Below are 62,331 nucleotides of genomic sequence, written 5' to 3' on the forward strand. Positions count from 1 at the left end.
GGTCATGATTTTCAGGAACTTTGCCTAGCTGAGAGCTCCTGCTGAGGAATGAGACACAGGATTATCTCGGCAGAGGCCCCACGATACAAACGCTGACCTTTAGAGCAATTTTGAGCGATGAGCGGCCTTTTCCCTTTCAAGAATTCAGCTTCCTTTACCAAAGCTGCCCCTTTTCACAATGATACCATCTTCTGAGTGTGTGTCATCAAGGAAGAGGTAGATCCCACAGTTAAAGCCGCAGTTACCTATCTGTACAACGTGCTATGTAATTCCAGCTGAGGAAGCTGGCAACACCCAAATGGTTCTTATGTGCTGCTGTGGTTACATTTGGACCTTCAGAGGCATTGCTGGCTAATCCAGCAATGCCAAAGGCAACAGTACTTCTTCAGTAAAAATCAGAGAACTTCTGTAATGAATATTTTACACTTCCAACAGTACTACAGGTCACACTGACACAGTTGAAATAAGAGCTTTTCTTCCCACAATTAATACTAAAGTGCTGCCATTGATACACTATCACAAATGTTATGCAGTTATATCAGAAAATAACAGAATATAATAGTAAGTAATTTAAGCAATTGTTCCTAATGGTTGTTTAAAATAAGATACATGCACAAAGGCTGCAAATAATACATTTCAACTGTGAGCATAATGAATTTCATGTGACAAATGTTAGTTAATGCAATTCCTTTTTCCAACTAGCATAATTAGTATATCGTAATTACACCTCTTACAGTCCCATCTCATGGAATTTATAATTCTTTAAAAATAAAATTAATCTTCTTAATTAAAGCTAAAAGCATGTGAGCCCACAGAGAGACAGAGACACACAGACAGACAAAAGTTATTTAACACTGCTCTTAATTTACATTCAGAATAAATTCATATTTACCATGATTTGGGCAGTTGATTAAATTCTACTTTAAAAATTGGTAACAAATGTAATAGCTTTCTTTTAAAAAGGCCCTTAATGCATTAAAATTAATCTGAACGATTTTGTCCAAAAGGTAGGATGCTCTTGAGCTGTGACAAACAAAGGAATTGTATGCCAGGTCCTCAAAAGTACATTGAAAAAGATACTTCAAAGGCAAGGAAGCTTCTTTATGCAGTACTGCATTTTCATATACTAATGAATTTGTCATTTACTAATAGAAATGCATGTAAAAATTTATAACATTCTAGATGAATCATTATTACCACTAATCCATCAATGAAAACCACATACATTCTAAAGTAATTGATTGTGTAGTCTTCGGTTTTTGTTTAGGCTGATATTTCAGTAACCTGCAATGGACTCAAATGGCACCACCTTTTTCAGCCTTTTTTTGCTTTACTTCAAAAAAGTAAAAACAGTAAAGTTACCAGAATCACAAAAAGCATCCAAGTTATTTTTGTCTGCTTTGGGATAGGCAGCAGTGAGAGGAAGGTAACCCTTCTGCTTCCCACAGTCTCGTCAAGGTTGGTCCTTGGTACTTCCTTCCATTGCAGCCACCAAGCCTGAGGAACAGATCACCTTTTCTCCTGCAGAAAAATTTGTAGCCAGCCTTTATATTTTCCTAATTGTTGCTTTAAGAGAGCTACACTTCACACTGCAGCAAAGCTGGTATGGGAGCTACTGCCAAAAAGGGGCAAACTTGCTCCCCCCCACCTCTCTTCCAGCCCTAAGCATTCCCACTACCTCTGTGCATCAGGCACAACTATCATGCAACTATAGCATAAATAAGGTATGGAAAACTCATCTGAGGAAAGGAAAAAAAAACAAAAAAGCTTTAATCAGATCAGTCAGCATCTCAGGAGAGAGGGTGCAGAGGAGAACATGAAGGAAGAGGAGCAGCATCGCCCCTGTCAGCAGCAGCTCATTACTAGCTTGGCTTAGCTACAATGTGAAACTGCATCCTAAGCCTTCCTGCGAAGTGGAGAGAAAACAGCCATACAAGCACCTCTTCTTAGGGAGGGAGGGAGGAAGAAAGATTAAAACAGATGAGGAGGATCTGTGGGAGTGCCAGTGGGCTCTGGTTACCTTGAGGAGCAGATTTGCAGTGTAGTAGATTGGACTGTAATGGATCAAGGGGAAAAGGGACCCAGCCACAGATGGACTGGGGTGATTTTAGTGGCTCTGCAGATGAGCTGCATGCGTGAAGAGAGGTGAAAAGAAGCTTTAGGAGGAAATAGGGAAGACAAGTTGCAAGAAAGAAGGCTGAAGAGGTAGAGGATTTAAAGGAGACTTAGCTGTATAATGACAGTTTCAGTGGGATGATAGCTTCAGTGGGATGGGCGCGAAAGCAAGAGGAGGGTCGAAGCGCTGAAACGAAGAAACAGGCATCTTCTGCACATCAGGGTACTTGGGAAGAAGCTATAGGAAAATACCTGCTAAGGAGGTGTGTGTTTATACATACACACACACACAAATATATAGTATGGTATTCAGCTTATAATCATGCTATCAGCTGACGCTGTTACTGGTAAAGGAGCAGAAATACAGCAAACAAGGCTCCTAAGCATCCCCAGTCACGCTTCTCTTCGCTGTCTGCACTCCCTGCAGGTACTCCCTGCAGCACCAGCAGCGGCCCCCAAGCAGCTGCGAGGTCCCCGGCTCTCAGCCTTCACTTCTGCTATCACGCAAGGGAATACAGAGACGGAAGCTCACCTTTGCCTAGAGGCCCCGTTTTTCTTAGATTCTCACTGTGAAGCTGCAAATAGGAAGCTGCAAATAGGAAACGGCGGAGAAAAACCTCGTGTCAGAGTTTGTGAGGTAGCTTCTCAAACACATACCTGCAAAGTGGAAAACAGCTTTGTGCTGGTTTTAAACTTAATATGATACACTCAGGAGATTCCTTTCTCCCATTAAAGAAAAACTCAAGAGAATAAAACCCCCTCTTTCTGTCTTCTACCTCACTTAATTTACTTTGATAATAAAATGGAAGCTATTTGATACCTCTGACATGCCTGAGATTAAAAATAAAACAAAACAGAACAAAAGAGGACAACAATCCTTGTTCTGGGAGACCTCACTACACATCAGAAAGCTGCAGAAAAGGTCCCCAACATTTTTAAAGAGTTTTTCAGTACACTAAAATTGTTCTGATCGGTCTCAACCACTCTATGATATAGCGTTTAAAGACAGCTTCCAATATTTTACCCTTCAGCCTTGTTGAAGGCAGACTGCGGTCTAGCTAAAAGCAGGACCAGGTAATGTAACGCAGCGAATTCTAACCGCGGCTGACTGCAATGAACACTGCAAACACTATCGCAAGAACATTTCATAGCTCTCTATCGCACAGCCTTCAGGAGCACAAGCATTTATCAATAAAGCATTTTGATGACACAAGAACTTCATAGCCCTTAGGGCTTTCCAGATGATAAAACCACACTTAACACAAATTTCATTTAAACTTTAGATATAAAATAATACTGAAACTATTATAAAACTTGTGAAAGAAGCTGACTTAACAGAACTGGAGACTTTTTGTGTCTCAGGCTCTGCAGTGGTAGGACAGTATCTCTCCCATGCTGCCTATCAACGTACCTTTACCACCTCTGGTCTGGTGGGACATCTGATGAAATGAAAAAAGTTAATACTGATTCATTCACTCCTTAACCTCCAATTCGGTCCTTTGCTGCCAACAAGTAGAGCAAGACAAGTGACACATTTCACAAAATCCTTATATGATATCAGATGGAGACCTCCAATTTTAAGATACTCATTTGGCTACATACTGCACAACTAATAGTGTGAATCTCCCAGAAGGTAATATAATAGTCAGCTAGTTTATTTGACAAATTTAGTCTTTATTTACTGACAGAAATTACTTGATACATTTCCTTTTGAAGGGGAGAGCAAGAACAACTTGCAATTTAGCTGTGCTTAGTTGTATATCATCATCTCTTGCCCCAAACCCCAAGCACACTAAGAGGGAAAGTTTCTGTCCTCCTCTCAGCAGTCTATACACACTGTGATCATCCCGCAAGGGGTTTTGCTATGACTCATTCAAAACAACAAACCTATTAATCTCTTTCCATTTTCTCCCTATGCTCAGTCATTCCTAAAATCTGCACGCATAAACCTCCCCATCGCACCCTGCTATTCTACCTCTCCTAGCACTGAAGTGCTGGGTGCACAGTTCCCATCAGGAGGCATTAACTAACCTGCTTTTCTCCGCAGGATTTTACCACTTGCAATTGCATCTTCCTCTAGTCAGAGGCACTTTATCACCCCGTTGGTCTATGTCTTTTGCAGAATCACTACAAAATAGCTACACTCAGGTAGGCTGTTTTTTGCTTGTTTTACGGGATGGCTGCTTTCAATCTGTCTTTCCCCGCCGTCGGCCCGGCATTCCCGTACTGGAGGCGATGAGGGCGCCTTCGCAGCACCGACGCTGCAGTGCGCCGTGCAGGGACACCCGAGCTTCCTCGGGCTGAGCGCCGGGGGAGATAGCGCGGCTACACTGCGAGCAGTTCACGTGAACTGATATTCTCCGACTCTTAGCAAGGCAGTACCCTCAACACCATAAAATACAACCTCAACTATCTTTGCTTTGCCATGGCTGCAATAACTGCAAATATTAGAAACGGTTGCCAAATCCTCCATTGCTCTCGTTTATGCTACCGTGCTGCTTGCCAAAGCATCTGTCATTTCAGTGACTTCTATAAGCTAACCACACACAAACATCTTCCCTTTGCTTTAATGTCCTCAGGTTTTGCCCAATCCTTTATCGCTATTTAGGGGACTTATTCAGATAGTCTTCCCAACTATTTTTCAGATCCATCAGAAAAACCTGCTATGCAGGTTTCTTCATAGACTTCAATTATTTCATTTTTCTGCACGCAATCTTTGCAAAATGTCACAGAGAGAGGGGGCCTCTCCTGTGATTGGGAAAGCAGAGTCTGCTTTGACAGGCCATTTATAAAGAGAAATTCAAACTGTGTAATGAGCATACCTCAAACGTCTCTGGAGCAGAAGTTTAATTTACTTTTATTATACGAGAATTTTATTTCCTGAAGAGAATTTTAATTCTGCAGACTGCCACTGAAATGCACTTCCTTGAAAATTGCCAAGTTTTGCATTAAAAATATACCAAATTAAAAATATACCAAAACTATTCCTTCTTTGAAACATAAAAATAGGGATGCCTATCTTATTGACCCATTCTCACCTTGCTCCTATCATTATAAATAAATTTTGAAACTGGTGGCTTTTCACTCCCACTATTTGAAGCCAATATGAGCTTACCCCCAGGGCAAAACCAATTACACCAAAATTACTCATGCAGATGTTCGTCTAATATTCAGCAAAGATGCTCCTTCTCCTCACCCTCTTCATTTGCTGAGCCAGTAGTGGGCATTTGGATCCCAGTTGCCTGCTTCTCCCCACATTTTCACGGCTAGATTCTTCCTTTCCCTTTTAGTGGGAGCTGAAATTCTCACACTATCACATGCTGGCAGGAACTGGACTTAAAAAAAAAAAGTCATAAATAAACTGCAGGAGTTGGCAGCTTTGTGTTCTGGAGTTCGCTTGCTGAGGACAAGATGCAGGAAAGTTTGAGTAGTCAGAGGCCCTTCAAACCACGTTCAGACTCGCACAGAGGGAGCCCTGGACCACTGCCCCTCTTTTGCAGGGCTTCTCTTTGCACCTTCACTAATTTGACAGTCTTGGGCTCAGCTGGTTTTCAGAGGAGCAGTATCATAAATCACTGTTATTACCACCCTATGAATATAGAGAAAACACAATGTATATTAAGAGACCCAACAAGCTGAAGGAAAGTAGATATGAATGGAGACAGGTATAGGAAAAAAGGTGAGGTTTTACAAGGTTTATATGGAAGAGAAAAGGAGTAAAACGAGCAGAAAAATGGCTGCAAGTCAGAACACAGAACATGCACAGTGTTTTCATTCAAATCTACTTTGAGTAAGACAGAAAATTGGAAGTGCAAAGCTAATAATTATGCATCTCACATTCAGCTACTGCATGTCACAAAGCAAAAGCTGACATTTTCTCAAATATTATATTCTTGTTTAATGTTCCACAGATATCTAATTCAATGAATGTGGGATTGTTTTCTACCTTTTTTTTGAGAAGGTAAACTCTTCAGTTGCAAATTGTCTCACACAGTGAAATTTTACCTAAAATGTGTTTTTTCTAGAAGTCTACCTCTCAAAGCAAGAAATGTGGTGCTTTAAAGAAAACAACAGCATTTCTTGGGCTTCGGGGACAAAGAAAATAAAGACTCCTAAGGCAGCACAACGCAAAGGTTAACTGGATGCAGATCCTGCAGGATACACATCAACTTAGAGCAGTGACCTGATAAAGCTGCTCTTTCATGTGAGCACACTGGAGTTCATAGGCTCCACTGAGATCAAAATACAGCCGGAGAAAATAGTAAGCCAGATACGGGCTTGAGGATGCGATGGAGACAAAGACAAGACTAACTGCACAGGGATCATCTCATCTGCAAACTCAGGGGCTCATACAAACTTCTGTTTGAAGCTAAGCATTCACCAACAAGAGAAATGACAGACCTCAATTCATCTACCTGATCATGCAAGATGAGTACAAGTGACCAAAACTGAGGAAAAAAATGCCATTGTGACACTAGTATATTTAGGATATAAGTATTTCCAGTAGAAATCAGGAAGCACTGAAGTAGAACCCCAGTAAACACATCTGGAATATTCTGGTGTATTAATACTATTTTACTTCAACATTTAACTACGGTACTAGAATTAGGAAGTATATTACCTTTACCATATATATAGTTAATATAAATTTTCCTCCAATGATTTAGAGCACTTAAATTAGGCTTTTGAGTGTCCATTTCCAGAGAGTACAGATGTGCCTCTGAGCCCCACAACCAAGGCATCACAGTTGTTGGTTATGTGGGAGCCCGGCATCAAAATCTCATTCCGCTATTTATTTTACTCTATAAAAGTTTACAAATATCTGCAGAGGAAAAAAAAAACAACAAAAAAACCCCACAAAAACCAGAAAAACACATACAATAAATCTTGTCTGTTGCTACACCAAGTCCTCATTACTTGCTTCTTTAGGAAGTCTGTGGAGTGCTATAAAAACAAGAAAACCTAAGAAAAACATAGTTCCAACTTAGTACAGGAAATGCGAGCAGAACTTCCACGTTTGCGGATGGTAATATTTGATTGACGGGGTGGTTTTGTTGTTTGTTTGTTTTGGAGGTTTTTTGTTTTCCTTTTCGGAAAAACGTTGTTTGACATAGTCCATACTGAACATTGCATTCTGTAAACATTAAACACGGTCATTAGACATTATTTCCCCGGTATCGAAACAGAAAACTTTCTATATAAATAATTGCAAATATATATATAAAAATATAAATACAAATTTGTATGTAGTGGCTTCTCAGCTTTTAAGGGCTGTACTTATTTCCGTGAAACGCAAAATGCGGTTGTTAAAAACATGCAGATGTGATTGTGAAGTTGAGACTTCACAAACAGGTCAAATACCTTGTCTGTCAGCTCCTTCCACTGAATCACCTTTCCCACTAGAAGTATTGCAAAATCTATCCAGAAATGACTCCAAGTATACTACAAACATTTTCTGAAAGCCATTCTTTCTAGTTCCCACAGGGTATCCCAGCTATTTCCTCTTTATTATAAAGTAGCTTGATTTTTTTTTTTCAGTTTTGCCTTCAGAATCGGTTGGACTTCAGATTGTGAATTGAAATTTAATCTCTAAATTTACTATGTTAAAAAAAAACCTCAAGCCACCAGTATTCAATTTCTAATGACAAACCATGAAGAAATATCCAAAGGAAGAGGATTTTGTGTCTCTGTGACATTGATTCTGGGCTAAAGTGTGCATAACGGGGTATATACAAATATATTGGGATAGGTATATAAAAAACAGACTGAATCAGTTAATTCATGATGGCACAAAATTCTGTGAGAATAGAAAGTTTATAGAAAAACTCTGCTGTCTTCGCTTACATTAATTTTAGAAGATTTTGCTGAAGTGTATTTTTCCCCCCAGCTTGCCCTCTGTGCCCTCCCCCCCCCCCCCCCCCCGCGAATTTTCCTCACCGTTTTCCCAGCAGCTCTTCTTTCCCCTTAAGGCTGATGTTAAAAACAGGGTTTCCTCACAACCCCTTTTGGATCGTCCCGAATGGACAAGAGTTACATGTTTCCTTGCCAGCTGTGCCTGGATCCAGGTGTTTCCTCTTGCTCAATGACTGTATTGTGACTGTTGGTTAACCATAACTTACACTTCCACAGCAGCGACAGGATGGGAGTAAATATCACAGCACCGGGAACGATCACTTCTGTATTGTTTCCCGAGAATCCCAGTCAACATGGAAAGAAGTGGAAGTTTTTAATCAAAGTTTTCATTCCTGAGCGGGAATAGGTATGGAGGTAAGAAGAACAGAAAGTAATTTGGTATTTATTTTATTTTAATAGAGAAATAATTAGCTAGGTCGATGACTAAGCTCTGAGTAATTTAAACAGACAAATGCAGTCAAGTAAAATGAATGGGCTATCGCTAAACTAAATGCACGCTATCTATCTAAGTGTCATTGCAAACGGTCTCAGCACGGAGATGTATTGTTCTTCAGAAAATCCTTTCAGGAAAATTACCCACCGTTTTAATCCAGTATATTTTGACTTCTTTAGACACATATAATAAAAAAAGCCAACAAAAAAAAGAAGAAACACCCCCACACACATTTTCAAAGGTTTAAAAATCCTGAATGTTTCAATAAAAACCAGCCGTAAAAGATTGCCTCAGGGAAGGAAGGATACAAGGATTGGAAGATTTCCTGTAGGTGGGAAATGGCATGATGCTGGAGGAATCACCTTTTTTTTTTTTTTCAGAGTTTTTTTGGTTTAATTACCTTTAAAGCAAAGTTGACTAAAATTAAAAGCCAGCTTTACTGCAAGACTCCCATGAGCTGATTAAAATCATCTGTCCAAATACCTTCAGTATTTTCACGTCTCTTCACAAGAAGTACTCTACAAGAAGGCAAAGGGACACCTGAGCGATCTTCAGAAAGTCACTCCGTGCATTCGGTCAGAACTCTCCTCTTCCAAGCCACTGGGGGGTAACTCTGTTAACACCAAGTCATACCAGACCTATTATAGGTATCCAACACAGGCGAATAGATGTCTGAATTGCTAATTTTTGTGCTCAGTTTAAAATGTAACATTAGCAAGTTTATCTGCATTTTACACAGGCACAGGCCTTTCAAATGCAGGCAAATAAAACTTATGTACCTCACACATCAACCTTAAAATCAGCATCTTCCCGGTTGCTTTTTTTTTTTTCTTTTTTCCCTACACTGCCTTCACAAAGAATTCAGACTTTGAGGGAGGGATGAAGACAGCAGACTGCTTGCATTCCCCAAGTGTCTCAAATCAGTCACCAAAAAGAGAGAGGAGGGAGAAAAAAAAAAAAAGAAAAAAGAAAGAAAGAAAGAAAAAGAAAAGCCTGAAGAGGCCCAGGCCTGCCAAAACAATTTGGAAGTACATTCAGAAGGATCTTGAAACTCCTCACATAAAGATTATTATCTTAGACTGCAGTGCAAGATTGTTTTAACTTTGCTCCAGAGTAGACAATCAAATAAAATGCATCCTGGATCATTTTAACAGAGATAACACAAACAGCATCCTCTTACATAATATAAACTTACTGTTATTGTTGAGGCAGTAAAAGCAGTAGCAGTTTCCTTAGAACGTAATACCCCACCTAAATAAGAGCAGAAGCCAAACCAAAATTTCAAAACATCCAGGATCTGTTCTAAACCCACAAGAAAAAAAAAATGAAGACGTATTTTTGAAAAAAAACGCGAGCACTAACAGCTTCACTGAATCAGACCTAAGAATTTTCCTGTGGGTTTCTTCCCCCTATTTTTTTTTCCTGTTTTTCCTTTTATTCAGGCATTTCTTTTCTTTATACATGTCTGGTTAGACAGACATTGTTTCACTTGTATAAACACATATCGAGGTATTCACGTCTAAGCTCTGTGCCTAAGTCTTCAGTCATTAGGGATACACAGCATTGCAATTGCAATACTTAAGGCAAGTAACCATTTGTCGCAGTGTTGGAGAACTTTCCTCCTTAACATGGGTTACTGAAAGTCTCCTTTTGCTCACAGAGCTGGACCTTGCAAGTCCCAGCTGTCAGCCAGTGCCATCATGTGGAGACACGAACCGTTACCCTCCGTACGCCTGGTGCATTGGGGAACGTCAGTCTAAAGGCCCAGGGCTTTGGCTTTGGAGGTGTGGAAATCCTCGGGAATGGATCTTCTTTGGCTGCCAGATCTCCCAGACTTGCCTTCATCACTAGCCAAGATGTGAGGATAAAGTAGTACATCCACTTAAAAACTTGTATTTGCGGTAATGAAACCAGTTTGAAAAACAACAGTTCACATTATTAAGGCAGTTGACAACAAAAGTCTTGCTTGTTTATTGAGATCATCCTCAACACCAGAGACCTGTTCATAGCTGCCATATCTTCCTTTTAAGTTAAACTAAAACACCCTTTCCTTAATTCAAGGAGGCTCTTGTGCTTTAAGCTTCTAAGAGGGTGTGAAGGGAGCATCCTCTGGAGCTCACCAGGCAGGACGTCTTGGAGTTGCTTTCCGCAAGGGAATCGGAGACAAATCAGCTTGTTTCTCAACAGACAAGATGACACCATGCCGCGAAACCAAAGCACAACTCCTCACTGCTTTCTGGAGATGTGTGCTGCTCCAAATGGGATAATTTAATAACGTATCTCTCCCTTCATTGCTTGAATACACAGAGTGATGAAGACAGCAGCAAACTGCCAGCAACCGTCCTGTTGTCCTGCTTCTGTCTTTCCCCAGGTGTGAGATCCCCCCCTTCCCTGCCCAGACAGAATTTGGGGGAGATGCTGAGCTTGTTGTGGTCAATGGGCATTCGGACTTTCCTGGGCCAGAATTTCAGCCTGTGAGCGTCCCAGAATGAAGGTCCAAAGACAGATCCATGTGAAGAAAGAGGAATAAATGAGTCAGGTTCAAATTGTCAGAAGCTGCATGTTTCATAAGTCCTCTACACTAACAAAAAGAATAAATTGGGATGGTCAGGTGAAGGGCTGGAAAATACAGGTGAGAGATGAATCGCCTACTAGAAAGTGTCAGAGACGCTGCTAAGGATGAATTTTTCCTGGCCCATGTGTTTCCTGGCAGAGAAAACACGCATTTGGCTTTTGCATAGCAAGGCATTCTTTTAGGGAGGTCAAAATGACCTTCAAAGCAGCAAGCCATCAGTATTTCTTTAAACTAGATCCAAGATGGCTTTTCTTGTCAGAATGCATTATTGAGACCAGCAACAGCGCATACCTCTCCAAGCTGATAGCCCATGGTCTGCTTCATCGCTACAGCTCAAACATTTAGTTTAAAGATACAAACCAAGAAAATGAATGGTTATGCTACATCAAGTGTCAAAGAAAGGCCCGAAGGCCCACAAAGCAATCACAATTTGCCATATGACTTTGGCAAGATTTCTTTTAATTAACTAGAGAATAATTTAGGGTTAAAGACTTTAAATTAAAAAAAAAAATCTGAAATTCCTACAATGCTTTCTACTTTCCCAGGACCCTCTAATGTGTCCTACCAAGCCTCTAAGTAGAATAAGCACAGGGATGAGAAGTAATTCCACATTTGCCTTCTGTTTCCACAGATACGAAAGCATTAACAAGATCTCTCACGTTAGAAGCAATCGCAGAAACAGGTTACTATCCCATTTAGCAAAGAGCCGGCCTAGTGTGACACTCTGAGGATAAGTCATTCTTGCAGTGCCCAAGCAAGGTCTGTATGTCTGTGCTAGTCTGGTTTAACAGAAAGAAAAGTGCAAACTCAGCTCTCCTTCCCATCTGCAGAAAGTTAGTTTCTTTTGGAGCCACTGGACCCTTGAAAGGTTCTGTTACAGTTTAGCACTTTCTACAGAGAAGCAGAAATACTGTTGAAGGGGAGGAAAAAAAAAAAGCAAGACATTGAAATGAGAAAGGGCTAATCTTTCCCTCTTTATAAATATATGTATTTGTACAATATTACACATAACATATTATTAATTTGACACAAAATAATTAAATGTTATTGTTTAATTAAATATTTAAAAACAAGAAGCAACCCTACCTCTGTTGAGAAGTCCGTTTCTGCCCTGTTTTGCCCATGGCGCTTCATTGAGGGGGTGCTGCTTAGCCAGCTATCACGTCCTCCACTGGTGGGCTACCTTAAGGCAGGCTAGTAGCTAAGGGCTGCTCCAGTTTATATCAGCAGTGAACAGCTTGCTTTAGAGGATTCTTTGTCAGAGAGGCATCAGTGAACTGGTCTTTTGGCTACGTTTGTATTAGTGAATAAACAGGATCAAGGAAAAAGCTGGAGCACTGCCCTGCCACGTGTTCCAGCACTAGCACACCCACGGGCATGGTTTTGGCAACATGCTCTGCCCCACGAAGCCCAGCACAGTTTGGGACTAGCATGTGTGAGGGCCTATCTCGAGAAGCAACTGGGATATGACTACTCTGTTTGGGCCTAAGTGGAGCCTTGAGATCCCATTTTGAGGCTGAGCTTGACAAACGTACGAACGAACTCATGCAGCGTGACCACAGCTGGATACAGAGGTTGTACCCAGCGACTCCAATGTCACTTTAGGTTGCGCGTTTCTCAGTTGCCACGAAGAGATGGCAATCCTCTCTGCCTCGCGTTCCCAGAGGGGGATCCCTGTCCAGCTCTCCGAGCGTCTGCCCTTCGCCTCTGTACTTCCACCCGCCTGCCTCAGTTGTGCTACGGTTTTGAGTCTGCAGACACGAAGGGGAGTTCTGTTACTAAACTTTGTTAGAAAGATTAGGTGACAGATCAGGACAAGTCTGTAACGATTGCAATTTAGGCTACTTTAGAGAAGCTGCATTGCTGAAAAAGAGCTGGATTTGCAGTGCAACGGGTGGCTCAAATAGTTCCCCTCCACAATCAAATGAGAAGAGCAGGGTTGCCTCCTGGAGTTCATCTCATATAATCCCACTTGAAAGAGCAACTGTTTCTTTGCCTGATCCTCAAGCAATAAATGCTTCTTTACAGTCCACCAGTGAATCTCTGCCCACAGTCCAAAACCTGCAGGGATCTGCGATTCAAGGGAAGTCAGAAGCGACCCCAAAACTGCTTTTACCTCAGCACATTACTTTCCGTTGAGTTTTACACCGAGCACAGTGAAACCTAAAGACCAAGGTTCATTACTTCTGTCAGAGATGCTGTCTGAGTTGGTCTAGAAAAGCACTTAAGCATTTGAAATAAGAAACAGAATACAGGATGGATGAACATTTGAGTATTAATTTTCAAGAGAATAGAGAAATACTTGATAGCCCCTTTTCTAAGTCAATGCCTAAAGAGCCTTCAAAGATTTTAATCAGCAGCTGCCTTGGAGTATGAGATGAGAACACAACAGCCGCAGGGGGTCAGGGCACAGACCCCTCTGGCTAGGCACCCTGTGTCTGACAGTGGTCACAAGCAGACTCTCAGGGAAATAACACAAGAACAGGTCACCATGCACGGATGTTTCCCTTGCTAAGGCCTCTCATTTTCTAGCAGATGCAGTTTAGAGATGTGGTTGCATCTGCATCTTTATGCAGATGCACTTCTCTGTTTTATGCTTTTCTACTTTTTGAATCCCTTTTCTACCTTTCTGAATCCCTTTACTTTTGGATTTACCAAGATTTAGTCAAAGAATGCTGGTACAGTTGATACATACTGCTGTGGGGTTGGCTAGCACTTTTTTTGCAACATGTTAATGCAACCATCACAAACCTTTTGATGCTTTATTTCAACCCTAAAAACATTTCTAGAACAAAAGCTTTCCCTAAACTGGGTACAGTTTTCCGCTATATTCTCTGTGACTCAAACGTATTTAAGACCTGCCACATCCTGCACCTCTTATCTCAGCTTGAGCACAAAGATTTCTTCCTTAACATTGAAGGAACACAAACCAACAAAACAAAGTAAATACTAATGAAATGCTTGTGGGAAGTCTCTTTCATCAGGTCTAAAAAATTTCTATGCTAAAAAGAGATGACAGCAAAATGCTAAGTTCAGAATAAATATCATGCTATAAAAGGAACACTTTACACTAAGGGGATTTCACATCCAATCTGTCTCTAATCAGCAAGGATACAGAATAAATATGCTGACTTTCCCTTTTAATCACTTCCTTTGCCTGATTAACTTAAAATCCAATCCAATGCCTCTATGCAGAGCGTAGGTATTTCAGACAGTCTGAAATGAGGTGACGGAAGGGAGCAAGTCCTACTATCACTATTAAGAGCTGCTTTGATGAAATTGAGGTGTAATGAGACTACAAAGAGGACAAATGTACAACAGATGTTTGTGTGAGGTTAAACAGATACTTTTAGCATGAAGAAAATGCCACAAACCACCCTAGTTTTAGAGGCACATATATATCTAAATACCCTATGCTATCAATCATAGGATCCACATGGCATGCATCCATCTACTCGTTTTTTAATACCTAAAACATATGCTACAACTTTATTTTAAACAAATTCTGCAGTGTCTCTCAGAAAATTCCTTGTTCCAAAAACTGCATAAGCTTCTGCTTTTGAAAGTTAAGTGATATACAGGCAGGGGAAGGGGATTGGACTGGCAATCCTGGAATATGAGCAGCTCCTTGACTCCCAGCGTGGTCAGGCAGCGTGATTAGATACTCTCTTCATTTGATTAGGCAGGAAACATGACAGTCACCTTTGGGGATGGCGCCAACTGAGACATTCTTTAAAGGAAGAAAGTCTTCACTTCGGAAGATTGGTGAGGTCCCTGCTTTAAAGGGCCAAGATCCAATACAAATAAGCCTCTTGTAACCAACTTTGGTGGTGGACCTAAGTTGGCCAAATTGCCCTTCATTCACACATTGTTTTTGTAAGCAGACTGGTAAAACTTTCCATTTTTCAATTCAAAGCCAGATCACTGACATAACTTATCAAATAAACAGAGGCCTGCAATAGCCCACTAAGCCAAAAAAAAAAAAAAAAAAAAAAAAAAAAAAACACCACTCCTCTCAATATACAAGAGATATATGGTGACAGCCATTTTAGGTGCTGGAAGTATTTGCTCTGTTCCTCCAAACCAATTTTTCGATCAATTACTAATACTGAGGAAAAACAACTGTCTTTTGTATGTGAATAGCAGCAGATATGGAGCTTGTCTGCACACAGGTTTGTTCCTGATTAACTCCATGTGTGGCATTACACTCAATGGGAACAGGACAGTTTCTGCAAAAAGGAGCAGGCACGCATCGAATTATTCAGAAATAACTACCGTATTTTCAATCCATATCCTACTGCAATCCACATTAGCATTCAGTTGCAGACAAGTCAACTTTTAGGAAACAGTGAAGGAGACATCTACCAACCTGCACCAAGAAAAGGTATTTTAAAACAGAACCATACTTCAATCCAAGTAGACACATCAGTAGTATAATGGTTAGGTTCCTATGCATTTTCACACACTCCAGAAGGTAGATGATAGTCTAAGAATGTATTCAAAAATCGCTACACTCACTGTCTTAGAACAAATCCAGAAAAAAAAAATACAACCACCACTGAAATCAGCAGAAAGATTCCCAGCGATACTGGAGGAAGAGGGGCCATGGCAGGGCAGTCATGACCTGCCGGCAGGAAAAGAGCACCCATCTCATCCCAGCACCATTCCCAGTGAGGGACTGTTACCACTTCTCCTATCCTGGTGTTAAAACTGCAGCGTATCAAAGAAGTGAGCAAACTGAAGCTAAATATTGCTGCTGTTGCTTTACAAGTGGCAAGTCCACCTTAGAGAGGTTCTTAGCCCACCAAAGTAACCATCCGAGTTAAGAAACAAGGATTTCTCATAAACCTGAGAGCGCGAGTCCCTCTCAGCAGAAGCTTAACCCAGCTTCTTAGATTCTTCCTTCAGGTTGCTCTCTGAAGCCCTCCTCTTACCATCAAATATAGCAGGAGCCTCATCTTCCAGTTTTGGCAAATAACTGCCTGAACTTGGGTCATGCAAATAAGCCCCTCAAACACAACAGCGTAAAGCAGTTTTGTTCACCAGACTGGATGCTGCTCTGTCGCACCTCCCACCACCTCCTCCACACCCTCTCCCTGCTTCTTTGCAGTACAGAATGAGAAGAATAAATTTGCTATTTCCATTAAAAAAAAAAAGCACAAATTAAATGATGCATCCGCTAAACAGAGATTTGCAGCCTATCTGCAGTCTAAAATTCTATTTGCCTCATAATCAATTATTCTGCACTCATGCTCTTTTTATATATTTGAGCAGAGGGATTTCAGCAGCTACCAGCAACTATTAGAGTGCTCTCAAAGGAGAAAAAAAAAACAAAAAAACACATAGTACCCTGCCTATCACTTAAAGGATAATTTTCCCTTATTCTTGTTAAATACAGAATCATTTCCTACATTGAATTTAGAGAGACTTTTTTTCTTGCCACTATTTTCAGAGAAAGGCTAAACCTTGGGTTTTATAAAAAGGATGCCCTGTGCATAAGAACATAGTTCTGCAGGTTGCAAAGCCACCATGCAGCTTGAGACGTGTTACTGATTCAACAACAGAACAAAACCAAAACGTAACTCCTCCTCCTACCTTTACTTAAAAAAAAAAAGTTACAAGAATGATTTAGAAAACAGCAAAATTCAGGTTGTGTGCTTATTTTTATGACAACTAAAATAGATGGCAAGAACTTGGTTCAAAAATATCTAGGTAAAGACCTATATACATTTGCCCTGGAAATCCTCAGGTTTTATCGTCCAATAGTTTGCTTGACAGGTTTGAGACCCAGGAGCCAACCATCAGCAGGAAATGAGTGAACACAATAAAAGCGTTCCAAAAAATGAGATTTTGAAAAGAAAGGCAGACTAGAGCTTCGTACGGTCTCTGCGGTGGTTCCCGTGTGCACACCACTGCCTCCTCTGCAGGCATCCACACCTCTTCAGCTGCGAGTCTGGCGCTTTCCGTCTTCTGAGCAACCTGAGCAGTTCCTTGCTGTACTTGAAGACCTCTTCAAGAAGGTGACAGAAAACATCGTATAGGGATAGAAAACCACACTAAGAAGAACAGAAGCATAAAATACGTATCCGTGACTGCCAGAGCAGCACTCCTCGCTGATGTTAAATGCTGGATGCAAAGGTGGAGGGCAGAAAGGGCAAGCAGCACTGACAGAGCTGTTCCTCCGAGAAGAATGACAGGGTGACACATTAGCAAAGGCAGGAGGAATCACAAAGTTCCTAACGGCATCCAGGGAGAGCATGAAAAGTCTAGGACAGCACTGGGACTTCCCTAAAATGGAAGTGAGCCAAAAAAAACTAGATGAAGAGAACTAAAAGAAGTGGAGGTGAAGTAAGGGAGTATCAGTGTATCAGAGCAGGTTGAGAAGAAATGAATAAAAACTAGGATGGCTGAAAAAATACAAATTAGGAGAAGAGAGTTAAAAGCACAGCAAAATCTATCAGAAGTACAGCAATTATTTTTTTCCCTGTGTTCTACTCCTTGTTAAAGAAGTTTGCAGATAAAAACTATTTAAAATCATCTCCAATACAAAGAATAACCAGAGAAGTATCCTGATATAAATTAAAAAAAATAAAAAACAAAATGACCTCCAATAATCCCCCACTCCAGCCCACCCCCAAAAACCAGGCAACCAGCAAAACCAGCAGTGCTTCATTTTGACACGATGTTATACAGGTGAAAAAGTTAGAGTCAGGAAAAAAAAAAGTATGTTCACATGATGTCCACATATATCACACGCCTTTGTCTTTATTTTTTACATTTTCATCAGCTGGGTTTGCAAAATAAAACCAATATCCATCCAAGATGACTTGCCCTTGGCATCAGCAGGAGCAGTCATGGCAGACGTATGCCAGCGCTCCACCTTGGCGCCAGGTACGTGCAGCTGCACGGCTACAAGCTCCGACGCTCAAGTCCTGGCACCTCCCGTAATCTGCCTTGCGTCCTTGGCACGGGTATCCTTGCAGAGCATAATTACAGAATTGCTTTGGCAATAGCTCATCTCTCTGTTAGAGGCACACACAGAAGAAAATACATGATGGTGGATTACACATCCAAAATTCAAAAGGCCAACTGCTCTCAGTCCAGCACATGGTGCATGTAACGACACGTGATGAAAAGCAGACTTTTGAAGACTAGTCCCTGCTCAGCACACTGCTTTGAGATGCTGTCTCTGATGAGAGGAAAACCCCAGGAACTAGACTTGGTTTGTCGCGTGGAACTGCACGAACCTCAATGCTCTTATCTGAAAAATTCGTATGCAAGTACGGCACTGAGGCTGTCACATGCATGGCACTAAACGCAGCAAAGAAAGTAGGAAGTGAACGTAAGCATTCACTCCGCAGCAGCTCGCCGTGGCCCAAACGGGAGCTTGGTCAAACCGGAGGAGATTGCTGTTGCATGCATCAGTTTGCTCAAACAGCCCCATAATTCATTAAAAGAAAGCCCAAGCTTCTGGATTCCTTTAATGTCAACTTCTCACGAATATTTTATCTTCACAGTACAAAATAAGAGACAAGAAAAGCCTTCAGTTCGTTAGATCTCACAAGGTTCCCAAACATGGGAATGACTACACAGATCATACCTGGACAGATAAAATTTCCCTTTGTTCCGGTATTTTTGCAAGTGACTGTCACTTTCATGTAGATATCTCAGCATGTGCAAAAACACATGGTGTTTATGACTCCTTTCTAGACCAAGGTGTCTAGAGGACTTATGTCTTCTGTCCGTCTGAGCATCCTCCCTTTATCTACTGCATTGAAGATATGTGGAATATACGATAACATTTTAACAGAAAGTGAATTTAAAGGTAATTAGCCAACTGTACAGTTAGAAGGATGCTATGCTGGCAGGGGCAGGATGTCCTGCTCAACTTCACCCTAAAAACACGTGTTGACAGTGACTGCAGAGATCTGTTCTCACAGAACAATGTTTATTCAGTCCCTCTGCTTAATACCAGATGGATTTAGTTAGTACTAAACTAGAAGAGTGTTTTTCATCACAGCCAATGAGTAGTCGCACTCATTTCAGAGGCCACAAAACCCTGGGCAACATATGAAGCTTTTTCAGTTCCCCAAACTATAAGAAGTTTGGGGGGTTTAGGTTTCTGTGGGTTTCATTCAAGTTTTATCTCTGGATTCAAATCCAGTATGTTTTGGTTTTGCCATAAGTCAAAAGTCAGAACAAACTGAAAAGAAAACATTTTATTCTATTCAATGAATTACATGGAAGCAATAGTTTGGTTTTATTCAGTTTTGCAGAACTTTGAGAAGTGGCCAAAGATACTTGAAAAGTATCTTAAGGCCTGCTGTTAAAAGCTCCATTATGGAACCAAATCAAAACCATAAAAACTTGGGCCTACCTCACCAGTCTGTACAAACTGCTATGCTATGCTTCCACTTATGTAAATAACACTGATCTACACTAGCAAAAAATCTGGAGTTTGACTAAAAACAGCCATGTTTTCACTGAACAAAAATGGAAGAGGGAAAAGAGCTCATGCATCAAGAAAACAGAGAGCAAGTTCTAGGTAATATAAACATGCCGCAACGAGTGGTAACTAAAATTAGCAAAACAGATTAAATAGACAACTCAGAAGGGTAACAAAAGTCTTTTGTGGGCAAAATGACAAAACTTTCCTTTTCATACCGACAGAAATATTCTTAGCAGGAAAGGAAAGGAAGCATGGGTTTCTTTTGTCTCTTCTGCCTTTCTTTTGCACTCACCCAAGTCTTGTACAGACTTTGCTAGCGCTGCCCCAAACGCACTAGATAGCTGGTCTTTACTCTGTCTCATGTGTCAATCCGATATGGAAATATACACCTTCTACCATTTCCCATGCAGTATCAGACAGTCTTCCAAAAAATACAGAAAAAAAAGCAAACTCCTTAGTGCAGCATTTTCCAAACGTAGTTTGGATGGTTACAGTGGCAACAGCAGAAATGACAACAGGTACCATGGTGAAGGACAGCAGCACTTTGCCCCAGCTCTGGCCCACATATTTCCATCCCCCCATTCTTCATGCTCTTAATCCTCAAAACACAGCTCCATCTCCATTCTTTCACTCATTCTGCCCATTTTACTGCACACACACAGCACCCCCTCCTTAACTTATGCTACCTCCCTCCTTCCACTACATGCCACTTCATTGTTCGGGTCTTCCCAGCTTTGCAAGGCAAAAATACAGTTCCCACCATAAGTGAATTCTTTCAAACACTAACAAGGAACAGAAAACAAGCCCTCAAATCTACCTGAAGTCAGGGCATTTACAGACATGAGGGTTTTTCCCTCCCTTTTTTTGCACTTAAGAACCCAGAAAGCATGAAGAAACGGGGAGCTAACTCCCAAGCTAACAGTGGCTCCAGGTGGTTCACGTACTGGTAGCAATACGCAGGTTGGTATGAGAACATCCCACCTCGGATTCACAGAATTTCTGGCACTTGGTTTTTCAGAGTAGAAAAAAAACAAAAAAACTTTACCTCCAGTTATGCTTTAATTAGATTTACCAACTGAAGACCACATTTTGTATATCCAGTATTACTGAGTTGAAGGGGACTACAACATCCAAAAATATCAGCTCTGCAGGTGCAAAGACGAGTGCCGAATCAATGCTTACGGTATAACGCTTACAACCTCCCAAGCATTAGGATGCCTGCTTCTATAAAGACTTCGAGATCTGCAAAGAACTATGTAACAGTGCAATTATTACATTAGCAGTAGTTCACATTACATTTAAATCAATTATTCTCCTGTCCTTTCCTCTTCAAGAGGCAAATTTTTTTTAATAGGTTTTACTAAAAAACAAGTTGTAGTATCTGTCTTGCAGATGCACAACTATACTCATCCATCCCACTGCAAGATGCCAAGCACACAATCATTTGTGGGGTAAGTACGTGTCCTGCTGCTCGGCGAGATTTCCATTTTCACCTCTTTTTGGACAGCATAGCTATCCTGGGGATCCCACTACTGGTCAGAACACAGTTTCTTTAGTGCCTGCTCTGCACTTGCCCGGGAACTCTTGGCACAGTCACCACCTATTTGCCAACAGTTGTTCCTGCAATTGTAAGAACTTGATCATGATGATGATCCTGATATACTACGGATTCGTGTGTGGTCTAGCATAAAAGCATACAAACCAGCGCTCTGTTAAAACTCCCCTTGAGTAAAAAAATATATTACCATTTCTCATTGCAGTTAAATGTCATTCCTTTGCCATTTGAGGCATTGGGACATGCTTGTCTCAGATTGGCAGATACAGGTGACCAGGAGATTTTAATTAAGCCTGTACTTCCTGTCTACTCATTTTCTCATCAGCAGACAAAATTAATCGGTTTTTAGCACACAAGCAGGGCAACATCGTCTCATTTTTGTTACATAGTTGAAAGATTCCTACTAGTTTCGTTTTAGATGAGAAAGTTGTCTTCCTTCACTAGGAAAAACAGTCCTACAGAATTCAGAGTAGGATTGATTTAACTGCACAAGATGTAAGGCATGAACTTATAGATACTCAAAATAAGCTTCTTCTAGAGAAAACTTAACCTCATAGGACAATTTTTGAATACAAGAGAAGCTTGAGAAAATAGTCTGATTCAGTGGTTCAATGCATTGCTCACAAAGTTAGCGCATTAGTTAAAAGTGTGATCTTTTTCAAACACATACTGTTCATTTTATTTGAAACAGATTAAAGGAAGTTTGAGAGTCTTGATGCATCATTACTAGCACCAGATTAAAAAAGTATGTGCACTCCTATCATGGAGCATGTGACACAGGAAACACGTTTTTGTGATGAAAATCAAAAAAAAAATTGGATAAAGAACTGAATTCTACCTTTTTTGGGGGGGAGGGGGTGGGTACTGAAGACAGCCAACATCTCATTGGAAAACTAATTCAGCTGCTCTCTCCTCAACTATGTGAGATAGTTCACTATTTCACAGGAAGTTCATGGTTACATTCATTCACGCTTGTAAAATGCCAAGATAGTTGGAAATCACTTTCTCAACAAAAATATATTTCTGCATTTGCCTGTAACCTTTTTCAAGCTACATTTACTTCGATTCCGGTTTGTGAAAAAAATCATTACGTTAGTTCAGAAGCAGCAGCTGAGTGGTTTGGGATCTGTCATTCCTCTGCAGCACTGCATATTCACAATTTAATTGCCATGTCATATTCTGGCTGCTTTACAAAGTAAACTAGCTGGAATAGCTAAAGCTTTGACAGAATACTGCACAGTGAGACGGTAAATCAAAGCAACTGGCATTTTTTCCTTTTAGGAATTGTAGCTCTAAACACCGTTAATTTTATGCAAATAAAATTTTTTCTTAGTTGTAACTATGGATGGGACAGAGCCATGATGTCAAGGCCAAACAGCTCTAAGATTCAGTATGTCAAAATGTGAGTTTTTGACAGATAACAAACAGACTTCGATGCTGAAGTTAAGATCCACGTTGGAAGTTATATTAGTCTGAAGGTATTTTACACTAGTTTTCAATTCTTAAGTTTTTGAGGGGATACAGAAGGTTCTCATTTTGCTCTCCGTTCCAGTATCTGTTAACAGTAAGAAGAGAAGAGCAGCTTTTTAAAAATTTGCTTAGTCAAATATTATCAAAGGAGAAACGCAATCAGAATCTGGACTTGGAGTTTTGGCTTTCACTGTGAACGCTGGTTAGAGATCAAATCTTATCTAGAAACTCTACATCGTACTACTATGAAAAAAGATGCTCATAGTACAACAAACTACTTTTACAAATGCCCTTAAGTATTTTTATTAAAATTTTGTATTTCACAGGTTTATACTGGTAGAAATTCTTCAAAACCTCCCCCTTGAAAAAACGCACACTGAAAAACCTAGCCTAGGCTGTATGTAAAGGTGAACACCAAGGGCAACTTGGAAACTTCATTAAACGCACATATTCAATCACGATTAAGCTGCCCATCTCTAGGGCAAGACTCGCATGCTGATGCTCTTCCAAGAATAGCCAAAAGCTGAAGACAAATTGTTTCTAGAAGCTTTTGGGAACACCACCACATTTCTGTGAGCTCTCAGCTTTTTTTTTTTTTTTTTTTTTTTTTAAAAAAAACAGCAGAGCTTTTGAAAAGCATATGGGCCAGTCAGGAAACTGCAGTTCTCCTCAAGGCTTGAAGGCAATTTGTTTCTGATTTTGGATCAAGATGTTCCACCAAAACAAGTTTTATTTGCTGCTTTAGCAGGCCCTCTATACCCCATCCTCCCTCCACAGATATTCAGAGCAAATCTTTTACAGCAAGTCTCAAGAGGGCAGCTGGGGGAAAACTATCCACATTAGTTTCAATAAACGGGTGAAGAGTTTTATAACTAAAATATTTTTAACAAAATGGCATGGTTCTGAATGGTGCTGTGATGAAAAACCTGAGGCCCAGCCAAGAGCAGTAACCTTCCAACTCCACTTAGCTGCGCCCAAAGCAGCGTGCAAAAGCAGCCCCAAAAGCTGATGGTGAGTAGAGCGCGCTTACTCTCACCTGTTCTGCCGGAGACCTCTCAGCAGGGGCAGAAGTCTCCATCGTGGCGCTGTAAAACTTTTAGCCCTTACAACTGCTTACAAAGGCACTATGACTAAGATCACAGCGTGAGAGCAAGAGTAACCACACAACCTCTAAGCCAAACAGTGCGTCGAAGAGGCTACTGACCTTGAAAGGCCCGAAGAGAGCTTTTCTTAAAAAGTAAAGCAGGTTTTACACACTCAAATTTCAATAAACTCAGTCACATCCTCCTTCAACATCCTTATTTGTGGCATCATATCTAAAATTCACGTATGTAATCTTACAGAGCAAGGGCACACCAGTACATTTGTTCTAGAAAGTACTTAAAAAAACATTAAGGAGCCCAAAAGAATAAATAACTATTATTTGCTCTTACTCATTGCTGCTGCAACTTCAGTGAAATCAATTAAATTGCAGCGTGGCTGAATCCAACGCTGGCACGGACGTATTCACAGCATACGCCTCATTTCTAATCTTCGTGCAGTCTTCTGAGCCGTGTGTGTTCCTAGGGTAGGTCCAGATAATAAGATAAAGGTGGAAACGCAGCACAAATAGCCATACTTGTGCCACCTGTACCTTAGCACAATTAGTAAGCGTTAAAAGTGGTGCCAAGGGCTTTGTCACAAATTAACAACCAGTCCAAACTTCCCCAGACCTTACTTATGCCCCGGTATTTTTCTTTCTGCTGCCATCCGTACTAACAAGAATAAAGGTAGCACCGAGTCTATTCTTGCTGGGTATCAAGTAGGCAGACTACAGGCATTCCCAGTAATACAGGGTATTCTGCTTCAGTACATAACTGGATACAGAAAATATCCGAGTGACATACAATGTCATTTTAACATGATGCTTGTTTAAAAAACGGCTGGGTATTATTTTTTTCCCCCTCAAAACATTAATTACTCCCCCCCACACACAAAAAAAGTGGAATAGTAGCTTTAGCTTCTTTCTGATCCACTAGAATCCTCACTTGCAGAAAGAAAATGGAGAACTCTTCAAGCTGGCATCACACACACACAGAAAAATTTCAAGTTCAACACACTTGCGAGAAGGAGCTAGCTTCCATTTCCTTACAGGAATTCATTAAGCCCATAAACTGTATTTTTCAGTCTCAGAAAAAAAAAAATATTCAGCCTTTTTCCCATCCAAAAAAGCCCTTACGAAGATTTGTTTTCAAAACACTAACCCTTCACTTACTAACATGTACAACCTAACCTGAATTTTGCACAGCCTTGCTAATTATTATTTTCCATAGCAGCTATGAAAACGCTGCCATTTTACAACCCGCAAGTGGCCTAAAAGAGACACCACCAGAACAAAGTTACGGTATCATGGTGAAGATGTGCAGCAAAAGCAGCCGGTGCCCCCAGCACTACAGCAGAGCACGCAGATAGGACCACGCTTTGCCTTACCTGCGGTTGCAGACCCATCTCTCCCAGCCGGACCTGAGGCTCCATACTGGCTACGGTGCTGTAACTTTGGTCGCAGTGAGGCAGGAGCTACAACAGAAGCAGGTCAAACCAAATTATGTGCTTTTTACAGTGTTAGTTATCAGTGCGCATTTCTATCAGTACTATCTAACAGTACTATCGTTGATGCAGTATCTCCAAAATATTGTAAAAGTATTGTCTTCTGGGAAAACAAAAAATTGACATTTAAAAAAAAAAATGCTATCAGCACCACCTGCTACAAAAGCTAAACAACTGGCAACGACGATTCCAAACCTGGAACTGAAGCACAGCACCTCTGCCACCCCTATGGAGCCGCTTCCCCTTCTTTCTGGGGGTTCCCTCAGAACTGTTTTCTGCATTCCCCCATACCTCCCTCTCCAAACGCAGCAGCTCTCCTGAATCTCATTTCTCATGACGCTCATATTTGAGCAAAGTTAGCCATTCACAAAGCAGCAGAAACCGCTTCTGCAGCTGTAGCTAGTGATGATTAAGAAGTTAAGAAGTCTCTTTACATATCAGACATCTTCTGACATCTGATTTTCTAAGTTGATTTCAGCCCAAGTTTAACATAGTGATGTCAGTGTCCTATCTGTTGAGCTTTTTCCATCATCCTGTTCACACTACCCAACAGATGGTTCACAAGCTGAATATAACTTCTAACTCACTCCATAATTCACTTATGTCATTGTGGCTCAGACTTGGAAAGGGCTTTCACTCAGATGGGAAGTAATTTAGAATTTAATCAGCTTTACAGAGCATACTGCAGGCACTTTTGCTTTCCTTGGCCTTTAAAGGAAGAAGCTGAACTCCCAGCCCTCATTTTTAAAAGTTATTTTAAATATACATGAACAAACAATGCTCAGTAAAGAGAGGGATCTAATAAAAAAGATTATCAAATCAAGGCATATAATCCTCAGCAGATGAGTCAATCACTGCAAAAGCCCTTCACAGAGAGGTCTCAAATGGAGAAAAAATATCTTACTTGACTGTGTCATATCCCAGCACCCAACTCCAAGAAGGCAGTACACAGAGGAGGGGCAGTCTCTCATTTTGGAACAGAGAAAGTAAACTCCCAGAGGAGGAAGAAAGATTAGAGCCCTAAAAATTCTCCAGCAAACGTGAGGACAGCCATGGAGCTTGTCCTATTAGCAACCTCACAAGATAGCTGGAAGGCTGGTTCACTGCAGTGACGCTGGCTGTTCCAGGTGTTGCAAAGTCAGAAGACTTCTTCTGCCTCCAGTTACCACCTGCGAAAAACAAAGGCCGAGCCCAGACAAGGGAAAAGGAAGAAAGAAATTCCACTTTAACTTTAAACTCATGCCAGCACACAAACCTGCTGACCAGTTTGGTTCCTCTTCCATTATACCATGAAAGGTGCTGTAGCAGGGAAAAAAAAAGTCAAAAAAGTTTTTTTTTTTTTTGTTTTTTGTTTAAGAAGCATTTCACATGTAATTCCAGCTTGCAGTGTATAACAATGAAACGGGCTGAACAGCTGTTTAAACACACCTTCATTGACAAACAGAAGTCCCTGTACCACCCTTTTAGCTTCTAATACAAAGGGCAGAGGTGCTCCCAAAGACAGACCTTAAGTCTAGAAGAATCAGGTTCGGGGCTTGGTTTTTTCTTTTTCCAGACAAGATAAACAGTCTGAGTATGTGCCAAATAAGTGGACCATGTAAATGTAATTCTGATGAACACTGTGTATCAGCTGTATTAAAAGATAAAGCTTTAAAATAGGTACAATCATCTATGAAAAACATTTATTCAACTAATTTACAGAGGAAGCCAATTAAGGCAAAATATATTACTTGGAAATAGACAGGCTTTCACTAGGTACAAATACAAGTTGGCTGAAGAGTATACTGTATATAAAAGTGTCCTTTGAAAGCATTTAAGAAAGGTAAAGGCTGAGCAATATAAGCTGAAAAGTTGTGTTTTTCTTTTTAAGAAAAACAAAAGTTTTTTTAAAAAGTATTTTTACCAAAATATTTTCTCTCACAATTACTTGTGTATTTCTGAATAAAGATTTAAAATTGTGTGAGCATAGATAAAGAATATTCTTAGCTATGAAAAACAGACACCAAAGATGACCTACACAAGAAACAAAGCATCCAAGACATCAAGAAAGGCATTTAAGATTTATAAATGTTTTAGAAAATCCAGGATAGCAAAGCAAGTGGTATAAATGTCACCATTTTCCACATTAATTTGCTGATACCCACAACTTGATAAAAGTAATTACATAATTCCATATAAAATATAAAGTTTGGAAATACTGGAGTAAATTATGTTGCTGGAACTGCAATGCTGAGATGATTTCTTGTCTATGGGATACCTGATCTAAAACCCGCTGGAACAACTTGCAATTTGTCTAGTGTTTCAAAGGGAGATGAATTTCATCTCTGCTACAAAAAAAGCTATATAAAAAGAGATGCAGCATGAAAAAATAAAAATTCAGAATTATTTGCCCAGACTTCAACTAGCTGAGCATGTATTTATGCTCTTCCTCAGCAGCTGACTGTTAGATGTTTCAAAAACTCCTCAGCATCAGTCTTGAGAACGTATATACAGACCCCAAACCTGTCAGGTGTGAAGTACCACCTAAGCACAGGCCCAAAGAAAATATCTAACACAGAAGGTAGTCTCTCTGGATTGAAACACATTTAAGATGCATGTTATGCTGTCAACATGTTTATATTACTAATACAATAGTAATAGCTAAACAATAGAACCTTCTTTAAAAACATACTGAGTAAATAAAATGGGATGTGCTATCGTTTAACACCTTGATAGGCATTTGCTGAGATGTTTATTTTACAAACTGTAATGCTATTTGTCCCAGCTATAAATATGTTTGCTCTAATTTCCTCATTTGTGAATCATATTGGAAATCACCCAGTTATTAAAAATTGGAATTGCTCATTTCCACTACTGGAAAGTACCTTCAGTTCTTAAAGAGTACAATACAGTTACAGGTAGATTACAAATCTGTGCTGTATCCACTGAGGATTAGAATATGTAGCTTTCATTTCAACTCGGAAACAAAAAGAACGTTCCTTAGGGTCACGGAGCAGTCTTCTTTCAAACGGTCCTGGGTGGCAAGCGTTGTTTGTACATTCCTGCTAGAGCCTTGGCTGCACTGTAGATCATCTGCCGACGGGACATGCCAGTGAATACCACGTGCCAATCAGTCCTGTTGACGTTCAGTAAATTCTTCTCGAAAACTTCACCCACTGTCACCAACAGGCCTGACCATCTCAGATTGTAGTCCTGAGGAGTGAGACTCTGAGCCTGGTAACATTTTGAGAAGAGATTATTAAATGACATAGAAATGAACAGTTTTGTTTCCATCTTCATCACTAAAAAGTTTCATCAGTAGTCACGCTCATATCAGTTGGTCTGTGTGCGAAATAAGAGGGTATCAGAATGCAAATGTTTCTAGTCTCATAACTTGGCTAGTCAATACTGCTTTTTGGATTTACGTGTAACATGATCCAAGTGACATCCGAACAATTTAGAACTGAAATATGACACACTTCAAATAAAGCCATTCTGTCATTATCAGGAAATAGTCTTCCCTTTTAAAGCAACCGAAAGCTGGAATAGATAATGATACATATTTCTACAATGACTCTCACCTTCCAAAGGTTTTAAAACCAGTTAAAATGTCCCTGTGAAGCAGACAAGTAACCCGTGGCAACAAGAAAGCTGAACTTGGCAGAAGAGAAGACAGAGTTATTTACATGAGATTCTAGGGGAAGGATACTGGGTAGGTAATAACTCCACAGAGGACTTAAGATGGAAGCAGAAGTGGAACAGCAGGGGAAGCGCCACTGCATTTGTCTGTTCTCATGCTCATCCTAGGCATCCTCCTCCAGCCACTGCTGTATACAGTGAAGGGCTAGGTAGCTTTCAGCCTCAGAAGACCGTTCTTAGTATTACTCAGTTCTTCACAGCAATACAGGAAGGACCAAATTCCTCATACAGATTTTGTTTTGACAAAGATCCTAGTTAAGTCCCTTTCCAACACACACGGCAGACCGAAGTTCAACAGCATGCTAAAGGCTGCTATCTTGCAGCAATAACAGCATGGTTGTTAAAAATACACATCCTACTCCAATATTGAAATGCTTTACTATTAACATCTGTACATAAAAGGCAGACTTCCTAAGCAGGAGGAGAGGAAATTCAATATTCCTCTTCACTACTCAGAAAGTACTAGCAGTAAAAAGCAGAGGATAAAGTGCATCTAACTGCAAGAGGAAAGTGAATATGATTTATAACTCCCCATTACGATCCACAACTGCACATAACTTCATAGATGCTGCTAAAAATCAAGTAAACCTCAAACAGAAAACCTTATAGCTTCTCATTGCAGTTGCAGCCTCTGACTCAGCAAAAATGATACCAGATCTCTTAACAGAAAAGAGTTCTCAAAATAAGCCCTGAAATACACCTTTGCAAAGCATGGAATATTTACTTAAGAGTTACGAAGAGTCACAAGTCTCACATTATGTGCTCAGAGAACTTAATGATATTGGTGAAGACACATCCTCTCAACATTAACAACCTCTGGTCACTACAGCATTTTTAGGTGACCTTGTTAACAAGTCTTAAAATCATCACTCAGATTTCGTATGAACACAGCCCAGCTTCACTATGCCTTCTTTGAGTATCTGACGTTGAAATATCTGTATTACTCTGGAGAGTGTGCGGCAAAAGGTGTATGGTTGTATTAACCCATTAACAAAAATATTATCTATTCTATACAGGTCGTTTTGCCATTATTTCCATTATATAAAGCAACAAAGTATGTAGCTAGCATGAATTTCTACAAACATAATTGCTTTTCATTTGCAATATAAGAGACTTAATATAGGCAACGTAACAAAACATTTGCTGTCCAACATAAATTTCTTCTCTGATCTCAATTTGAAATATGAGGGTTTTTTTTTTTTAAATCCCCGTAGTACTGGATTTTGATTAAAGATGTTGGACTAGATTTAAAGAAATGCACGCTCCTTGCATGTAAGAGAAGTCTCCTGGGATTCTAGAAGGGACTGAGTGCTCGCAAAGATACCTGGCGCGATAACCAAGAACACGATGACTGTGTGATTCACCACTACATTATGCACAGATCAACTGAACCACATAACAGCAAGACTAAGAAAAATTTAACTCTGAAGATATGAAACAAAGCTAATTTTCACTGTTGAGATATATAAGGACAGTTTTCTTCAGACAGGAGAGCAGAATTGGATCTAATTCAAGATTTACAGTTCAACTGAATCTGTATCATACTCCAAGTTATATCAAATAAATTGCATGCAAGTTAAAACAAGAGTGCTTTCTGCTATTATACGGTAAACACCACTTCTCAAAATTTTGAGTATGATCATATTACTCAGTTAGTTACCAAGTTACTACTTGGTTAGTTACTGAATCACAATAAACAAAGTTAACCGTAATCAAGAATTAATTCTAGCTTTTAAATAACAAAATGGGGTGTGGTAGGTGAAACCAGAAATTAAAGACAGCTATTATACTCAGTGTTAAATATCGACAGATCAATGTTCCACACAGATGGCGACAGTAACGTAAGTAGCAAATTCACATTTCTATGTTTATTTAAGTGGATTGGCCATGCATCTGCTTAACTACTTTTTCCTGTAGCTTTGTCTTTTCTATACTCTAAGAACATTCTGTAAGACAAGAGCAATATTTCTCCTTTTCCCACTCACCAGCTTTTCAAAGTTTAAGAGCTCTGAAAAATAAAAACTGAAAACAATCCCTCAAATGATCGCTCTACTGGAATTGATATTAAAAAAAAAAAAAAAGAAGTGAAACAATTAATATTTGTTTTCTCAGAACAACTCCCGGAAGAACCAACCCTGAAGTGCTGTTTTGAAATTCTTCATAGAAAGACACATTTAAAAAGAGATTTCAGACCAATGTTAACTTACACATGACTCAAATCTGCTGTCAGGCAACATGCAGCAGCCAGACTTGTGAGCCATTCCCAGTGCATGCCTGAAGAAATCTTAACAGTTTCACAGGAAAACTCCTGCTGGCTATATTTAAGTGCATGGTTCTGAGTTATTTTCAATGGGGTGAACCATGATAATTTCAACATTTAAATCTTTCCATTTCAGAAACTCTAAATCTTTGTCAGAATAGCATAGATCAGAAGAGGATATCTGCCCTGCCCTTTATGTAAGAGTCCATATGTTCATGCTGAAATTAAACCCACACAGATTGAGAGAAAAGGTATCTGCTATTTATTAGGATCGAGTCAAAGGCACGCTCACAAATACAGTGTGCTATCAGTTTGCTGGTGAGTATCACCACAAACACCTAGGTTTCATGAGCATTATTAAAATCTGAGGGATGAGATCTCAATTTGTAAACTTGCGCCTAAATGAAACGTAAGCTACTTCACTGAATGGCTAATACGTACATGCCCATACACACCCACTTCACTAGCGCATAGCTCTGTCGACCTTAGCTGAAACTGAATACGAAGTCAGCCACAGGAAGGAAAACAAGCCTCCACTCGGATAAGAGCGCGCTCTCAGTACATTTAAGAGCACACTTGGAACACTTGGTTAAGGTATTACTTAAGCTGTAAAGATTTCTTCACCTGAGAAAGAACGAGTATTCTTATCTTATGTTTCAATACTTGTGAGGGCTTATTTGGACCACTGAAACAGAGATGGAAATGTTACATTGATTAAAATACTGCCCTTTTCTATTAACCAAAAAAAAATTCTCTTAAAAGCATAGCTAGGGCTTCCAAGTGCAATGATTTGCGGAATGAGAATCTTGAGCAAAACTCACTTTGCCATGTACGCCTAAAGATTTTTAATTAATACAAAAACATGACTTAACACTCAATACAGAAAGTATTATGCACAATCTAACCCAAGCATCTGTGTTAGGATACTAAAAGTGAAGTAGGCTTCATTTTGATTCAAGGCTTCCCTTACCCTCCCCTCTACTTACAATCAATAGCAAGATTAAAGCTGCAGCCTAGAGTGCTAATACATTCTTCTTAATCCATCTGTTACAACTCAGACTGCCAATACATTTATATTTTTCTCTTTTTCTTTGCCTTGCTGGGAAGGATGGCAATAACATGAAAACTCTATTTTCATAATTCTTTAAAAAAAAAAAAAAGTTTGAAAGGAGAGCAACTGCTTCTCATACACAATCCAGAGCATGAAAAAAGCTGGCTTTTAGCAATAGTAATTCAAATTTAAGACCAGCATTTCTATTCCTTATAAAATCACATTTTCAAACTACCATGCACCTACATGTTCCCAGGTTGTTTTTCATATTTTTATTTTTAAAAGTTAAGAAAATTACTATAACGATGATTTTCTTGAGAAAGTAGTTAATAGCAGTTAAAAGCAGTTAATAACTACCTTCCATAGTTACAATCAGGTAGCTTTTACCCTCATTTCATGAAATAAAAAAACAATCAAATTGAGCATCAGAACCACCACCAAGAACTAATATCATAAATGAAATTAAAACCTAACTCTTAGGCCTCAGTTGGTAATCCTATATTGGTAAGAAATCAGGAAACTCACCTGCTGAACATATTGTAAAGGCACTGGGGTTGCCTGGGTAAAAGCCTCCAGATGAATTCCGTGAACTGGATCCTCAATAATCAGACATCCTATGTCAAACCACCTGCAAGGACACGCAAGTTACTTCTGAGCAGTACTAAGTATTACCTGACTGAAGAACAGCATGTTAACAGTTGAATTCCGACTCGCCCATTTTATCTTACTTCGGTAGCAACTCCACATAAACGTAGATACATGCAATAATGAGTTTTATCAATGTGTTCAGATACTTTTTCAACTAATATATAATAAGAATAGTACAATAAACATAATTTAAAATACATGCAGATCACAAGAAAGCAAGAGAAGCAGGTGAGGATATGTACAGATAAATTCAGAAATTTATTACGCTACAGTCTTCGTGCAATCTTTGTTAGAGTAAGTATTTCTCGTTAAGATAGCCTCTATCAAAAAATCCTATTTTTCATTATTGTTCTATGTTCAGAAGATGTTATTGGTATGTCTAATCTTATTACAGTCATTTAAATGGTCTATTCAGAGAAACAGTTCTGCATCTTTCAGAAAAGACAGTGCATGTTCCAGTAAAGGCTGTTGAAACAATACCTGAAACGTTTCCCTGTCTAGCTTGCAGAAACATCAAACCATTTCTCCCTATCAACAAAAAACACTGAGATGATCCAAAAAAAGAAATCAAGGCCAACCATTAACTTATTTTATTCAATTCCCATAAGAGTTTTACATCTGAGTCGCCACAGGAGAAATATTCTCCAGGGAAAGCACAAGCACAAAAACAAGGCCAGGAATCCTTATATAAAATTAAGAAAGGAAAATATTATCACAGTTTTTGTTTTATATATGTGTGTGCACGCACATATAAATCTTCACTTTAAAGAGTAGAATACCAAAGTGGGATGCTGCTAATATGAGAACAAACATGAAGACTCCAATTTTAGTAAATGATTGGCTGGGCCACATTAGTTTCATATTAGAGTAAGTGCTCACTGGAGTCAGAGAGGAAGAGGTATTTTCTTGCATCTTTGTAGGGAACAGAGCACTGGAATGCTCTGTGATAGAGGACTACTCTTGCATGCAACTATGATAGACTTGAGAAAGGTTCACAGTTAAAGATATCTTGCTTTGAATTAATAAGGGAATTAGACTCTAAAAGGAAGCATACACACAAAAAGCTTTGCAATCTTCCCTGAAAACAGTATTTGGGATATGAAACTGGAAAGGGAAATTATATCCTTCAGATACCTGAAGCATAACTGACAATTTCAGCTGCAGGCAGTGACTGATGCGTTAAAGTGTTAGAGGCAAGGGAGCTCCCAGGACTGGTGCATGGTTACCTGGAAACTCTTCTTTCCATCGAACATGGAAAAGTACAATCAGGAGTATCAGTAAAACACCGACCAAATCTCCAAGATTAGAACCGTAATGCCGTAAGACCCATTTCAGAATCACTATTAATCATTTGCTAGCACCATGACCTATCCATTCCATTGCAAAAGCAAAGGGTCAAAAATACTTCAACTCTTTCTCATAACACCAGGCAAGGAAACTTTCAGTATCTCCCACTGTATCAAAGTTAAAGCATACCTTAAGTTTTCCCTTGTTTCTACTGTAAGTTTGATACTGTACTGTATCAAAGTTTAAAACATTCTTGGGGCCTGTAATTTGTGGACAGAAGAGCTAGCATTCCTTCCAATGAGACTGAAGTCCTGGGTCAGCTCCTCTATTTTGAATACTTTAGACAATATTTGCACACTTAGGAACAAGTAAATTCAAAGGAAAAAAAGTTATTTTGAAACACAGATCTTGTTGTCATAGCTACTCCTTTGTGGAAATATGACAAAACGTCTCAATCAGACAGGAATATGGAAATAAATACTAAAAAGAAAAATTAAAACACTTCCTAATTCCATTTACTTTAGAAAATCCATCGTCCATTTTCCACTGAGAATACTAAATGTACAGATTTCTACTAAATGTAGAAATGGAGCAAGAGCAGAGTAAGTGTCAAAAAAGGCATCAAAAAAAAGCAAAGATTAAAATACTATTTGTCTTTTAAAGAAATAGTATTAAGAAAAAAAACATGACACTGTCTAATGTTTTGGAAATTAAAAAACTTCAAAAATTGTCAAAAAACATGTTAAAAAACCAAGTTGTATCATGATATTTGAAAAACAATTTGTCTATGAAGGAAAACTGAAAAAAGTACACACTTGGTGAAAGGAAAATGGATCATGCACTGAGAAAACCATATTTACTACAAATGCCAGAACATCTCCCAGTATACTTTCTGAATTGAATACAGTTTGAGTGTGAGTAACAGCGAGGTACTAGCCAATTTCCAGTTTCTACAAATTCTTATTTTTTTTTCTCAGATCCATATAACTTCATCATGTTTTCATACTGTGGATCTTGATAAACCTGACTTGCCTGTTAAACCGTCAAGACTCTCTGGACAAAGAGCTGAATACCACCACCAAAAATCAAGTCTGCAAAAGCAATACTGTAGACAGACAGTTTCTCTCCTTTCTTCCACCCGAAGTGATACTGCTAACAATTCTTTATAAGTCCCCCTGAGCCAATAAAGAAAATTCCATTTCCTTCCCTCCCAGGGAAACATTCAAGGTTCTCACTTGTCAGGAAGCAATTCCTCAATGAAGTTTTCTACGGATACTGCAGGCTGTTTTTCATGTATTACTCCTGTCCGACGCAAGCTGTCTATCCTTTCTTGGGCTCCCTAAATAGTAACACAAGCTGTTAGACAACATTCTCTGAAATCCATCACAGTACAATACTTAAAGAAGAATAAGTAGAACTTTAGAGGAATGTACTTTTCATGCTAAGTAGAACATATATACCAGAGATTTGAAAAAGTGACTCTTATTCTGAAGTAAAACAAAAAAAAGTATAAAAATCCAGCGCATTCTGGAATTTCAAACACACACACACAAAGAAAAACTAACTAAATATTTCTGGCTTGTTATTTTTTCCCATGACAGAGACTTAGATTAGTATGTAAAGAATTCCCAATCTGCAACTGTATCAAGTTTCACAATCAGTTAGTGTCAGGATATATTTCTGTTACTCACACAGACATTCTTACAGTTTAAGATTTGGCTAGTTTTGCTCCTTTACGATGCAACGGCTTTGGATCAACTTTGTAACACCAGAGGAGAGAATCTCTCTCTCTCTCCAAGTAAGGTTTAAGAATCAATCACTCCAAACCTGTTATCACCTGAAGTTGTAATAGCAATACTACTACCACGAAGAAGTGGCCAAACTAGTACAGAAAAGTGTATTATATTCTCCTTTACTTCAACATATGATTATATCAGCTAATACATTACTATGAGGATAGGCTTAACTCTGTGAACATTGCCCCAGCTATTAGGAGAATATACCTCCTTGCTAATGTGCAAATGATTCGCTTGCATTTAAGAATTAGGGTATTAGGCAGTTTTTGCAGGTTTTTCTGGCTAGTAGACAGGAGGTGGTTGCACTTATGCACACCCAAAGAACATCAACGTTTTTAAAGGCTTGTGAAACAGCCTTTGCAAACCTCTGCTCTGTGACAGCACAGCTGTGCAGTTGTGCAGCAAGCTCCTACTTTTCAAGGTTAAACCAGTTCCATAACCCACTTCATCCATACAGCCACACAACCAGCTGTTGCCGTTTACAGTCTACTAGCATTAAATGTAGGAACAAGCAGTCAGAAAACAACAGACTTCAGCTTTGCCACTGAAGAGACACTGTTTGGATCACTGTTTGACATGCCTGTTCCTGGAGTAAGATTCTATCCAGAGGAAGCAAAACTCAGTGCAAGGACCAGATCTCAACTGCAGAAACTATGCATCTACCATAACAGCTTTTTTTTTTTTTTGAACTCAATAATTTTGAAGATTTTGCACTATAGTAAAATACATTGGTTTTTACTGACATCTTCACACACATCTAAAGACAAAAAGGAAATCAGAATGACTAGCAAAGCACAGGCATTCAACTCCCATTAAACATTCCATAAAACATTCATCTATTTTCTCTGTGCCAGTTCATATGCTGACATTACAAATCAGCTGTACCTTCACTAAACTGCAGGGTTATCTTACAAACTGCTAACATACATCTGTCTGGAAAGACCCTCGTGACACGCGTTGACCAAATTACCTTAGATCTTTGAATTAGAGGGGAGAATCTGAACCTCAGGGCCTCCCCAGGTTTCTAATATTCTCAAAATGCTGTGCTGGCAACAGAATGACGACAAGACTAGTAGACTTTGAAACTACAGTGTTATGACAAAGTATGCCACATGGAGTGGTAAACAACGACAATATAAAAAACTGCGTATTTCCACTCTTCGTTTGCTGTGAATGAGTTTGCAGGAGATCCAATTATCCAGATGGCACAAAAGATTTACTATTTCTCTAAACTGATTTTCCTTTTATGAAAAATGATTCCTCTGGATGAACTTTTCCACTCTCTTTGCATTGGAGGTAATCTCCTTTCAATGCCTTTAGTGCTGCTATATATCTACTTACTTTTAATCCAGCAGCATAGCCCACAGGCTGTGGTGCAATGTTAGACTGTGCAGCCTCTCCAGTAACAACAGCCATTCCAAAAACTTCTTGAAAGGCATCTCTAATTGCTGCAACTTTTACTTCTTTATTAGAAGTAACCACTATGTCTAGTTCTCCCCCACTTCCTGTAAAAAAGAAAAAAAGAAAAGATAAAGAAAAAAAAAAGATTATATATATATATATATATATATATAAAAACTGGAATGAGGTAAAATACATTATACAAACATACACGTACACCCTTGTTCCAGTTACACAGCTAGTTCAAATACATTCTACATCTTAAAGTATGCTTCAGTTGGTCTCTTTCTCACATGCTGTACAAAATTTCATGAAGTAACTAAAATTAAGAAGCAAGAGTGAGGCAACTAGCTAAGTATTTATACTTTGTAAGAAAGCCAACAGGAACTGATGGTTGTCCAGCGTTCTGGAGGGGGGGGAAAAAAAGCCAGATCATTGATTTGAGAAGACAATTCATGGATTTGGGAAATAATTTTGCATCCATTTTTGAAGAGTTCTGTTCTGTAGAGTGGTAAGTCATGTTGGTAACACAGATACTCTTCCTTATGACAGGACCAAGAAAACAGATTCATTTCACAAAAAAACATCAAGTGCTTAAAATTGACCAAATCTTTTAAGAATTTTTAAGGCAACTAAAAACTAACCTATAACAGATATTAGAACAGTAATTTCACCCCTCCTTTGTGTTCTGCACCAGCAGAACATAAATCTATGCTCTTCTGAATTCAAGATAGTCACATATCAAAAGCATGTCTTCATTCATTACAGAATACTACAGAAGAGGAAGGAAATTATTACATGCACAAAAAAAATTCTGACTGGATCTGTCAGGTACTATGGGAATACAGGCATATTAAACCCTAAAATACGAGAATCAGATACTTAAAAATTCAGAGACAGCTGTTACATCAAGTTAAGCTCTGCTTCCTGAGCACAGGACTTCATTACACCTTAGATACTGTAAGTTGAAATGACAGCTCCACATATAATTTTAATATTCTCTGTCCCCTTTCATTACAAAGGCATTCATTTTTATGTTTATGTTGTAACTAAACATTTTTTGTACAAACCAAAAGTTTTCCAATCCAGGTGTCTGCTTCAGACTGAAATCCTCACAATGTGAGGGAGAAAAAACTTCAGCTGTTTTCAGAAAAGAGATTTCAGAAACAGTATTTCATCATATTAAAACTTTCAAATATCTCATCCAGACGCTTTAGTGCTTCCAGGCTTTGGTGTTAAGCATCTGAAATTTGTTCAAAATTGTAGCAGTTGTGAAAGACAGAAAAAGCAGTCGTTTGCTGTACAGGACATGACTTTTGTTGATCCCAGAAATGTTTTCTGGGAGGAAGTGAACACTAAGTTTACGAATCTCTGCTCTACTCCCACAGCCTGCAACTAAAAACTAAATGCAGTATACTAACAGGCAAGATGTATACAAAAGCCTTTATTTTCAACATGATTTGAGAATATTCTGAGAACACCACAGATTTCACTTACCCTGAACTGAATCTTACAAACAAAATTTTTTATTAAAGACTTCCTACTTTTCACAATGCTATCCTATCTGATGAATACTGCATCAAACTGCTCAAATCAGATTGTGACAAATCCTGCTTTAAAAAGGGACTGTTAGGGCAAACATTAACTACAGCTCCCTGAACTATGCATAATCAACATTTATTGTAGCTTTGCATTGTCCCCAGCTCCTCTTTGTCAGAAAATACTTTCTCACTCGTTGGCAGGCCTTCTCAGTGCTTTCATATCCCACTACCTCTCCATTAGTGGGTGCTGGGATGTTTTCACTTAAATTTAAGACCATTAACTACTATTCAGTAATTAGGTCACCTTCTTTTATTCCACGTATTGTCAGCTGCAGCAGTACAGCAGTAAAACCACACAGTTAGCTGGATCACAGAATAGGTCCAGCTGAAAAATTGCCCAGAAAAACAAAAAACAATATAAAAAGTTATAGTTACTTCTCAGCCAAATCAGTTTCCTGATCTGCTTCATTTACATCCGGACAAAAGCCTGTACTGGCACAACTAAGAGGGAGGACCGCTTACGCCAGTACTATGGGGTAGGGAGCCACTCTGGTCCCATTATGCCTTTAATTTAATGTATTAATGAAGTAGGAATCTCAGATCACTTCTGAAGTGGCACATAATGTATCCCACAACAAAACCCCAAACAAAACAAACAAGAAAACCCCCACAAACTTGAATACCACAAAGATTCTCCCTCCCAGGAATTTTCAAGCTGTAACAAAAAAGCAATACTTTTCCTTCCAGGCTCACCACTCAGCAACACTTCAGACTTCTTCACACTTTTTAAATTTAAACTATCCTGCTAACTGAATCAGGAACTATTTCAGACTTGCCAAATTTCCTAAAAATATTATCAATACTATCTGACTAGAAAAGTGAAACAGCTGCAAGACAGGTGGAAGCCTCAAAAACAAAGTAAATACCTCTGTCATAGAATCATAGAATCAGTAAGGTTGGAAGGGACCTCTGCAGATCATCTAGTCCAACCTCCCTGCTCAGCAGAGTCACCTAGAGCATGTTAGACAGGGTTGCATGCAGGCGGGCCTTGAAGATCTCCAGAGAAGGAGACTCCACAACCTCTCTGGGCAACCTGGTCCAGGGCTCCGTCACTCTCACAGGGAAGAAATTCCCCCTCACGGTCAGGCAGAACTGCCTGTGCTTCAATTTCTGCCCATTGCCTCCTCTCCTGTCACACGGGGCAACTGAAAAGAGTTTGTCCTCGTCCCCTTGACACCCTCCCTTCAGGTACTTGTACACATTGGTTAGATCCTATGCCTCTGAGCCTGTCTACTGTCTTTGGGATTCTTTTAATCTTAACGTGGTGTCCTACACAGTAGTCTTCAAACATGCCAACTGACAGGATTGATAGGGAGGGTATATTTTAAACTCACACTGTAAGATGACAACAGGCTCAAACAGAGAAACAGTAGAAAAAAGATAAGCACATGGAACTTAGAGAAGATCTCCTCCTCTTTTTTCCTTTAGAATTTCCTCATCTTTCACAAGTTGTACTAAAGGAATAAGACTGTGCAACTGTCTAAATTGTAGTGGAACACAAAACAAATGTAATTCAAGAGAAAGTGAAAGAGCCCTAAACCCCTACCAGAGTGATGTGTTGGATAATACACTTCAGAAATCAATACAATATTGTGACTTCAAATCAACACACCACATGTGCAAGTGTACAAGTACTGTGGCATATTTATCATTTACTACTACTCTGACCTATTTATGATTTACACCTGTTACTCAAAAGCTTGTCACAAATACTTACTGATATACGGAGCCATGCCAGGATCCAGCGTTGTGATCATGGTCTCTACTGAATGTTTGGTTTTATCAAGAACAGACTTGACCATGGGATTCCCAGCTACACCCTAAATTTAACAAACAGATTTGCATATTTAATCTTCTGCCTTTTCCCCCAAACTCCCCAAATATTATCACCAAAAAAAAAAAAGTAGTCCACCTCCACCCTTCAAATATCAAGCTGCTTTGGGTTTTCCTCACCACATGTATACTCTGTAGCACCTACTGTATGGCAATCCTCAGCACAAATGTCCCAGAAGGTGACTATCATTCTGTGTGACTCTTCAGTTGCAACCTATAGTTCAATCACCATCTTTATTATCATCTTCTGCATTAACAGATTACTTAAAGGATTAACAATTAACATCCCTGTCAATGATAACAGACAACACACTTGAGCTAGTCATATTCTGGGACCAGAAGCCTCAAGCATAAAGTTGTAGGTTCCCAATGTTAGCTATAGGTATCATCAGACTAAGAGGCTGGATTTAGACTGTGCTAACTTAAGGGAAGAATCTCTTTTCTAACCTTTTAAAAGACAATAGGATCTATTTTTGAATGGCCTATTATTAATGAACGTTTCTGGAGCAACGGAGCTGAAAGTTCTCAATTTATAAATAGATTCTAAACAATACTGGAAACATGTTCTACATCCTCCAGCCAAATTGTAAGCGGAACTGCTGACAGACTTAAAAGTTCATTAAATACGAATACAAATACTGTCCTGCATCTTGCAAATAATCCTAATGAATGTCTGCATCTCTTCACTACAGTTTACATGAACTCAGATAAGATCACAAGATGAAATAAGAAAGACACCAACATTGAATCACTGAGATATAAGGAACTGGAAATTGATTTACAGAAACCTTATATATAATTTCTTTAGTAAACAGACTGCTTTAAATCTATTATTAAACCTACATATGCTTATATTTACTTCACTAAAGTGCAAACATTACACAGGACAGCACCATACATGTACATTTTTCTACAAAGCGCTTGCTTAGTACACCTACACAGTATTTCATAGAACTGCAGAATTAGAGAAGTTATTTTGAGATAATTTGCTGCTCAGCAAAACTTTCTTCCTCCCTGAAGTATGAATGTTTTATATTTCTTTGCTGCAAGTTTAGCCAACAAAAACTCCACATTCATAAAACTAGTGAGATATTGTATAACTAGTAATAAGGACCACCGTATCTCATGCCTCATGTTGAAGTGTTTTGCTGCTGGGTCCAGGTATTCCCACCATTGTGCAGAGCACTAAGCTTGAGGGCAGAATTTGGTAAAGAAAAACTGAACAACTACTAACCCTAGCACAGTTACGTTTTTTCATGTCAGACCCCACTACAGGCATTCATTTTTCACGTACACAACCCCCAAGATTTTTCTGAACGGTAGTATTCATTGCATAATACATTCTTGTGGTTTCTCACGTACAAACAGGAGGCCATCAAGGACAGTACAGTTATATCCCTTCTTCAGTTCTCTCACAATTTGAGGTCTGCCTGTTGTCTGAACAGAAACTGAGGGCATGCAGTGCCCTCAGCCTCAGTGAAATCCACAGCATCAATGAGATTAGGGAGCTCCAGCTCTAGCATCTGTCTGACAATGCAGAGGCAAACACTACTCCAATCATCACTTCCAGCCTGCCAGCCTGCCTGCCTAACTAGAAGTACATTGTTACACATCTCACAGATAATCAGGCTCCTCAGCAGCAGGAAGATGCTTCTTCTCCCTGCAGAAGATGCCTTTATATTCATTAGCCTACCGCGAAGAGGCAGAAATAATCTGTAATTTTATACCAATGCAAAAAATCAAGTTACTGCAGTATTGTGAGCCAAAACGCAGCTAAGTTTGGAATTTCCACTGACTTGATATAAATTCAAACCTCAAATTCAAATGAGGAATGCTTTCACGATGACAGACTGTAAATAGAAGTCTTTTGGAAATTGTGTCCTGACTATCTCCCTTGCTCCAAGGGAGAAATATTCAAACCATCAGGTACAATGACTGCAAGCACAGTATTAGTATCCAAACTTCTCTATGTTGTTATACCTAAGCAATTTTGGAACTGCTGTGAGACTGCTTAGCCTTCTTTGACAGATTCAAGGAACTGAGCCCGCTTCATTCAATTCTAGCCCACTACTTAGTCAATTTCAGGCTTTCGGTCTTGAATATTACCTAGATTGAAGGAAATCTGGACTGAAGACTTGCAACTTCTTCAGAAAACTGGGGGGAGGGCAGCAAAGGTTGTTCAGACTATTTCAGGAGTAGGAAGAAGGCTAACTGTGCTAAAAAAACGCTAGCATTGAGTACTAGTTGGTCTAGATTTTGGCTGATCTTTGAAAGATGCAGCGTCTGATATTTACACACATCCAGAACCTGATGCCTTCAGTGTAATTAACAAGTTCTCATTCTTCCACCTTGGAAACTCTCAACAAGAGGTCAGGAACACTCCAAAGGTGGAATGCTTAAAAACTAAATTTGGGTTTAAGTATTAATACTGATGTTCAAGATACACACTTTCTCCAAGAACAATGACAAGATACCCTTTGAATCTTACTGGTGTGCAGGCAACAGTAAGGTGATGGTGTCAACTAATTTGTGAGTGCTAGTACTTTCAACAGGGCAATAGAATCATGTCACAAGAACAATGTTTTCCTGTGGAATGCCACCATTCACTGCAAACATCAAAGGTAAGATGGAGAGAAGTATTCTCTCTTCTACTAGCATCAACCATATTCAAGAGGACATTATTATTTAAAGAAAGAAAAACATATTTTCATTATCGTAAGATGACATGTCTCCCTGAAAAGGGCAGTGTAACAACTGTGCTTTCACTGTACTGATGAAGAATTAATTTAGATTTTTAAGACTGTATCATTGTCAAGAGATGTACCACTGAAGCCAGGGCTAACAGTCTGCCACATCAAAACCACTTCTCGCAGCTTTGCATGTTCTAAAGGTCTTGAAAAATCCCTCCAAGACTTTGCATTCCTGTTGGGATACCAATCTTTGTTCTCCATTCATATTTACTACAAGTTAGTACAGAAAATGCCGTTGCTCCTGAACACAATTCAGTGTTCACGCAGAGCCCTTAGATCTTTTTGCCACAATCTTCATGATGCTACTCAGAGGTGTCATTTGTCACAGCTCCAAACAGATAAGGCTGATGGAAATCTACTAGTAAATTTTGCTGTTTGTTTCCTCAGGCTGATCAGACTGCGCTATAAGGAGCATCTGCTTTGTACTATACAATTCGTGACTTCTAGTAGAGGAGAATAATCCTACAAAGTATCTTAGACACTTTTCAGGTAAACTTCCCCTTGGCAGAAGAGATACTTATTTGTCTCTCACTGAAGAGGTTGATCTGCTACAGAATAGAAAGAACTTGTATCCCACAGAAATCAACTTCAGTTCATTAGGAAGTGATAAAAAAGAGTATCTAAAGAAATCTGACCAGGTACATCATCAGCTTACTTCACAGTGACTGGATTCAGAAAGAGATAAGAATTAGTTCTTAGAGCCTTCTAGAACCTTAAAGAGTTTCTAAAGCTCCACCTGATTTAAGAACCAGTGATAGAATCTGTTAAGTATGCGTATCTTCCTGTCACAAGCACTAAAATGAACCTAAACATCTACATTTATGCAGTCCTCCTTCCAAATAAAGGAAGGGCAAAAGCACAGCCTCAGCAAACACTACTATTAGAAAAAGCCACCTTGCACATGAGGCATAAGGAAAAAAAAATAGGATTGATATTGACACACATTTAAAAAAAACAAAAAACACTATGCCCTATTACAGTTTGTAAAAAGTGGTATTTCCTTGTGAACAGTAACAGATTTAAGAATACCTTTATAAATCCCCACAGTCCTCCACCAGGAGCTCCACTCTGGGCTGTAGATATTCTGGGGTCTTCACGCTCCTCAGGAAAAGTGATTGCAGAACCACTCACAGTTCCAGGAGCCAAAGGTGATGAGAAAGTTGCTTGCTGAGTAACAGGATCTGCCAAAACACCTAGCAAGAGAAATAAAACAAAAGTGTTCATTTATTTTAGTGAATTTAATTTCTTTAATGAAGCAACATGCAATTGTTCAAGAGGAAAATGAGTAGGAAGAACAGAAGAATACTGGGCTGACTCATTATCATTTCTTGAAGGACCCAGAACAATTCTGCTTATTAAAGGTTAACCCACTTAACAGTAGTTAGAATACAGTACGGTAGTAAACAAGCTAGACAATATCTGCTTAGAATTGAAATAGCCCTGCCTGAACGATATGTATAAAGTAAATTAAAAATTGGTTTTTCTTAACAAGTTAAACAGTGGTGCTTTTTACTGTATTCATGTTTTTAAAATAGTAATTCCTCAGTAGAGGAATAAGAGGAACATTTTGCTCTCTAAACTGACATAGAAGTGTTCTCATATACAGTAAAACAGAGAAATATGAAATTTTTTAAACCTGAATGCTGAAAATTAGCAGAAACAGAAGAAAGAGCAAACAGAAAGATTTACTCATTTTAAAGGGAAGCAAAAGAAACTCAAATACTAGCAAATTTAAGCAAAAGCCTTTACCCCATTACTCAGGCCTATTTTAATAGTTTTTCCAATACTAACCTTAACTGGGAGGGGTTTTTTTAATTTTACACTGCACAATTGATAGCTCTTTTCAATCACCTTCCTAATAGAGATCACTTCAAAGATGTATCACTAATAGTAAAAGCCTAGCCCAACTACAACTGAACAGCCAAGTTTCCATCCCATAAGCAGCAAACGACATCAATTCAGCAACTGCTTGCATGGAAGGCATGTATTTTTAGCAGTCCTAACGCAATTTAGTGGCTGGGAAAAAAAAGGAAACAGAAGCTGGTGTCATGTGACAGTCTGCTATAGATAAACTAAAAATTATGATATGATATATTGGGCCATAATCTCATGCTATGGAAATATAATGGCTGAACTTTATTCTCTGTTCTAAATGAAAGATGTATACATATGTACAGTTGGGCTTTCCTAGGTAAGTTAATCAAAAATACACCTCACTAACCAAGATATTTCTGTAAGCCCAGACCCTGGGAGAACTCTCTTAAAGGAGAATCTCTATCCTAGATCATGACTGTATTTTAAAAGCTATTCTCACTTCTGTGTGCAGCAAATTAACCAGATATACCTGGAACAATACTGCAGTTGAACTTGCAAGAGTCTAGCACAGTGGCAGAATTGGTTGAGCAGGAGATCACTCATCCTGTCTCTCAAACATAAACAGCACGAACAAAAGGCTACCTGTGACTGGGGGTGCAGAAAACGATGGCATCAGCGGGCTCTGCGGTGCTCGACCAGCATGACCTCTGGTAATGTCATAGGTTGAAGTCATGGAAAATCCTGAAATGGGGGGACCAGTGGGTGGTGCAGGAAGACCAGGGCCAGGAGTAGAGCTTAACGGAGGAGGCACAGAGAACTGGGACAAGGAGGTAGTAAAAGCTAAAGGAGCAGCAGGAGTTGGGGCAGGAGTCAGAGGTGGTGCAATAGTAGAAGCAGTTGCAGAAGGCACAAATGGAAGAGGAGCTGAAGTCATTGCAGGAGGAATCGGAGACACTGCAGATGGCAACGGTGGCGTGTATACAGAAGACGACATGCTTGGTGTAGCAAGGGGACTGGACAAAGCTGGCAAAAGAAAAAAAAGAGGCATTTTAGAAAGGCTGAGCCTTAATCTTAGAAATCCATTTATATCTAAAATACCTGAATAAACGTTAGTTTTGCTCTGATCTCCTCCCCCACCCCCAAAATGAATTTTAATTCTGCTTAAAATTGCACATAACTATCACTAAAAATTGAGTGGAATCAGTCTATCTTGTAAGCCTCATCCCTCTTTCTTGCATGAGCCTATTTGTCATAAGCTAAAAAAGAACAAGATGAGTCAACACTTGACTATTGAATTCATAGCAGATGAAGTCTGCCTAGAACTTTCTGGTTAGTATCGCCTCTTTCTGAATCGCTGCTGAACAAATAGGAATTACGATGATGGAATGAGTATCCATCTGTAATAAGAATGTTACAACTCACTCACTTTTTCATTAGTGCTGAGATGTAATAGTCAAAGAAATAAGATCTAAATAGAAGCTACCTGAATTTCATTTAAGTTTACAAGTATGACGCATACTGCTGTATGTTCCGTCCTGGACTTCTAAATAGTATTACCATAATGCTAATTGTTGCCATGTTTCACTTCAGTGACTTTTATGCTATAAAATTAATATGCAAAGGAACTATAGAAACTGTAAAAGATGACTTCAAGATCTTGCAGTTCAGTGAAAATGCACACATTGAAAATAGCAAAAGATTTAATAGGGAAAAGGTAGTGTCATTAAGGAGCTCACAATTCTGCTTAATATCATGAACTCTGCTCCTGTACTGAAACTGCAGTCTCCATGCTGATTTTCAAACACCATTTCACTTTTCTCTCCACAAAGTAAGAGCTCAAAACCAGTGAAGAGGTGGAAGAAAATCTAGCACTTTAATGATGGAGGACTTCTACAATTTGAACTTTCATTAAACTATCATTAACCAAAAAGCTGTCCAAATCAAAGAAAAGAAACAGGTTCTACCAAATTGGCAAGGGAATCACTTTGTTGGGTTCTTTGACCACCTGATGACAACTAAAAGGGAAGTCAAGATTTCTAAAGTCTTGTTTGTTTTCACACACACACACGTATGTATAATTTATATATACGTACCAAGGTTATTCAACTATTTCTCCAATACATCTGCTAAAGCCAAGGTAGAGAATCTTGCTGCAGAATCCAAGAGACATACAGAAATCCTGCTCACCAGATTCAGGTGAATTTTCAAGGACTCCTAAAAGAAATTACCTGGACAAAATACAACCTGGACGAAGGGACAGAGCACCTCCTCAGCAAGTTTGCTGATGATACCAAGCTGGGAGGAGTGACCGATACACCTGAGGGCTGTGTTGCCCTTCAGAGGGACCTGGACAGGCTGGAAAACTGGGCGGAGAGGAACCTCATGAGATTCAACAAGGGCAAGTGCAGGGTCCTGCACCTATGGAGGAACAAGTGCATGCACCAGGAGAGGGTGGGGGCTGACCTGCTGGAAGACAGCTCCGCAGCGAAGGACCTGGGAGTGCTGGTGGATGACAAGTTGACCATGAGCCAGCAATGTGCCCTTGTGGCCAAAAAGGCCAATGGTCTCCTGGGCTGTATTAGGAAAAGGGTTGCCAGCAGGTCGAGGGAGGTGATCCTGCCCCTCTACTCAGCCCTGGGGAGGCCTCATCTCGAGTACTGTGTCCAGTTGTGGGCTCCCCAGCACAAGAGAGACATGAATCTACTGGAGAGAGTCCAGCTACGAAGATGATCAGAGGGCTGGGGCATCTGCCCTATGAGGAATGGCTGTGAGAGCTGGGCCTCTTCAGCCTGGGGAAGAGAAGCCTGAGGGGGGAATCTTAGCGATGTGTACAAGTACACATTGGAAGGGAGGGTGTCAAGGGGACGGGGACAAACTCTTTTCAGTTGTCCCGTGTGACAGGACAAGAGGCAATGGGCAGAAATTGAAGCACAGCAAGTTCCGCCTGACCGTGAGGGGCAATTTCTTCCCTGTGAGAGTGATGGAGCCCTGGACCAGGTTGCCCAGAGAGGTTGTGGAGTCTCCTTCTCTGGAGATTTTCAAGGCCCACCTGGATTCAAACCCTGTCTACCATGCCCCTGCTTGAGCAAGGAGGTTTGTCTACAGGATCTCCAGAGGTCCCTTCCAACCTTAGAGGTTCTGTGATTCTGTGAAATACAGGTACAGCAAGGAGCATGGCATGGCATTTTGATATCTGTCACTTACTAAATCATGGATAATTTTCTTCTGCTATCTATGAATAAAACACATTTCATTAGAAATACACTTTCTCTTCTTTTAAATGGTGTATCAGTTTGCTTTAACCAAAGAAAAATGCCCATTAGAATAACCATGGTCAGAGATCCAGGGAAGTGTGAGGAAGTAGGGAGTGCGTGGGAGAAAAATCTACTTTCTGGTGTCCAGTAGTTTGATCAGAGGCTAGCTCAAAGAAGGGAGTTCTAAAAAGGCAAGAAATACACCTCCTATATTTTGGGCAAATCATCTGGGCTGCCATATGAAAGAAGAATGCATTTGGGCAGGACATGTGTGTATCATGCACATTTCTTAATCACTCATGATGTCAGCAAAGAAAACCAGCTCACCTTTTCCAAGTTAACAATCAAAACTACTTTACTAGAAATGAACAAACATTCTCTTCTGTATTTTTGGAAAGATATAATATATACTCTTATTTTATCTACAGGATTTGGAGGAAAAAAGAAGAGTTACTACAAGGATGTAGCTCTGTGAGGTGGGCTGAATACTTTCCATGCCCTGGCACCCAGCTTCGTATTTGTATTTCTCCGTTTCAGTCAAGCCCTGAGTTTATCTTTGAACAAAGCATTTTCGCTCACTAAACAAAATTAAGCCAGAAAATTAAGCCAGCAAAACAAAAATGACTATTTTTGATTACAGTAATCTGTTGGATAGGCTGAAAAATCTCACAGATCACAGTCTAAACATCAAGAACAGAATCAAATAACCTGTCGAGTTGCACTAGTGTAACCGGAGGTAACATAATACCACATGTCAGAAGATGAAATAGTTAATATTCAGAGTCTGCTATCTATATCCCTGAAAAAAAAAATCAGGCCAAGTGAACTCATAGCTTTGTTCTCCATCCACAATATCCTTGAAAAGGACAAATGCACCCATATAACTTCATTAAAAAGTTTTAAGAAATAAATGCTTTATAGTATTCAGGAAGTCAAATAAAGAAAGCACACTTCCACAATTAAGAGGCAATTCAAAATTTCAAATTAGTCTGGAGAACAGCACTGCAATTACACTGATTGCAACATTTTTCAGATGAATTGCTGTGTTTCAACACACATGAACAAATGCAACCAAGTTGACATGGAAGTTTCCATACCTAGTGAGACAGGTGTAGCAGAGGCAGCAGCAGCAGCAGCAGCCCCTCCTGCGCTTGGGGGGGGTGTGCCAGGTGGAGTTGTCTCTATTCCACTCTCTTCCATCATTTTCCTTCAGCTACAAAAACCTGCAAGGAAAAAAGAAAGAAAGAAAGAAAAAGTTCATCTTGAGAAAGAAGACAAAAGATCTGCAATTAAAATGTGAAGGTCACATAGTGCAGTGATCTGTATTGCTGAACAGGACTAGTGATTCAAATACCAACGCTGTGGTGGGAGTAATTTGAGTGGCTTCAAGCATACTATGTCCCAGTCACCCTACCTTCCCTTCATTTTTAGCACTGTGGTGCTTCCAAGTCTCTTTCTAAAAATCCTAGTGTCAGTAAGTACGTGCAGTAATATATTCTGGTAGTATTCAGATGAGCAACACTACCGAAGAAATTACACATCACAAAATCCAATCCCATTTTAAGGAAAAATCTAATAACTGGGCAGTATTTTGTTATATTCGTGAACTGCAGCGATCCGAACACTGAGGAGGTGTTTTCAGAGCCAGGCGTGAAAGGATGTCTCCCCCTTCAGGCAGCAAAGAACCACAAGATCAGCTCCACTACCCAGGAAGCCGCAGCCTTCCAAGGCTTTGCAATTTCACCAGCTGCTCCCGGATATCACACCTCCCAGCCCCGGCACCTCATTAAACATCACAAATAGCCTCAGCAGCACAGCCTACCTTGAAGAAGCAATAATATAGGGACAGCTATATTAATTTCCAGAAATGCCACAATGAAACTAGCTGAAATTCGTTTTGTACATGAATAAAACTGCACAGACACTGATTTAACATGAAGGGCTAAGAATATCACAATGAATGTGTTAGGAATTACTGTATGGGAGACTTGAACAAGCTTATGAAATCCAAGTACCTTACTAGCCTGGCGACAGAAAAAACAATTAGAACAAACAGAAAATTCAAGTTTTATTTTGCAGGCCATATTATGTTGGCAGTATCTTAATGTCTCAGAGAAAAACCTTAAAAATTCACTGCTTCTAAATAATTAAGGCTATATCCTTATTTTTTTTAAAAAAAAACTATATATAAAGGTGTGGATGGAGAAAAAAAAGAGAAAAAACATGACGATTTTCTTTCATTAACACCTGAAGTTTTGTTTTTTTTCCTTCAGTGCATAGTCAGCAAACAAAAACCCTGCCTCCTCCCAAATCTTGTAAACTGGACAACATTGACTTAGACCCCGCGCTAAGGTGACAATTCTTAGGGGAATTCTAAGAAAATAAAAATCCTATATAAAATAATAATTTATATGAAAAAGAGAGGCTCAATAAACATTTTCCACAACATCAATTTACGTCAGCAGCTACTGAGGACTACCAGCTTTCTCCTTTAACAATTTAAAGGGGAAAAGGCTTAGATAATGTTCTGAATAAAAATACTCATGTGCATATAAAAAAAAAACGACACCACTTAAAAAAAACTACAGGTTTCTCTCTCTCTCACACACCCACCAACCCCTCATGGCCAAGGGTTTTTTCTGCCTTTGTTGTTCTAAATGCATATGCTGCTTAAGTTTAACCCGAAAAAAAAAAGTTCATACTGTTGTTACCGTGTTGAAAAAGGCAAACATAGGGTGTCACAATTAGTCTTAGGCTTATAAATTCCTCTGAAACAAATGAAAGCATTAAAACTACATAGAAGCAAATTCTAATCCCTCTGATAAGTATACTTTGCTTAAACGATTCAAGATTGAATGTTTGAGCCCAGATGCACAAAGCAAGCAGGTACAGTTTACGTGCAATACCTTTCATGTACGCTCAATGACAGACAGATTTTTAGCTTACAAAAACCTCGTAAATTCCATTTAAAAGCTTCTCTTCAAACAGGATGGAAGAAAGGGTCAGTAATTGCCTTGTGGGGAAGAGACTGTCCTTTCAGGATTTGTACATCTGTCTTATTTTCCTAGAAAGGAACTGCACTTGGTCTTCCGTTAAAACTTCACTAGCGGAAGAATTTGTAATGATAAATTTTTTTTTTTAAATCAAATTACATGAGTTTACATTCCCCCACAAAAGCATTTCTAAACTCATTTTTCTTCCAGTTATACACTACAAACCAAGAAAGAATTTTCCATTGTGCAGCTGAAGTCATCACCGACCAAAAACTCCCAGGAACATTTTATTTTATCAAGGCTCTGTAATCTGTTGCTTGATTTCAGCTAATGTCATGATTTAAAGCCGTTGATAGGTGCTTGGTGCTTAAAATAAATATTGTGTTGACATGAAATGACCAAGAAGGCTTCATGGAGCTGCTTTTCAAAAATTCCATACATAATTTTTTTCAAACCTTCCTAGAGCAATTATAGGTTCAAGCCATGGCCAGCCCCAGCTCCACACATGCTCCCTCCCCCCAAACTGACATACGGAAAAGTAGAAGCAAGTAGAAATGCAGCTAGACTCCGCAGTTCCTTTTCTCTTTTGCACTTAACAGAAAAGTGAAGCGAGTGTTAAACAGATACAGCACTATCCACCCCAAGTTTGCAAAATTATGAGTCAGGTTCTAACTTACAATGATTAAAAGAAAAAAAAGGTCATTGAACTGACTTAAAGAGTTCAAAAAAAAAAAAAGTTTCATATTTCCCCCTCTTATTCGTAAGCCTCTGTGGGAAAGCTAACCATCTGTAAGTGCAGCCCAGCCAGGACGTGGACGTTTGAGAGGGGAGTCCCGGCAACGGCAGGGCCTATTTCTGTTCTCCTGGACTTGGCAGCTACGGGTACGTGGCACCAGGCAGAGTTGTGCAGGATGCTGGGGACATTCAGAATGGCGCCCAGTCAGAAGGGTATCTTGTCTCCCTACTGCCTTAGTTTTTATCCTCTAACCCTAATACACTGCTTCCTCTTTCATGGGCTGTCCAATACATCTGTTTTTCCCCCCCACCAGCCTGGGGAAGAAAAGATCTCTCCCTACCCTTCAGGTGGAAGTGCTGACAAATTCATTTGCTCTCTCAAATAGTTAACATACGATCACACTAGCCTGTAATATTTTCCTCCCTCTCTCAACCTCTTTCCTTCATTCATTTCCCTTTACATCCCTCCATTCCAATTAGAGGTCCCCAGAACCTGAACTCTTTCTTTTCAGCTTATCCACCCCCTCACATCTTCTATCAGCTACTATTCCTTGATTCCCCCCGTCCCGAGACACCCTTTCGCACCTCTTTAAGCAGTTTCAAAATTGAAACAACACAGCAAGTTACGGATACGGAGAAAAAAAAAGATCTTTGAGAAACTTCAGACACCAATCAAACGTATTGTAAAGTTACGAGCTGACAGGCACTAACACTGAGCCCACAGAAATAACAGGGTTCCAAACACAGAATTCTTTGTAGCTTGCATGTTCCCCATGAACAGACAAACAATTCTGAAAAATAAGGTTAAGCAGAAAGATAAGACAAAGGAGAAGAGAACACATGAAAGTAAAGGCAAGTGTACGATCAACATAATTGAAAGCTAATAGCCTCACCATGTCAAAAGAATTCAGCATTATATACATCATTAAAATCAGTTCTGCAGGATATATGGCTTAGCACTTAAGCCATATTAAAGCGGCCTACCCAAATCCAGTTATATGTAAGACACTGGGATGCATAAGGGTGGGACAGTACCAAGAAGAGAACGAGCAACTGCAGGCTTAAAGTATTCAGCTCGTAACAAAGTTTCCAAAGAGGGTCCTTGAGGGAGTTGCAGGGAAGAAGTCCCCCAGTTAAGATCGGCCTCCAGATCCTTACTGAGTGCCAAGGGTCTGGAGCTGGCCCATCTTAACGATTTTAACTTAAAAAGCCTATAATTCTTGCGACTGCAAGCTACAAACACATAATTAGCGGTCACTAGCCTCTGAAAATTAAGCTTCACTTTTAAGGATGTGAATCCTTTAAATCTTGTGATTCACTAAATTTATAGAAAGGCACAGTAAGAGTTTCTGCTTTTATACAAAATAAGGTCTTTTACTGTTTCTAACTTACTCCAAAGCATTGTTCATTACAGTTTTGTAAGATTTCTAGCATGGCTGACTACTGTGTTTACTCAAAAAAAATGAATTTCCTTGTTAATGCGCAACTTGCCAAATTCTTAGTTATTTCCGCCCTTCTCATCTAATGCTGCTTTTTTGTCACCAATGATTTTCAAAAATACATTGCCACTTAACAGAACAGATACAGGTGTAAACCTGACTTGCACACAAGAAGTCATAAAACCCATAGTCCCTTGCTGCCAACTAGAAAATCTCAAACAAGGACTGAAAATCTGAGGAGCAAATTGAAGCTCGTACAATTAAGAGAAAATTAGAGCAGCATCGCCATCTATTGATCTGTGATCAAAAGTTCACTTCATAAGTTTCATAAATCTCATGTTTAACTAGAAGAAAATCTTTTCTTATGCTTGTATAGAAGCAAAAAAGGGATATGGTAAACAGACTAAAAGAAAAACACAGGAAAAGTACATTCCAAATAATTATTCATCCTTAAAATAATCCCTTTAAGAAGCAGAAGCATGAATTTGACTAGGCTTCCATCAATAGTTGGCAAAAAATCCACGTCACTACTAATGAAGATGCACTAGGGATGATGTTTAACCCTCCCACTGCATTAAGATACACACCCTAAACACAAAGTTGCAACAACAACTATGTTTTAATGGTTCTCACCAGTCAAATTTCAGTCACAACTCTACGTCCCAAAAGTGGAACCTCCATACGATCAAGGAGAAAAACAGGCTAAAGTTCAGACTGGAAAAGTTCAACAGAAAGAGCGCTAAAAGCAGAAAAGAAATAATTCGATTTAGAGACTAAACAACCGAACTGGCAGTTATTCATCTTTTTACTTCAATTTAATTTGAAGTGACTACGCTTGTTCCAATATTTTGCAGTAATCTGAACGACCTAACCATACTTCAAAAGCATTCTTCAGGTAATTACTCTAAAATATAGAAATTGACAGTTAACAATAAGATTACTTACAAATGAAAAATAGTAGATTTCACAAGGATAAAAAGTAATCCGCAGATCAGTTATACCTCACAGTTTACAGTGAAGCCATATTTTCAATAGGCATCCTTAATTAATCACTTTTTGTGTTTCAATAGAAGATGCTCCTGCTAATAAAAAACTCACAATAAACTTAAGAGCCCTAAGAGGCAAAATTACTCTCCAAGCAGAAAGAAATGAAAAAGGATAGGACAGAAGAAACACAGAAGACTAAATTAAAATCCTGTTAAACTTTTAATCTTTCTTCATAACAGGTATAACTAAACTAAGCAGAAGTGCAAAACAGAGTACTGTTTATGCACTCTGGTAATGGCTAAACACAAGTTGACAGCTTGCCAGACTAAGCAGCAATCATGTATTTACTTACTAGATCAAATCAACTGCTAGGAGCCATTCCCAAAGCAGTAGCCTCCTCAAATAAAATGTTATGTCCTAGGTCAAAATAACTCAGAGAGAGATCTAGAGTGAAGAACTTTCAGCGAACAGGAGAGAAGTTAGAGAAGGGGGGAAAAAAAGGCCCAAGAATGCATAAGATGCCAATAAGAGATTTAAAACACAATAAGAAAGCAAGAAAGAAAACAGGCAAAAGAAGACAGCCGCTATTAAAGATGACATGAAGCTGACTACCAACCAGAAAGGTAACAATATACTGCTAGTATATTGTTGTTTCATCTGAAAAACCCTCATGTTGGTTTGTTCTATTTTAAAATGGGAGAGAAAAAAGCAGGGGATAAAACTTTCTTCATCTTCTTGTCTGTTAAATGCAGGCAATCCCATGGAACATACAAAGCCTCAAGGAAGCCAAAGGACTTAGAGATCATTGGTTTCACCACCTGGTGACTTGTCCTAAAGTCCAAAGCCTTAAAGAGAAGCAGAATAAAGCGAGAGAAAAATCTTCCTGTATCAATTCTATTTTCATAGCATAGATGACATTAGTCAAGGCACTCACAAAACAGTTAAAAAAAAAAAAAATCTGTTTGCCAAACAGCATCCAGTAGGCCTCAGACCCTCAACAGTACCAGGAAAGCCTGAAACACTCACTGGCTTACCAGAATGGCTTGTCCCTTTCTCAAAGGCTATTAGAATCTGAGATATCATAGTTTATAAATAGCAAAAAACTAAAAGTTCAATTTTAAGGGATTAACAAATTAGTCATTTTTACATTTCTAAAAGCTTCCTAATCTGAGAACTACTTTTTTCCCCCCAAAATTTTTTTCTCCCAGGTATCACATCCAATGTTCAGGACTTGTTCCAGATCATATACATTTGTTATCAAATTTTTACTGGGCAGTATCACAACGATGAGTTGGCTCTGCGGGCCACTTTGCTCCAGACAGCTGATGACCACAGTTAAAGAACTGCTGATTTAGTATACAACAACATCACATATGACTCTACATTATACTATCAAAGAAGCAGCTAAACAAAACCATGTGCATTCTACCAGCTTGCAGCAATTGCTATACCACATCACATGATGTTAACAGCTTCAGCATTTTCAGATTTTCTTTCCTTCTCCCTGGAAAAAAAACCCACTTTTTTTTCTATGCGACAGTGGAAACTTTGAATAGATAATTCAAGGGCAACCCCCTTCAATGATGCCTCCAGAGTCCACAACAAACCTGATGAAGCATCACTTCATTCGGATGCCAACAAATCCTCACATTGAGGCTAGTCCAAAGCCCGCGGGTTTAGCGGGATCAGCGCTTCGGCCCGTAGCTGCGAGGCAGGGGCGCAGCCCTGGGGCCGGGCACCCAAGCTCTCCGCACAGCGCCGGGAGGAAGTTACATAGTCCACAAGGTGACTCACAAGATCAGAGCGAGATACCCGACCGAGCAGGATGCCGTGACCAGCCGACGGGAAGCTCTGAGGAGCGCGGACAGGGGCGTTCGCCAGGCCCCTGCGGGCACGGAGGCGGCGAGGAGACGCGCTCCGCCGCCAGACCCGCACTCCCAGCCCGCAGCCTTACGACAAGCCCCTAGGCGTGCTCCTTCGGCTAGGAGGGCAGGGGCTGCTCCCTTCAATAAATAAATAAATAAATAAAGGGAGAAAAAAGAGGGGGAGAAAGAAAAAACCCGCAAACCGTAGCAACAGGAGTACACCGGAGTGCCCAGGCAGGCCTCAGCCGCCCCCCAGGCCAGGCGCAGGCCCTCCGGGCGCCCGCGGGTGCGCTGCCCGAGGGGCACAGCGCCCGGCGCGCCCCCAGGGCGCTCTGCACTCACCCGGCCCCCGCAGCGCCGGGGCGGCGCGGCCCCCGCAACCCCTCCCCCACCCGAACCGGCCCCAACCGCCCCGGCCCAACGGCAAAGCAACGGACGCGCCAGCGCCCCGCGCGCGGCGCCGCGCAGCGCGGAGACCCCCCCCCCCCCCCACACACACACACACACAACCCCCCCCCCGCCCCGCAGAGCCCCGGCGGCCGCGCTCGCCTCGCGATGGAGCCGCACCCGGGCGCCGCCGGCAATGAATGAGGCGCCGACCCGCTCCGCCGCGGACTACAGCGCCCAGCAGCCGCAGCGGCGCCGCGCACGCGCCCCGCGCGCCCCCGCCCCGCGCTGCCACGTCTCCCGCCGCCCGGCGCGCCTTGCGACGCGGCGCGCCCGCGCACCTGCGCGCCGCGTCCTTCGGCCTGAGGGAGGAGGCGGCGGCGGGAGGCGCCGCGTGGCGGCCGGCGCGTCCCCGGCGCTGCTCGCTCGCTCTCTCCCTGCTCCCTCCCTGCTCGCCCGCCTCAAGATGGCGGCGGCGGGGAGCAGGCCGCCCCTTTTGCCACGTTCGCGGGCGGCCGCGGGGCGGGGCCGCGGGGCGGCCCGAGCGGAAACGTCCTGCCGAAGCGCCTGGGGCGCCTCGCTGCCTCTGCCCGAGTGGGCGTTTGGGTGGTGGGGCCGACAGCACGGCGTTACTAATGCAGACACGGAAAGTCTTTTTGTATCAGTGTCACCTTAGGCTCATGCCTAGGTAATGCCGTCGGCTTCGTGCATTTAAATAACCCCAGCGCCGCCTTTCCCTGGCTTCCAGTTGCGCACAATCAGGTGGTGCAGCTGAATTTTCCAGCTGTTAAATCAGCAGACACCTTGCATGTTCCTCGGGTTCCAATTACGAGAAATTAAATTCTAGTTATTTCTGTGGGAAAATATAACCATGAACGGTGGCATAATTTAATTTTAATATCTGAATAATGAGATACTAAAATCAAAATCTGAGGAGCCTCTTTGCTTTGTCTCGTCAGCGTGCCAGCTTGGACAGGTGGCAGCCGCCCTTCGATTTGAATTGCACTTCTGTGTAAGCTTCAGCGGTGGGACATAATTACTGTTGATCTTCTTGCTGAGTTCTGAAATGCTGGAGAACAATATCTGTTGCTCACTTACGCGGCAACGTAATATTGTGTAATAGGCCTAGTAATTTGGTATAAAATTGAACTGATTGTCTAGTATAGTAGAGGTTTGTAAAAACCATTGGTTTTAATCGGACAGGACAATTATATAAATTGTCCAATTACATAAACTCCCCAGTAGGGAATTTACACATGAAAAAGACTGAGGAATCTGGTGCCATTGAACCAAGTGAAAATCTTAACGTACTTTTTTTTTCTCTAAGAACCACCATTACTTACTTGTTCCATCTTAGTTCAGTAATGAAAAACTAGCAACGTGCGTCAGCGGAACTAAATTTTACTTACTCCTTGAATATTCCCTCCTTGAATATTTTTTTTTGTCTGAATCAAATTGTATCAAGTGGAAAAGAGGATGCAAAAAATGCAGTCTTCTTTACCAATGCTGTATGCAAAATCGCATATCATACAGAGAGAGTCAAGAGATGGTTCTTTGCCCCTCAGTTCAGAGCACGGCCCTCCGCTTTGCGCGAGCCCCTGAGAACTGGCGCTCTCGCTTTTTTCCCCGAGGACTTACTGTCAGTGTTTTTGTTACTCTCCCATGTGTCCAAGCTGCTTTTTCTGTTGTCTTCCGTGCCCCTGTTCCCCCTTGGCAGAAGGCCAGTCAGTCAAGAGCCACCGAGTCGAATTTGCCCTTGTCTTTACAACTCACCAGAATTTTAGCTAATCGCTATTTACGAACCCTGTGCAATACAGGGAATAAAAGACCATTTAATTACTCCCTCATTTAGCCTAAATGGAAGACGTGCCTGCCATTTTCCAGCATGCTCTGTGATTATTCGAAGGTTAAGTATGAACTCACTCGCAACTTCCTCGCATTTGTCATGACATTGGCGAGATGACTGGATAAAATAATTTTGCAAATCAAGACTTTGCACACTACATTCTTTGGAAACCATCCCTAAATGTTTTGTTTTATGGCCCTAAATCTGTCTTTGTACCAACTCTTTGGTAACCAGCTTAATTAATTGCATGTCCTTGAAACAATTTCCAGCATTTAGGAATGTAACTCTTAAATTTGCTTAGTCTAGTTCTTTTTTTCAAATCTGCTTCCATACTTCGGAACTTATCTTCATAAGTCTTGTCATTCCCATTATGAAATGGTGTAGTGAACACAAAAAGAAATGGTTATGATTAACTCTATAAAGTACTTAACAAAACCCCTACCTTAGGGCAACAATCAATTAAATGGTTCAAGAAACATCTTCCCCCGCTTGCCCTTTCAATAACACGTTTTTCCTTTGATTTGCTTTAACGCAAGCCGGCTCTTCCGTACTCTCATGGCGATGGATTTGTGACAGTCCAGATATTTTGTGGGAATGAAAAAATACAAAAGATAACTGCCACTGTCTAAAGTGCTTCAGGAGCACTGTATGTTTGCCTTAAGGCGTTGATCCCAAGTGCAGATACACAGCTGAAGGCATGCCCTAAGCAGCAACACCCTGCGTCCTGCGTGGCCTCGCACATCCCGATGGCAGGGCCCCCAGGGAGCGGGTGGGACCTGCCGCAGCCCATCCTTGGCAAGCACGGGAAGGAACACACACACATCAATGTGATGCAAGTTCAATCCAACTTTATTCCTTCGCCTACCTAATTTATATATCTTTTCTAACAAGCTCATGTATCAACGCGTCTCGCAAAGCATTTCTATTGGTTGTCTAATATTGTCCAAGCGCATCTATTCAGTTTCTAATTGGCTGTTGTGTTGACTCCCCTTCTGGGTGCACATTCTGAGAGTGATTACAGGCATCTGCTTATCTGCTGCATATCCTGTCAGTGATTTACAGGCATCTGCTTATCGGCTGGGTTGACTCCTTTTCTGGATGCATATCCTGTCAGTGAATACAGGTGCCTGCTTATCTTTTCTTTAGCCTTTTGTCTTCAAAAGAATTCCTTCTTTGAGCAGTTTGTTGCTTACTTCAGCTCTTTATAATCCTGCAAGATAGCCAAGGCCCAGACACAGGGCCCCAACACCTCCCCCTCTTTTTTCAAAAACAGAGTCAGCTATCCTCTGCATGGACTGCTGCAGACATTGCAATATACAAGGTAGACATACAAGTAACATCAGAACAATCAATCCCATAAGCATAAATTGATGAACGAGAGAAGCAAACCAAGAGCTTAAACCTAGCGATTTTAACCAACTTTCCAAGCCCCAACTCTCCTCTCTCAGTTTACTCATCCCATCTTTTAGGTCCTTTATTCTCTTATGGATAGATTCCGAATGATCAGACAAATTCATACAACACATTCCCTCAAACTCCTCACACCCATGCCCATGCGCTAATAATAAAAAAACTATAGCTGCTCTATTTTGCAATACTGCGTGATTTACGCTGGCTACGTCTTGAGATAATTGATCTAGAATGTCGGAAGTCATGTTAAGTTCATTTTTTGTCCAACAAGCTAACTGCTTTAATGTTGTCATTGCACGCGCTGCTGTAGCCCCGGGAAAAACCATGCTCGTTAAAAGAGTTCTCAGATTACTCCAAAATTTAGGGTCTCCCACTTCGCTACAATCTAATTGGTGCAATTCTCTTTTCTTCTGACGGCTCCTTTGACTATCTGCCCACTGTATCACTGTCGACACATTTGGGTGAAATAATGTTAGTTTCCCCAAATAGCATGGTCCCCCTTTCGGTCCTGCTGGTACTCCGTTCCATGCCCTATCTCCACAGATCAAAAAGATTCCAGGCGGCAATCGCCGCGCTGGCTTATCAGTTAGATTGCATTTGGAGTATGTTTGTCCCATTACTTTGTCTGCTTTCAATCCCGACTCGACAGACGCCCATGTTTTACTGGGCATGTCAAGCTCTGTACTTAGGGGCTCAAATTGCACCCATCCTCCGTTTCTTGTGCCATTTGTGGCATTTACGCATCCTAATAAATCTAATTCTTCTGGGGGTGACCGCAATGTGTAGTTTAGTTGTTTTATAATCTCACACTGCCACCCACCATCTCTTTGTGCATCAGTCAAACCCGGAGTTTTCAGCGTCTGGTTGACCGTAGTAAAGTTTAGACATGTTACATTTCCAATAAATCCTTGAAATTCTCCCGGTTGCCACACCGGCATTCCCACTAAACAAGTTCGAAATGGATCTCCTGGTCTCTGCAGGCTCAAGCAAAATGATTTCTGACCTGTTGTATTAGCTACGGTTACCCATATGTTTTCTCTCTTATTAATATTCGTTAATGACCACACATGAATCACGCCAGTTAATCCCAACCACCAAACCCACTGTGCCTTCATGTTTCTTTAGGCAACACTTCTGGGTTTGCTTCAGCACCCTGTAATGCATTTGTTGTTTCGGCTTTCTCCTTTGTCAGCCACGGCCGCACCCACTTGGCTGGTATTCACATAGTTCTATCCCTGGCAAATTTTCTTGGTACCGATAAGCCGCAGTGCCAGCTATCTTTTCCTCTATCCCTTTTATTTATTTTTATATTTATTTATATATTATTATTATAAATTATAAATATATTTATAATCACAATTATAATATTATAATTATAAATATATTTTTATATATAATTATAGTTATTATTATTATTATTATCGTTATTTATCTATTGGTTCCCATGTTGGTCTGTCCACTCTTTATATAACTGGCATGGCCGTAGGAGTGAACAGAAACTCTCCCTCCAACTTAGCATTCTCTATAAGGCCCTTGTAACGCGTAGCAGGGTTAAAATTCGGGTCATGAGGTGGCACTACCTCATCTTTGCCTCCTTTCCCCGCAGAGCCGAACAGTTCCCTCTCCTTGCCATGCACCACCGATTGCAACCATGACAACACCCCGTCCGGATTTATCCCTTTTGTCCCGCGACCCGCCCCACAACCGACTGCCAAACCCGACTCAAATTTGTCGATCTGTCTCTCAATGTTCTCAGCCCCTTCTACAATTGAGTTATGGGCAGCTTTATATGCTGCCTTTATGTCCCTTCGTCCCGATCCCTGATCGAGGTGTTTCATCTGGTCCAATAAGGCAGTCATCTTGTCAGCTTGGCCGCGGAGCTCTTGACAAATCTCTCTCAGCTGCTCTTGGTCCGCTGGCTCATCATCCGGCAGCGGGACCTTTACTGGATCAATGTCCATGTTCGCCGGGGGAGCGGTAGACGCCAGACGGTCCTCCCCTTCCCAGGGTGGTAAATCATCGTCTACTCCCCCCCAAGCCTCCTTCTCGGCTACGGAAACAGGACAGGCATGCAGGGGACACTTGAGGTTATAATTGTCAGGCACCCTCTCATACCGAGGTCCCGAGCCACTCACAGCTGTCCATTCTGAGTCTCCCGAGCCCTCCTGCTCCTCATCAGTACTTTGTACGGCGCTGCGA

General features: G+C 40.3%; 1 protein-coding gene across 4 annotated transcripts; it reads right to left on the reverse strand.

Annotated features, from left to right (window-relative positions):
* Positions 1-27,010: 27,010 nt before the first annotated feature.
* Positions 27,011-57,336, reverse strand: PRRC1 (proline rich coiled-coil 1). Of its 4 annotated transcripts, none has more exons than XM_062599485.1 (9): positions 57,218-57,336; positions 49,568-49,693; positions 45,859-46,239; positions 44,431-44,594; positions 40,536-40,638; positions 37,158-37,321; positions 35,256-35,359; positions 32,611-32,713; positions 27,011-28,309 (listed from the first exon to the last, which is right to left on the reverse strand). In XM_062599485.1, exons 2-9 carry the CDS (start codon positions 49,671-49,673, stop codon positions 28,100-28,102), a joined length of 1,335 nt encoding a protein of 444 aa, XP_062455469.1. In that variant the 5' UTR covers positions 49,674-49,693; positions 57,218-57,336; the 3' UTR covers positions 27,011-28,099. The 4 variants fall into 4 exon arrangements, with proteins under 4 accessions (XP_062455469.1, XP_062455470.1, XP_062455471.1 ...); XM_062599486.1 differs by lacking the exon at positions 57,218-57,336 and adding an exon at positions 57,057-57,112; XM_062599487.1 differs by lacking the exon at positions 57,218-57,336 and adding an exon at positions 56,232-56,450.
* Between the last annotated feature and the right edge of the window lie 4,995 nt (positions 57,337-62,331).

Source organism: Rhea pennata, chromosome Z (assembly GCF_028389875.1).
Source record: "Rhea pennata isolate bPtePen1 chromosome Z, bPtePen1.pri, whole genome shotgun sequence".
NCBI lineage: Eukaryota > Metazoa > Chordata > Aves > Rheiformes > Rheidae > Rhea > Rhea pennata.

Excerpts from the sequence above, each read along its gene's own strand:
- PRRC1 (XM_062599485.1), bottom strand. The coding sequence starts at position 49,673 with ATGATGGAAGAGAGTGGAATAGAGACAACTCCACCTGGCACACCCCCC. Across the intron at positions 46,240-49,567 it reads TGCTACACCTGTCTCACTAG|CTTTGTCCAGTCCCCTTGCT; the intron begins GTATGGAAACTT and ends TTCTTTTGCCAG. Across the intron at positions 40,639-44,430 it reads GACTGTGGGGATTTATAAAG|GGTGTAGCTGGGAATCCCAT; the intron begins GTATTCTTAAAT and ends TGTTAAATTTAG.